This window comes from Phoenix dactylifera, unplaced genomic scaffold (assembly GCF_009389715.1).
Source record: "Phoenix dactylifera cultivar Barhee BC4 unplaced genomic scaffold, palm_55x_up_171113_PBpolish2nd_filt_p 000902F, whole genome shotgun sequence".
NCBI lineage: Eukaryota > Viridiplantae > Streptophyta > Magnoliopsida > Arecales > Arecaceae > Phoenix > Phoenix dactylifera.
In genome coordinates this window covers 51,043-123,131 of record NW_024068264.1, presented here as the reverse complement: position 1 = coordinate 123,131, position 72,089 = coordinate 51,043, and the positions used below count along the sequence as shown (strand labels likewise).

At 38.9% G+C, this 72,089-nt stretch overlaps 2 protein-coding genes across 3 annotated transcripts; both read left to right on the top strand.

The window, feature by feature from the left end:
• The first annotated feature begins 32,949 nt into the window (after positions 1–32,949).
• LOC103719545 (putative disease resistance protein RGA3) lies at positions 32,950–39,862 on the top strand. Its single transcript, XM_039120893.1, has 3 exons — positions 32,950–35,042; positions 36,186–36,307; positions 39,090–39,862. Exons 1-3 carry the CDS (start codon positions 32,950–32,952, stop codon positions 39,860–39,862), a joined length of 2,988 nt encoding a protein of 995 aa, XP_038976821.1.
• A 23,585-nt stretch (positions 39,863–63,447) lies between these two features.
• Positions 63,448–71,334, top strand: LOC103716447 (coiled-coil domain-containing protein 22 homolog). Of its 2 annotated transcripts, none has more exons than XM_039120890.1 (7): positions 63,448–63,787; positions 65,218–65,769; positions 66,461–66,684; positions 67,519–67,665; positions 68,033–68,257; positions 70,054–70,300; positions 70,390–70,701. In XM_039120890.1, exons 1-6 carry the CDS (start codon positions 63,521–63,523, stop codon positions 70,295–70,297), a joined length of 1,659 nt encoding a protein of 552 aa, XP_038976818.1. In that variant the 5' UTR covers positions 63,448–63,520; the 3' UTR covers positions 70,298–70,300; positions 70,390–70,701. The 2 variants fall into 2 exon arrangements, with proteins under 2 accessions (XP_038976818.1, XP_008802661.1); XM_008804439.3 differs by lacking the exon at positions 70,390–70,701 and adding an exon at positions 70,718–71,334 and having other exon boundaries at positions 63,449–63,787.
• The last annotated feature ends 755 nt before the right edge of the window (positions 71,335–72,089 follow it).

Below are 72,089 nucleotides of genomic sequence, written 5' to 3'. Positions count from 1 at the left end.
AAATGGAATTATACTCTAGTGTTTTGTATTCATCAAAATCCATTAGGGGGTCAACAATCTCCCCCTTTTTGATGATGACAAAACACTGAGTATATGCAAAAATTTGAAGTTTAAACATATACACAGTATTTGATCAGATGTACAAGTATAATGTTTTGATTAGAGCTAGATACAGTGTGCATAATTGCATGGGATTGAACTTTATAGCTCTTAAGCAATTTTAGCATATCAACTGAATTTGAATCAAGTTAAAATGAAATATTGATGCTGAATTTGAATCAAGTCAATATTCTTCAATTTTATCTTTTCTAAATCAACTTTGGAGTATGATTATAAATTTTGCATTCCATATTCAATATCCATATTGGTTCTTTCTATATATCTACTCCCCCTTTCAATATCTCCATATTCAATATCTACTCCCCCTTTTTGTCATCAACAATGAAGGGGACAAATTATCATTAGGTGCTTAAAACTCAATTCATAGTATATTATAATTAACCACTCAAGGATATTCAAGTTATCTTTATTAAAGAGTTCAGCATTCATTTTACTCCCCCTTTGATATTCAGGTTGTGCTCCCCCTGTTTCATATGCTTTGATAAGTTGTGCCAAATTTGAATACATAATGTATGTTATGAGATTCTTATGACACATCAAGAGGCACATTCATATTTACATATACAGAATTAGAAATGTACACAGGGTTGCAAAAGAAATTGTATGTCATTCATATGTCATTATAAATCTTCGAAGTCAGTACATAGTCAAAAGAAGAAATCATTACAAGTATTGATTTCTAATACAAAAAGTGTTTCAAAACAGCCTAGGATTTACAAAAAGAAGAGCCTGCAAAATGTCCCTCATCGGCGACGTTGCTCATGGGCCCTACCAGCTGTATTTTGTTCATAAACCTTACAAGTTGCATCTATGAATGCATTGATGGAATCCATGAGGGTCTTAAATTGATCTCCCTGTGACTTGTGGAAACCTGCCACAAGTGCTTCAAACTCTATGGTTGCCATTTCAATTCTTCCTCTGAGTTGGGCAACCAAGGTGCCCACGTTGCCATCTGGTTTTGTCAGCTCTTTGAAACTCTTGGAAATGCTCCTCAAGCTGTCCTTGAGCTCTATTGATCTGATGGTTTGGGTGGCACCCACACCCATTATTTCTTGTGTTGTAGCTTCAATTTGACTTCTAATATCCTTCATCTCTTGTAGAAGCCCTTCATGTGAAGCTCTGATGGGGGCCAACTCTGTAGAGATCATGGATCTCATCTCCTCCCTCATCTGCTGGCAAATGGCAGATGCTAAGGTGCGCATCTGATCCTCTGACAGGAAGGAGGGCCCACTAACTGAAGGAGGTGGTGGCATGGATGTGGAAGGTCCAGCTGAGCTGGAGGGTATATCAGGGATATCCAAGTGGCTAGGTGGAGGAGAGTGATGGTCAGACTCATGATGTGGGTTCTCGGGCTCTAGGATTTGGGCTTTTCTCTTTGGTACCTTCACCCACGACCCATCTATCTTATGAAATTCCATTCTTCTCATTGTGCCCTCATTATAATAGTCGGTGTTTCTCAAGGGCTTTGCAGGTTCATTTGTTGGAATGGGAACTTTGAAGTGTTTGAAAACTAAGGTAAAGATCATGCCGTAGGGTAAACTAAACCTAGAATACCTATGACATAGGGCAATGTAGTTTAGCATAAGTCTAGGGAGGTTTAGGGGTATCCCTAGTAGGATATGGTGCATTATAACTAAATCTCGCTCCGAAACAAAATCGAAGCGACCGGTTTTGGGAAATAGGACCCGGTTGACAATACTTAAAAGAAGTCTCATCTCTGCATTTAGGTCCTGGGAATTGACAACATCAAGAGGGCCGCAGTCCTCTCTTCCTAAAAGTAGATTTAGGGCTGATTCCCTTTGGGGATGTGAGGTTGGAGCCTCACCGTCCTTAGGGATTTGTAAGACAGTGGATAGGACATCTTCATTGACTTCTACTAATGTCCCTCGGACATATGCAGTGTACCCTATGTCCCCTAAGGCCATATTGCTAAAAAGTTCTCTAACTAGGCCGGGGTAGGTCGAGGTATTGAGGGTACAAAAGTGCTCCCACCCTTGGGCTCGGAGTCTCTCTCCAATAGAGAACCCCTCATGATCTAAAAATGAGAAATCTATGTACCTTCCGGTCGTGACTGTGCGATTTGCACAGGAAATAGTCGTGGTTGGCGGAGCAACCGGAGGAGACGGCGCGGAGGGTTCTTCCCGCCGTTCCTCACCGTCGGCCGCTGCCCTAGGTCGCCTTCCACGGGTCGTCCTAGCCTTCTTTGGTGCCATGGATGCTAGGGTTTGTGATGGAGAGCAAACGGAGGCTAGGGTTTGAGGTGGAGAGCAAATGGAGGCTAGGATTTTTTCGTTTTGGTCGGGGATGAAGGAGAAAGCTCGGGTCGGCTCGAGCTATTTCGACCTATTTTAAAAGCCCTCATTCGGTCCCCGAGACGTCTCCGCGACTAAGGCGAGACGTCTCCCCTGGGGGGACGTCTCTGCGATTTGCCAGAGACGTCTCCGGCACTGAAAAATTTCAGACTAAATTCTATCTTCTCCCAATTTTTGTTTAATCACCCTAATCAACATAATCTCTTTTGATAAACTTAGAGTGAATTTGTTTGTGATCCTCCCCCTTAATGATACATCCTATAATAATTTGATAATAATTTTTGAATTATTAATATTGAAATGAGGAATGTTTGACCAAATTTCGAATACCTATGAAATAGGCTCTGAAAATATCTCCATGAAGAGTCCAAGGGAGGGTAACCATCCTCCGGAAAGTCAAACAGTTCGTCATTTAGCTTACATGAATTCATGTTTTCACTTATGTTTACCTTGAGGTTGATTACTAGTTTGCGCAGCAAAACAATGCAATACAAGTTCAATTCATTTGCTAGGATCATACAAGCTCAAAGCATTCCTTAAGAAGTTGAATCTTTCTTTACAAAGGGGCTTTGTAAAGATATCAGCCAATTGATTTTCAGTACATACATATTCAATCATCACATCATTTTTCAGCACATGATCCCTAATAAAGTGATGCCTAATCTCTATATGCTTTGACTTAGAGTGTTGGACAGGATTTTTTGTTAAATTAATTGCACTTGTATTATCACATTTAATTGGTATATTATCCATTTTGATACCGAAATCTTCAAGTTGTTGCTTAATCCAAAGAACTTGGGCACAACAGCTTCCAGCTGCAATGTACTCAGCCTCAGCTGTGGACAAGGCAACTGAATTTTGTTTCTTGCTAAACCAAGAAACCAAATTGGCACCCAAGAATTGACATGTGCCACTTGTGCTTTTTCTGTCGAGTTTGCACCCAGCAAAATCAGCATCGGAATAAGCAATTAAATTTATGTCAGATTGTTTAGAATACCATAAGCCTACATTAGATGTCCCTACTAGATATCTAAAAATTCTCTTAACAGCTTGCAAGTGTGATTCCTTAGGACATGCTTGGTATCTAACATACATACAAACACTGAATAATATATCTGGTCTACTAGCAGTAAGGTAAAGTAGAGAGCCTATCATACCTCTGTACAATTTGCAGTCTATACTTTTACCTTTTTCATCTTTGTCAAGCTTGCAACTTGAGCCCATGGGTTTGCTGATTTCCTTTGCATCCTTCATCTTGAATTTTTCCAACATTTCCTTGATGTATTTGGACTGACTGATGAAGATGCCCTCCTCTGATTGTTTTATTTGTAGCCCAAGGAAGAAGTTGAGCTCACCCATCATGCTCATTTCAAATTCTCCCTGCATAAGCTTGGCAAACTCTTGACAAAGACTGTCATTAGTAGCACCAAAAATTATATCATCCACATAAATTTGTACAAGCAATAAGTCATTTCCTTTTCTTTTAATAAAGAGGGTTTTGTCTACATTTCCTCTCTTAAATTTGTTTTCAATTAGGAAATTACTTAATCTTTCATACCATGCCCTAGGGACTTGCTTAAGGCCATACAATGCTTTATGCAATTTATACACATAATCTGGATGTAAGTGATTTTCAAAACCTGGAAGTTGTCCTACATAAACTTCCTCCATTATATAACCATTTAAAAATGCACTTTTTACATCCATTTGATAGAGTTTAAAATCCATGAAGCATGCATATGCTAAAAGTAGTCTAATAGCCTCTAACCTAGCAACAGGAGCAAAAGTTTCATCAAAATCTATTCCTTCCTCCTGATTATATCCTTTGGCCACTAGCCTAGCTTTGTTTCTTATTACTATTCCATCTTCATCTAGTTTATTTCTATACACCCACTTGGTGCCTATGATTGAAACATTAGGGGGTCTTTTCATTAGAGTCCAAACTTCATTTCTTTCGAATTGGTTTCATTCCTCTTGCATAGCATTCATCCAATTGTCATCTTTTTCAGCTTCTTCTAGTGATTTAGGCTCTATTTGTGAAACGAAAGCAAGATAATTACTAGTGTTTCTTAAAGAGGATCTAGTTCTTATACCTTGTGAAGGATCACCAAGGATTAGATCCTTTGGATGACCATGTGCATACCTCCATTCTTTGGGAAGATCTTGATTTCTTGATGGAGGTTGATCTTCTTCATCTCGCTGATTTGTATCTTCTTTGATCTCATCCTCATGTTGTTTGTCTTGAGTGGAGAGTTCCTTCATTTGGTCTTCAAGTATACCTACATCACCATCTTCTTCTTTTCTAGAAGAATCTCCATTAGTTTCATCAAAAACAACATGAATGGATTCTTCAACAACGAGAGTTCTCTTGTTGAAGACCCTGTATGCTCTACTAGATGAGGAATAACCTAAGAAGATCCCCTCATCTGATTTAGCACTAAATTTACTTAGATTGTCCTTTCCATTGTTCAAAATAAAGCATCGACAACCGAAAACATGAAAATAACTTATATTAGGTTTCTTACTTTTTATCAACTCATAAGGTGTTTTCTTTAAGATGGATCTAACTAAAGCACGATTTAAGATATAACATGAAGTATTTATTGCTTCAGCCCAAAATTACTTTGGTAGATCCGATTCGCACAACATGCTACGAGCCATATCTGCTAGTGTGCGATTCTTCCTTTCTACCACACCATTTTGTTGGGGTGTCCTAGGTGCCAAGAAGTTGTGATTGATACCATTTTCTTCACAAAATTTTTCAAAATACTGATTTTCAAACTCGGTACCATGATCACTCCTAATTGCTTTTAGTTTGAGATTGAGTTCATTTGAAACCCTATTATGAAACTTGATAAAAGCGGGAAAGGACTCATCTTTGTGTGCAAGAAATGAAACCCATGTAAAACGTGAAAAATCATCAACAATTACAAGACCAAATTTCTTACCCCCTAGACTAGCAGTTCTAGTGGGTCCAAACAAATCCATGTGAATTAGTTCTAAGGGTTTTGATGTTGAGACTATGTTCTTAGACTTGAAAGAACTTCTTGTTTGTTTCCCTAATTGACATGCAGCACAAATTTTATTCTTTTCAAAGTCTATTTTTGGTAGTCCTTTGACTAGATCCTTTGTAATTAATTTTGAGATTAAATCCATGCTAGCATGCCCTAACCTACGATGCCATAACCAACTAGTCTCATTGACTTTGGGATTCATGGCTACAAGACATTGGCCATCCTTCATGGTGAGATCATCAAGATCTACCATGTAAACATTTCCATGCCTATGTCTTGTGAGTATGATCTCATTATCAATTGGACTACTAATTATGCATAGTGATGATTCAAATGATACTTTAAATCCCTTGTCACAAAATTGACTTATACTTAATAAATTATGTTTTAGTCCATTAACTAACAATACATTATCAATAAATGAGGAGGGTGATATGGAGATTTTACCAACACCAATGATTTGACCTTTAGCATTGTCTCCGAATGTGACTACTCCTCCTTCTTTTGATTCCAAGGTGACGAAGAGACTCTTGTCACCGGTCATATGCTTTGAGCAACCACTATCAAGATACCACATTCTCTTTTTGTTTCCGGCTGCAAGGCATACCTGCAAAATGATCATGTGAAGCTCTTAGGTACCCAAGTTTTCTTGGGTCCTTCGTGGTTAGTGTGGTTGGTTCCCTTAGGCACCCATACGTTAGTTATGTTTTTAGCTTTCACAAATGTACTCTTGTTAGTTTGGATCTTTCTTTGAATACAAGAGTAGGCTTTATGTCCATTCTTTCCACAATGAAAGCATGTAGGTTTTTCAGTTTTTACTTTTTTTGCTTTTACAAAGAAATTCTTTAGGTATTTTTGTTGTGTGTTAGTTTTATATCCTAATCCGGCTTTATTGAAAACAGCTCTTTGATTTGAAAGAATAAGATTTAATTTTTCAGAGCTTTGTGTGAATTTTTCAACAATTGGTTTGTACTTATGTACCTCATTCTTAAGATTCAAATTTTCTTTAACTAGTTCTTCCTTATCTTTTTAAGGGATTCAACATTTTGTGCAAGTGAGGTATTATTATCGAGTAGGGATTTTACTTTTAGATTTAATTCCTTAATTAGTGTTTTTGCCTTTTCATTTTCAATGCTAAGTTTTGAATTTTTGATTTCTAGGTTAGTAGTGTTAATATTTTTAACGCTCTCCTTTTCAATTAATAGGTTTTCAAAATCTTCCTTTAGTTTTTGATTGGAGGTTTTTAACTCTTTATTCTTTGCTCCTAACATACTACAATCACCCATAAGTTCTTGAAAAGCTTCATATAATTCTTCTAAAGTAAAATTTATAGTTGGGTTTTGACATACCTTATCGTCTTCGAACGCCATGAAACACAAATTGGCGGTCTCTTCCTTCTCTTCCTCGGAGGATGATGTGTCACTATCATCCCATGTTGCCTTCAATGCCTTCTTCTTCTCCTTTCCAAAATACTTCTTTTGTTGAGGGCATTTGGAACGAACGTGTCCCGGTCTCTTGCAATCATAGCATATGATTGGATCTCTTTCTTTTTCCTTTTCTTTTTCCCAATCATTTCTCCCTCCAAATTTCTTTCTTGGGAAAGGTTTCTTTCTTCTCATGAATTTCTTAAACTTCCTTACTATCAAACCCAAGTCCTCATCTTGGCTTTCTTCTTCACTCTCACTACTCTCTTCTTCACACACACTTGAGGTAGCCTTGAGTGCGATTGTCCTTTTCTTCGGCAACTCTTCTTCATGTTGCTTCATTGTGAGCTCATGCGTCATCAATGAGCCCAGTAGTTGTTCTAATCCCAAAGTGTTGAGGTCTTTGGCTTCTATGATCGCCGTGACCTTTGCTTCCCATGCTTTCGGCAAAGACCTGAGAATTTTACTCACAAGTTCTGGGTTAGTATAAGATTTACCCAAACTCTTTAAACCATTAATTATATCGGTAAAGCGAGTAAACATGCATGTGATGGTTGAAGGAAAAATATCCCGCAAAATCCGATAAAATCGGATGCCAGGTCAGAAAATCAGTTTTAAAATTTTATCTATTTATTTATAACAGGTATAAATAAATAACATAACTATATTATGTTTACCATACCTCGATCCCGCAGCGGAAGATGGTCAAGGTACTCAGGAACAGAATCTGGTACAGGGCCAAGTGCTGGATCAGATATTGGATCAGATGCTAGATCTGGTACTGGATCGGAAACTGGATCTGGAACTGGATCTGGTGCCGGATCTGGTACTAATGGATCTGGTGCTATGCGAGGCCCGGATGTACGGACCCTCTACTTCACACGCACGCCAAGAAATGCAGGAAGGTAGGATGATGTCTGTATAGTGCAAAAACCCTTTTGCAAATAAACCCCTGGAAGAAAAGAATTTCAAAAATTCTTTCTTCCCTTTTTCTTTTTCTTTCTTTTCCTCTTTCTTCCTGTTTCCTTTTTCTCTCTTTTACAGGCTACTCAAAAGATCATGAATCTCCCCTCTCCCCAGATAAAATCTCTAGCTAAGAATGAAGAAAAAGCTAGCCTATTTATAGGCAAAGACAAGGCTGAACCAGGGAAGAGAAAACGCCAAAAGGGAAGAGTGAACGCCAAACGTTTCATGATTTTATTGAATTTTTTGAACCGTTTGATTTCAATTAAATCAGTCCTATATTAAAGAGGTTTCAAAACCGAAGAGACACGTCTCTTCGGATCTTCAAATGGTAGCCGAAAGAGGGAAGATCAAGCGGCCTTCGATGTGTTCGGAAGAAGAAGAAGAAGAATGCGGTCCACGGGAGAAAGTTTGCAGAAAATTGGTCCATGGACCGAGGAAAAAACCAGAACGTGTCATTCAAATAGAGGGGCAAACTAGTAAATGGGTTAATTCAAATGGGCTGAATCAAATGGGCTTGGGTCCATTATTGATTCTAAACCAAATTGAAGACCAATTTGAAAGATTTTGGATCCGAAAAAATTCCACATGAATCTGATTCATGTGAACTCCAATTAGTTCAATTTTCAGATCAATCCGAGTCACACTTGGACTAGAATAAATATGGAATAAATTCTAATAAAATCATCATTAAGCCCAATTACATTCATTTGAATCCAATTCAAAAACAAACTCAACAAATGAGTCCAAATCAATTTCAATTACATTAATTGAAACTTGATTAAGCCAGAATATAGACATAATTAAATACACATCCATGAAATTCAGTATGTACCTCATGTTCAATGCTAGCTGAACATAGACAAAACCAAATTTCAAATGACCCACAATTTAATTCTCAATTAAATTGGATCAAGTCCTTCCTACTTAACTTGACTTATGTGCGTGACTCCGATAGGTTCGAACACTAAGCCGGTAGTACATGAACCACTCCATGCACTAATCGAGGTGACCATCTAGCAATGATACCCGATGTCCGGATAGGTCGAATATGCAAAGCAACATTCAAGAACCCATTCATATGGTTACCGCATAATTCATCCTTTTGACCAACGATGCTCAAGATGACCTAAAGTGAACTGTCACACTTTGGTCCGGTCATCCATATTGTATTTCAATTAATTAAATTCAAGTGACCAATCACTTGGTTTATCCTGGCCAAGGTTTTACTAAATTGAAACACAGCGAAACATCAACTCCTATAATCTGGAGCGGTCAATCCCTTCTTGACTCATACACAGACTTCGCGAGTACTTGACTGCACCCAGCAACTTTTCAATATCTGAATTAGAAATTCAGATCGTTCAGTGCCAAAGTATAGTGAGTTGCTTGCAAGTCACCATGATAGTCTCAGGTCTAAGGGATACTTATGCCCATATGCTTTGTGAGCTAACTCCTGACAGTGGAGTGCTCAACAGGTGAGTCACTGTTCAGTGACGATGTACTCCTACATCTCACCTATATGCCATACCAGTGTCTCCACACTCCTTGGTTAAGAGGACAACCAACTAAATGGCATACAACGACCTATACTTGACATAGCTATTGTCCAATTAATAGCTTGTCAATCGGTCACGAACCAATTTAAGGACTAAATGATAAAACCTCCTTTATCCACTAAATTAGTCCTAAGGACTTCATTACAATACACAGGAGTTCCTATTTGAAGATGCAACACTTGTGATGAAAAGAATGCCAGAATAGATTTTATTATTCATTAAATAAAACATATACATTATTCTTACAATAAAAATTGGCTTTGGCACACAATTCCCAACAATGGTTTCATTGGGTTCCATCTTAAACAACTCATACTTGTGAACTAGAATGTTCACTTTAGACTCTTTGACTTGATTTGTACCCTCGTGGGTAACTTCAAGCCTATCCCATATTTCCTTAGCGGAAGTACATGTGGAGACTCTATTGAACTCATTTACATCTAGAGAACAAAATAATGAGTTCATGGCTCTAGAATTAAGTTGAGCCATCCTATCATCATTCTCATCCCAATCCTCCTCAGGTTTGGGAACTCGAATGCCATTAACCATGTGTGATGGTTCTTGTGGTCCCTTGACTATAACCCTCCACAAGGCATAGTCTTGTGCTTGAATGAAGATTCTCATTCTAGTCTTCCAATAGGTATAATTTGTCCCATTGAAGAGTGGAGGTCTATTGGTTGCTTGCCCCTCGGCAGGAACATTGTTAAAGGGTGTTGCCATCTAGATCTTTGGCTAAGACGGTTAGGTCTTTCAAGAAATACACAGAGCACCCGCTCTGATACCACTTGTTGCTCAGAGATGGTCACCCAAGAGGGGGGTGAATTGGGTGTTTTAAAAGCTTTTGACTAATTAAAAATAAAACACACGAATATATGCACTAAAGTAAAGGAGGAATGAGAAAGGTCAATCGCAAACACAAGGTTTTATAGTGGTTCGGAGCTTCCACTGCTCCTACATCCACTCCCCAAATCACCTTTGGGAATTTCCACTATAATCCAAGATTACAGTATGGTAGTTTTGCGAGTTCACTACCCAACTCGTTGTTTTACACCGGGCTCACAACAAACCCTAAAACCCCCAATTTCACTTAGGCTTGGGACGCCTTTTCCTTGTTCCAAGTCCCTTGACTGGAACAAGCACCACAATGAAAGAGTTTACAAAGGAAAAGTAAAGCTCTAAAAAGCAAATATGACAATTATGAACAATAGAACCCGGAAGAATCCTTTTGCCGTTGGAAGCGTGAGAAATGTTGATTCTTCCGATGTGGACCGCGTAGGGTTGAGTGTGAGCTTTGAATCCCGAGCGTACGAGAGAGGTTGAGCTTGAAATCACTTGGGAAGCTTGAAAACACTTGATTTCTTCACTTGAATGCACTCACTCCCTTGAACTTTTCTTTCTTACTTCTCTCTTGAATGATCTAGCTTTTGGTTGGTAAAGAGTTGTTGAGAAGCACTTAAGAGGTCCCTTTTATAGCCCAAAAAAGCAAATATAGCCGTTAGAGACAAAGTAAAAAAGATTTGAAATTCAAACCAAACCTGAAAAAGCTGTCAGTCGCGTCCCAGGCGCTCCGGGGACGTCTCCGCTTCAACGAGAGACGTCTCGGCTACAAGATTTTACTTTTTACGTTGTCTGGGGTCGACTCGGCACTTTAAGGGGACGTCTCGGCTTGTTTGTACTTTTTGAATGGGACGACTCCGCTGCTTTGGGGACGACTCCGCTTCTTTATCTCTGAAAAACATGTCCTCTGGAATTCCCTGAGAGAGTCGACTCCGCTCCTTCAGGGGACGTCTCGGCTTGTTTGCACTTTATGCATGGGGACGACTCCGCTGTCCTCAGGGTCGACTCCGCTTCCTTATCACCGAAAAAACCATTCTCTGGAAAACCCTGAGAGAGCCGTCTCCGCTATCTTGGGGACGACTCGGGAAGTCTCCTTTTACTTGCGGGGACGACTCCGCGTACAGTGGGGACGTCTCGCGCATATCTCTTGAAAATTGCCTTTCTGCCGCCACTGAGAGAGTCGACTCGGCTACTGAGAGAGTCGACTCCGCTAGCGCGGGGACGACTCGGCAGGTGCCGGGGACGTCTCCAAGTGTCCCAGTTCTTTCTGTTTGTGCCAGAGACGTCTCTGAAACTATCCGGAGACGTCTCGGCTGTCCCTGATCTGTTTTCTTTAACTCAAAATATTCTTCAATAAATTCATAAAAATTATGGGAACTTGCCTAGACATTTCTTAACAATATTCTCAATTAATCACATGAATTCCTCAATTAAATTGTTAAGATAAATGGAATTATACTCTAGTGTTTTGTATTCATCAAAATCCATTAGGGGGTCAACACAACTTATCTTGGATCTGTTGAGAATGACATGCAATAAATTTATTCCTTTCCCTTCCATTTTAGGGAACATCAATGACACTACTATGCATAAGAATTCCTACCTGTTGACACTGGGAACCGGCCCGACCCAGGCGCTGAGTTAATGAAGATTGCTAGAGATTTCAGCTCATCTGCCGTCTGGATCACTGCATGCCTCCACGGTAATGCTCTGGTGGCCTATGTTCAATCGGTGGTGATCCCAACGTCGAGCGCCAAGGATTGCAGTCTTGTGAAACATTTCATTTTTTGTATGAATGAGGGTCGACTTTGCGAGATTCTCAAGGATTGCATTCTCCGTGAGGGATCTATGGAGCAACTAATGGCAGTGGCGGAGCTCGCCGAATAATGCCTTCTTATTGAATGGAGAGGAGAGACCAACAACGAGGGAGGTGGCGGTGGAGTTAGGGGGTCTGAGAACGTAAAATTAGTTAAGAAAACCACTCTTGAGTGAGCCAACATTTTATGGCGCTAGCAACACAACTAGCGATGGCGATTCTTCTTATAGCGGGTTGGTACCATTCAACATCACGAGATAATTATCGAGCAAAAGATAGCCAGGATTCTTTGTGGTGCACGGACCATACCATAGAACACCATGCAGCCTTCGATAGCCACCATCAGAAGATAGATGGCAATTAAACAAGACGATCCACGAGCACCTATCATACCATACATAGTGCACATTATTTGATAGCTGTCCATCTTCTATAACCGCACAAGTGGAATAGTCTATTGATCATATCCATATACTCTGCTAATTAATTATGATTGTTTTTATCATGAGTACATCGTCGATGCCGCAATAAGTAGTTCCGGTGTCAAATCTTTTATGCAGAATTTATTTACCGTAAGCTTCTATGCAACTTTGTTTTCCAATGATTCCCCTATAGCATTTGGCAAGATCTGATGAGTTAATTAAAGGCATGCCATTTTGGATTAACTTCAGTCAAGAATAACCAAGACTGTGCTGGATTTACATCGAAATTTGAGCTATCCAACGTCAGATTGAATTACGTACAACCTGGAGTCCCAGTGCATGATGCTTGACAAATAAAAAACGGCATTGCTGCACAGATAGTCTGGCCCAGGTTGGGTTGGTTTGGGCACGAAAGACTACAATTGTTGTTGGATGGGCTTGGGCTTCGCCATTGACTACTCTTCTTTGGTCAGGTGAAGCCCATCTCCAGTACACACAAATAATTCTCTTTCTACATGGCAAGAGGGGATTGGTGCAATTCATGGATTTTGCGAAATATGACAGGGCAATTGACTATAGCAAGAGGCTCCCTAAGCTTTTTCCAACTTTATCTGACATTCACCATGCATGACTCTTTAATAAATACTAATATAGCAACAAACAATTCTCACAAATAATCTCCACACAAGTATGGTGAAGCTCACATTCTAGGGTTATGGGATCCCCCTGTACGAAATTTGATGCAGAATAACATGATTTTAGCACTGCTCTTTACAGAATATTGAGAGCAAATGTAGATTTTGAAGTTACATTTTTCATTTAGTTATATATTATCAATTATATTGTTGGCTTGCCTTTCAATGTAGATACAATATAATGTTTTCCGATGGATCGAGTTCTATAGATTCTATATAGCACTAAAAATATTGATCAGGCCTGATTACCTTGTACATAACTCTAGTTGAAAATATTGTATAATAATATTGTCACAAATATGTACGTGCATAATTTAGTATTAACCTCCCAATAGCTGATAGCTTAGATGGTTGATATCCATCTCTCCAAATTAAGAGGTCTGCGATTCAAACTTTGAGTGATGGTGAATAACCACCATATTCTTAAAACTAATATTACCTTTCTATAATTGAGCATTAAAATATGAAATTATATACATGTGTCATGGGGATCGCATACATTATTGTACATATTTGATCTTGAATATGTAAATGGCTAAAGAATGAGATCCACTTTGTTGAAGGCTACCAGACCAATAAAATGTTTTTCTACGGTCACCAAAGTAGTTGCATATCATTTGTGACCGAGTTTTCTTTATACAGTAATAAAACTCCTATTGATTATCAAAATTATTTACATCCTATTTTTTTACAAAAATTGTGAGAGTGGAAGGGAGGGAAATCCACGGGCATTCTAATAGCTATATTCCAATACTCGAAAATGTAGCATTCATAATTTAAAACCACGATCTCTAGTTACTAAGCAGAGAGACATGGTCATTAGAACAATCAGATTCATGAAGAGTCTTAGAGCCTTATGGTCATATTCTCCCTTCTCTTTTAAGCTTTACTGTAAAAATAGTGTTTCATTCACCATTATGCATAACATTTTGTTCATTTCTAAAACTTTATTGTATCCTACTCATCGTCGGTGACTTACATAATTTATTCATTTCTAAAACTTTATTCATTAAGGGAAAATGTTTTCCCAGTCTAGATCGGAACTAATTTAAGACAAAAAATTAAAAAAAATATGATACATAATTTTTTTTATCGTTAAATAAATATAATCATCTTGTTTCGGCTCTTTCTAATCAAAAGTGAGAATGTATTATTTTTGCAGAAGAATGAAAAAAGTATCTGTTAAATTGGGGATCCTCAAGCTTGGTTTATAAGTCTAGCAAGAAACACTTATATATGGATGGTAATTGATTCCTCTCGTACCTGGTATTTGATTTTTAGTAGCATCAGGCATGCAAAAACTAGCATGATGCTTTTATTAATGGATGATTAAATTCTAAAAGTGATCTATTGATCATGATATAGTTATAACTTATAGTTATATTTGTTTGGAAAATACTTGTTCTACTCTAATTAGTTACATCAACTGAAGGATATGGTGGTTTTTATTGGCCAGGCCGAATGGCTCCTGTCCAGGACTTGCTGCGTAATGGCCAACATGAAAAACCCATATCCTTCAGCACCTGATTTTGCAGTTCTAACTATTCCATTACTTGTGGATTCTTAGTTTAATATAACTAATTATAATTTTTCCAAATAATCTTTCTGAAAGAAAAATAAAGCTGGTAGTCTCAAGATATAAGAGTCCATTACTTGCATATTTCTAAGTTTAATATAACTAATTATTTTGAGAGAAGGAGCCCGAGCTACAATATACCCCATAATTTGGATGCCCATGGTGGTCTAATTAGTGATCCCTTTCTGTGTTGCCATTTTCCACAACCTATCTTTTGGCTAAGGATGCTTTTTATGGTGTGGGTGATAACTTTGGGATGGGATGAAGAGTTTGCCCACCAATGTATGTATGTATGTATGTAAACACACAAGGGAAGCCAAGATGTTGGAATTTCTCCTATCAATAGTCTTACATCAAATTTAAATAAGATCCTAATCTAATAAAAAGACCGAAATTCTGCTTCGAATCACTCTTTCGAAACATATTCCCATGCCATCTTAATTCTCAAGATATGTAAAAAATAGTAAAATATAAAATACTAAGCTAGATAGCTCATTAAGTAATAAATACTCTAGCTAAATAAATTAACCAATAAAATAAATGATAATATACTAAAAATAAACAATGCAAAGTATACCAATTCAAAACTAACTCTAACTATATAGCACTATCAAAATAACATAAATGTGAATTCAATCTTTTGAAGATTTAAAATAACAATTCATCTCGACAGCCATGAACTATGACTATATTTATACCTTGTGGCTGAGCCAAATAATAAGCCCAGTAATAATTAAACTGCCACTACATAAACCCTAATGGTAGGGTATCAAACTGCCAACATATAAGCCCTACTGGTAGGATATCGAAATGCCAACGTATAATCTCTACCGGCACAGTATTGAAGTGTCATTGTTAAACTCCCATAGATAAGGTATACCAGTGCCAACGCATAATGCCCTACCGGTAAAGTATTAAAATGCCAACTACAAACCCTGCTGACAGGGCATCGAAATATAGTCTAACTGTAAATCTAAATTCATCTCGAATCAAAACTTCTTTCCCAAAAATATGATTTATGTCCCAAGTGGGAAGATATAATTTTCCAACAACGACGCTTTGTAAAGCGTCATCGGAGGCCAATTGCCCCCAACGACATTGGACCCCCGGAATGATGCTTTAGAAAGCATCGTCGGAAGCCATTCTTCCTTCTTCCTTCTTCTTCCTTCTTCTTCTTCTTCTTCTTCTTCTTTCATCATAATACGATGCTTTAGAAGGCGTTGTCGGAGGCCATTCTTCTCCTACAAATCCCTAACCCTCTCCCGTTCTCTCTCCGTAACCCCTCCAGCTGCCCCCCTCCCCATACAAATCCTCCCTACGACCCTACCACCTCCCCCCCCCCCCCCTCCTCGTCTGCTGCCCCCCTCGCCCCCAGCGGCTTCTCCATCTCTCTTTCCCCCTTCCCGTGTTAGTCATAAATAATAACATGCTAAGATTTAGAATCACAAATAATACCGTATTCAAGTTTAAGAGATATACCTGCGGAAGATATATTGAATACGTTCCTCAATCACCTGGAATAATAGCGGCTGGATCTTCCCTTCCTTGCTCCTTACAAAAGATAGCCGTCAATGGGGCAAGCTATCAACCATATGGAGAGGAGAGGGAGACCTAGCCTATATATAGGAAACATAGAGGAGCCTTCCCATTAAAGGCTCCAAAACCCTAATTGGGTTTCCTGGCCTACATACCAAAAGTACCACAATAAATAGGACTCAATCCTATACATCCAAGGTGCACCAAAGCCCATAAAACAAAATGATCACACATCATATTGGGCTTAACCATAGTACCATTCTGAGCCATACGTCTAATCCGTTTTATAAAACAAAAATACGCAATCAGTGTAAGCCCATATTTTGAAATTATTCTAACATTCTTCCACTTGGGCGAACACGGATTGTCATATTAATTTAAAAACTTTGTTTTGAAAACGACTCTCGGGTTAGACTACAAAAGTGGCCACACATATAGCTCAAATGATAATCACCTTGGATACATGATCCGGTCCCAACAAGAACATCAACATTGAGCATGAAAGTCGTTACACCATTTAATTGATGTAAGACCACTCCACAGCTACAAATGCTAACATCCTTATCGACATGGATCCCCATCCTCTAACCAATGTGGTAGTATGTAGTATGAAATTAGCACCAAAATGTGATCAAAGGTGTGCTAATTCATATCGGTCCTTATAAATGCTTCAAAAGAAGCCATATGTCTCAAAAGAGACTCACATCATGTCTTTATGCATTATATCTCGAGATCAAAATGATATCATAATAAAAGACATATATGTAATGCATGCTCAAACATAATTATAATTTCTGTGCACAAAATACAGAATTATAAATAGAGAGATAAATATTTTTATAATTGGAAGAGGCTGTTGATAGTCAACTTTAAAAACCACGCAATAGCACGTATCTAGTAGGATAGTGATTACGGGTATCGATCCACAGGGATTGGGGTATAGTTGTTTTTCTTAAAAATAAAAATATTTAAAAGGATGAATTTGTGAAACTAAGCAATTTAATAAAAGAAAATGCAATTAAAAGGATATCAGTTGGAGGAACCTAGGGCATGGAATTCACCACTAACATCGGAACAAGGATTAATTATATTTTATTTCGTTCTTGGATTAACATGCAAATTGGCTACAAGCCTAATAAGCATTTAAATAAAAATTCACAAAAGTAATTTGGGCATAATCCATCTTCAGTTGGCATGAAATGTCTACCCTAATCTAAGGTGGTAGCACACTGCATCTTCCTTAAGCATGGACTATCTTATATTTACTTAGTGATCATGAAGAACAGTTGTACGAACATCATACTTAAAATCACATAAATTAAATATGATTCAAAAGAAGATATCCATTATAAACAATAAGTTCATACAACCCCAAGAATATAAAATCAAATATAAAACCCGTGTCCCTTTGTTAGGGCTACATCCGGCCCTGGAGAAGAGATCAGCCCTGCATGGAGTTGGAGACGGCAGCAGCAGCACAGCAGCGGGCTCCCATAATGATTGGCTTTCCCTCCTTCCTCCCGTCAGCTTCCTCTCGACACTCGTCCGAAGTGATTCCCAAAATACACCAAACTCCTCTCCCTCTTATGCACTTTATGGGAAGTCACCTGAGAATAGATGATTCAGCTCCTGATGGGGAAGAAGGAAGAATCGGAGCAGTCCCCTCCCCTGGTGGGGAAGAGGAGGAATAAAGGGATCAGCCCCCTCCCCTGGTGGGGAAGAGGAGGAATGCCCCCCCCTCGGTTCACGCCTGAGCCTTTTATAGGCTGCAACTCCCTCTTTCCTCACCTGTTTCGAGTGCAGATAAGGATGAAGACGTGGTGGGATAAGGATGATCACGAAATACCCGGATGCGGAAGGAACTGGGAGCTGATCCGAAATGAAGTGAAATATTTTGGTTCTGTTTTCAAAACAGGGGATACGGATGGCAAGTGGTTGGCTGGGAGCTTATCCATCGAGAAGAACGCAGCTGCTGTGATTCGTGATGAAGATGAGATGATTTAGGAGCAGGGGATTTGAATAAATCACAGAGAACCGCTGAGATGGCGAATCCGGAAGGAGGTTGGGATACTCTGTTCTGTGATGCAGGGAGTCGGAAGAATGGAGGCTGATCGTGTGAAGATTTGTTGCGGATTGGAGGCGGCTGGCAACGGAATATCTAGATGCTGGGAGGAAAGTTGGTTCGAAACAGGGGATCTTTGGAAGATATCTAGAATGAATCCGGGTGAAGAGGAGGATCGGTGAAGCTAATCCAAATGCTAGGAAGGATTCGAAGAAGACGTGGACGTGAAGTTGAGAGAGATTTACGGACGAAGAGGATCACAGGATAAGCTTGGAATTCGGAAGAAGAGGTTGGCTGCTGGCTTGGTTTTGTTCAAGAGATAAGGTTGCGGCTGGAACAGGGGAGTTAGAACGGCTTGAATGCTCATCCTTGGAGCTCGGGGATGTTTCCGTTGGCTGGACGGGAAGGAATCCGGAAGCAGAGGAGAGCTGAGAGATCCGGAATAAGGATGAGTTCTAGAATTGGTTCCGCTGAGAAGAACACGGAGAAGGAAGATAACATGCCCGATGCTGGGGTTCGGAGAAGAACATGGGACGTTGGGATGCTGACGCGTGAAACTGGGGAGTTAATTCAAAGATGAGGATGAAGCGGATGATGGGATGAAGATGGAGGAGATGAAGCTTTGGAACGGCTGGCAGCTGGGACTTGATCCTTGTGAACGGTGGGATGTTTGACTTGCGGCTGGCAGTGGGATGGGAACGTATCACGAATGGGATGAACTGCAAGATCTTGGAGGATACTGAGCCGTTGGGAGGTGCCAGATTCGGCTGGGAAAATAAGCTTGATTGTGCGTGGAGGATGGCTGCTCCATCTTTTCCGGAAGCAAAGGAACAACTTGAAACAGGGGAGGATGGTCACGGTTGAAGGAAGATGCCGGAGGATATGCGAACTGGATGAAGATGAATCGCGGAATCGTGGGAGGAGGTGAGATGCTGGGTTGGTTCGGAAGAAGAGAAGATGGAGATGGAGCTAATCATGGAAAAACATGGGATCTGTTCGTGGCCGTAATCCGAAGGAGATTGGCTCTGGTCTTTGATCAGGAGGTCCAATGCGGTCGGCCGAGCATGGGCTAAGAAGGAAAAGTTGGACCGGGTTTGTGAAAGGAAGTTGTCCAGGATGTGGAGTTCGGGAGGATGAGGTGGATGTTGGGAGATTAGTTGAGATGAAGACACGGGAAATTTTGTTGAGCCAAATGCAGGAAAGGACCAAGGGAGTTGGGATGAATCTGAAAGGGTCTTGATTTGCGGGGCTGCATGCGATTTGGGTTCAAAATGAATTTGACTTGACCTGCATACATTAGATTCAACCAATAAAAAAAATCAAACTTGAATTATTTTTATTACTTTATTAAAATGTAATGATGAAAGGGAACATTTATTTTTTCATGTTTAAATATAAAATATGTGCATTAAAATGATGATAAGTGCTATGAAAAAGATATTAATTTATGCATTATTTAGCACTTATCAGCTGTACCCGAAGCATATGGGTTGCCTACGTACCCTGTAAAGGGGATCAAGCCAAAACATAATTCTTTTACATAAATAACTCCCACTAACCAAAAATATCAAAAGTTTCCACAATGCCCATATAGGCAATATGTGTCTTAAAGACTTTCGGTGCGAGTCCTTTAGTCAATAGGTCTACAATCATTGCCTCTGTATTTATATGCTCTATTTTTGTCTGCCCTTTTTTAACTTTATCTCTGTCTATCAAGTACTTGATGTCTATATGCTTAGAGCCACCAGAACTCTTATTATTCTTTGAAAAGAACAACGCTGCGCTATTATCACAGTAGATGGTAATTAGTCTCGAGATGGAATCAACAACTTTCAGTTCCGAAATAAAATTCTTTAACTAAATGGCTTGAACTGTAGCTCCATAACATGCCGCAAATTCATCCAGCATAGTAGAGGAAGCCACTAGAGTTTGCTTAATACTTTTCCAAAAAATAGCACCACCAGCCATCATAAAAACATAACCTGAAGTTGACTTCAGATCATCTTGACATCCTGCAAAATCAAAATCTGAGTAGCCTACCACCTCAAGATGATCTGTATGCTGAAAGGTAAGCATATAACCTTCAGTCTTTTTCAAATATCTCATAACTTTCTTAGCTGCTTTCCAATGCTCATGTCCTGGATTCGATTGAAATCTACTAAGGACGCTTACTGCATAGGCTATGTCAGGTCTAGTGCAAACTTGAGCATACATCAAGCTCCCTACAGCACTTGCATAGGGTATGTTCTTCAAAGATTCTCTTTCAAGTTCATTTCTTGGACACTGGGCTTTGCTAAACTTATCCCCTTTTACTATAGGTACATCACCGGGTGCATAATTTTGCATATTGAACCTCTCTAGGATGCGTCGTATGTATGTCTTCTGTGAAAGTCCCAACAAGCCACGGTCTCTATCACGCTGTATCTCAATTCCAAGTACAAAGGAAGCTTCTCCAAGATCTTTCATTTCAAAATTAGCAGATAACATTTTCTTTGTCTCATGAAGTAACCCTAGGTCACTGCTGGCAAGTAAAATATCATCCACATACAAAACAAGAAAAATAAATTTTCTCCCACTGATCTTGAGATAAATGCATTGGTCCACTGTATTTTCAACAAAACCAAGAGAAGTCACAACTTCATCAAATTTCAAATACCATTGTCGGGATGCTTGCTTGAGCCCATATATGGATTTGTTCAACTTACACACTAAATTTTTCTTTTCCTCTACGACAAAACCTTCAGGTTGCCTCATGTAAACTTCTTCATAGAGATCTCCATTTAAAAACGCTGTCTTAACATCCATTTGATGAAGCTCCAAATTATAGTGTGCTACAAGTGCCATGATAATTCTAAAGGAATCCTTGGATGAAACCGGTGAAAAAGTCTCATTATAGTCAATGCCCTCTCGCTGAGTGAACCCTTTGGCAACCAGTCTAGCCTTTTGTCGTTCAACATCCCCTTTTGAGTCTAACTTGGATTTGTAAACCCATTTGCAACCTATGGCCTTAACATGTGGTGGAAGTTCAACAAGTTTCCAAACTTTATTTCTCTTCATAGAAAGCATTTCATCTTCCATGGCATTCAGCCATTTATCTGAGTCAGGTCTTGTTAATGCTTCATTAAAAGAAACAGGATCAATATTATGCCCAATATTAAAATCACTCTCTAGTAAGTAGACAATATAGTCATTAGGCAAGGCAGACCTTCTTTCCCTTTGTGATCTCCTAACTTGTGGTTCAGAAAATGACTCTACTGGTGTTGGAGGAGGAACGTGAAGTTCTTCTTGATGCTCAGATTTTTCATTAACTATTGTAATTGGCTGAGAAATAACTTTTTCTTGTACAACAGGAATCGGAACCACAACTTGATCCGGTTCAGCAAAAATTTTATTTAACACGGAGCTCTCACTATTACCAACATCATTTTCTAAAAATTTTGCTGTAATGGACTCAACAATTCTGGTGCCACGATTAGGACAATAGAACTTGTAGCCTTTTGATCTATCTGGATACCCAATGAAAAAAACCAAGTGTGGATTTCGAGTCTAATTTCTTTTCATAAGGATTATAAATCCTAATCTCAGCTGGGGCAGCCCCAAACTTTAAAATGGGCTAAACTGGGTTTACGACCTGTCCACAATTCAAAAGGAGTTTTCTCAACAGCTTTACTAGGAACCCTGTTCAGAATGTGCATGGCAGATTTCAATGCTTCACCCCATAAAAATTCTGGCAAATTTGTTCTACTCATCATACTCGTGACCATATCCTTTAGAGTCCGATTACGCCTTTCAGAAACACCATTTTGCTCAGGTGTTCCTGGCATTGTGTATTGAGGGACTATCCCACTTTGCTGTAAAAATCTTGCAAAATCACCCATGTTCTGACCAAACTCATCATACTTACCATAGTATTCACCACCACGGTCAGATCTCACAACTTTGATACTTTTCCCACATTGTTTTTCAACTTCCATTTTAAATATCTTGAATTTTTCAAGAGCGAGGGATTTATCATTAATTAAGTAAACATAACCATAACGCGAGAAGTCATCAATGAAGGTTATAAAATATTTGTTCCCACATATAGTAGAAGGTAATGGTCCACTAATATCGGTGTGAATTAGATCCAAAAGACCATCGCTTCTAGTGGATCCCTTTCTTGTAGTTTTAGTCAGCTTTCCTCTTATGCAATCTATGCAAGTGTCAAAGTCCGAAAAATTCAGAGAGGGTAGAATCTCAACTTTCATCAATCTCTCCATTCGCTCTCTTGAAATGTGCCCTAAACGCTTATGCCATAATATAGAGGATGATTCACTAATTAAAGCCCTTTTCTTTCCAACTTTAGTAACACAAGAGATTTCATCAACTGGAGCCAAAATCAATTTGTATAAACCATCACACAAAATGCCATGTCCAACCATACGAGAGTCATAAAATAGTTCAATCATTCCATTACTAAATTTAAAAGAAAATCCAGACTGATCAAGCGTTGACACAGAAATTAAATTCCGTCTCATCGTCGGTACAAAAAATATATTTTCCAAAATAAGAGAAAAACCAGACTCCAAGGATAACTTCACTGCTCCTATAAACTCAACTTTAACTTGAACTCCATTTCCAACGCATAGGTTCACTTCATTCTCACTTGGCCTTCGTCTCCTTATTAATCCCTGTAAGGAATTAGTGATATGAATACTTGCACCAGAGTCTATCCACCAAGAATTTAAAGGTACATCTATCAAATAAGACTCAAAACAAACCAAAACCAAGGAGATACTTGATGAAGTCTTCTTCTTCTCCAACCAAGCCTAAAACTTAAAGCAATCCTTCTGCCAATGACCCTTCTTTTTGCAGAATTTACATTTGTCATTCTTTTTCATAATTCCTTTAGGACCACCAGAAGTCTGCCCACCAGATCCTTTGTTCTGCTGATTGTAGTGAGGTTTGTTGCCCTTATGGAACTTGCCCTTACGATTATGAGAAGACCTCTTATTTTGAGAAGGCTGATGGGTCAGTTGCACAGTTTCTACAGTCTCACGACGTATTCTATACTCCTCTTGGGCACACACAGCAATCAAATCATTCAAATCCCATTTGTCACGCTGGGCATTATAAGCAACTTTAAGCTGATTAAACTGGCTAGGAAGGCTATTAAGAATATAATAGATAAGAAAAGGCTCTGCAATGGGAACTTTGAGGGCTTCCAATTTAGAACTTATGTGCAACATTTTCATGATGTACTTCCTAACTCCACAAACACCATCATATTTCATATTCATAAATTTATCCATTAGGTCCCCAGTCTCAGCCTTATCGGACTCAACAAATCGCTGTCCTATAGCATCCAAAAAATTCTTAGCATTGTCGTGGTCCGGTATAGCACCCATAATGGAATCAGATATGGAACGCTTGATAATCTTCAAACATAGCCTGTTAGCTCTTTCCCATTTGACATACTCAGCCTTGTATTCGATAGTGCTCTTATCTGTTGGTTTTGAAAGCTGCTCCTCCAAAGCAAAATCTAAACCCAAGAGACCCAGTGCTATTTCTATGTCTCGTTTCCATCTCACATAATTATTTCCAGTCAAGGTTTGAACGGCAGACAATTGGCTTGATAGGGAAGAGGCATTCAAGACTGCGGAAACAACATATTTTATTTAATATCATCCAAAGTGATGCATGCAATCAATGGATGATAACATATCTATCTAATCAACTTGGGCTATTAATTAGATAGTCCGTAATCAACTTGAAAAAACATATAAGTCTAATTATGGTAAGAGCCTCGGTGCATCATTGTAGAGTCGCCTTTGGGCTAACAACACAACACGCTATAAGGTACTCTTAAAACATATCGTGAAGCTAATTAACAAAATCACATCAGCTTTCGAAACACCATCACCTTTGGGCAGAAGAATGATTCTAGGCTAATGCAATCCCATTAATCACTTCATGTCATTTTTCCAAATCATCATACACAATAACACCTTCGGGCAAGATATTGCATTCAATGATTTGGCAAAATGCAATGCTACCCTCCTTTTTTTTTGGTTAAGAAAATCAGATAAATATCAGTGAGTGTGCCACTTTGGTGACTACCACCCACTTCAATTTTAAAATATTCTCTTAATGGGAAAATAAGGATAGTCTTTATGCCCAACAAATTTTAATCACAAAATAATAGTTATGTGACAAAATCATAACCATTAGACATGCTATAATCATAATCAAAATCACATGTGATTTAAAACAAAAATGTTAATCACAAAATTCAAGGTATATATGGCAGCAAGATATGTCCAAAATTTAACATTTTAATAATCAATATGCATGAGGGCCTAATTCAAATTATTCAATATTTAAACAATAATTAAATGGGTTATTAACTCTTAGCCCCAGGCCCAAAAAACCCATTCTGGTCCATTAGGATGTAGTGCAAATAAAATAAACATGGGCTGACTAAATAAAAGGGCCCAACTTGCAATTATAGACCTATGGCTTAGTAGGCCCAAGCCCAATCAAAAGGAAAAAAAAAAACCCTAAATTATTCCTCCCTATTTCCTTCTTCTTCCCAGCGCCGCCACTGTTCCCCTTTCCTTCCCTTTTTTTTTTTTTTGGAAAACCTGTGGCTGCCCGTGAAGGACCCGGGATCCCACTGTGGCCGGGGGCGTGCGAGCCACCTGAAATTCCTTCCGCCGCCGTTGCACGGCACAGAGGCACTGGCCAGCGGCGAGGAAGGCCTCTTTGCCATCCTTCATCTTCTTCTTCTTTCCCATGAAGAGGGGATTTGTAAAATGGGAAGAAGACGAAGGATGTCTGCGGGAGAAGGAAAAAACAGAGAGATTTAGTTCATCCATCTCATGACAAAAGGGTGGTAGACTAGGTGCTAGGGAGAGTAGAATACTTATGATATGTCACGCTGGCCCCAACGCACATCAATGCTTCTTCTTCTTTCTTTTTTTTTTTTTTTATGTTTCAAAAGTCACGTTCGGACTTTACAACATCTGGTTTGATACGATTTTATGAATATTAAACAACTTGACAAAAACTAATAAATTTATTCAGGGAATGAACCAGATGTTGATCATAGACAGAAATAACAAAGGACCGAGAGGAAGAAGTCCAGCAAATTAGATTTAGAAATTTCGGGCTTTAGAATGAAAAATCGAAATCTTGAAGATTTCTAAATAATTTTGCATGAAAGATTCTAATCCTAGCATGGAGGCTCTGATACCAATTGTTAGTCATAAATAATAACATGCTAAGATTTAGAATCACAAATAATACCGTATTCAAGTTTAAGAGATATACCTGCGGAAGACATATTGAATACGTTCCTCAATCACCTGGAATAATAGCGGCTGGATCTTCCCTTCCTTGCTCCTCACAAAAGATAGCCGTCAATGGGGCAAGCTATCAACCATATGGAGAGGAGAGAGGGACCTAGCCTATATATAGGAAACATAGAGGAGCCTTCCCATTAAAGGCTCCAAAACCCTAATTGGGTTTCCTGGCCTACATACCAAAAGTACCACAATAAATAGGACTCAATCCTATACATCCAAGGTGCACCAAAGCCCATAAAACAAAATGATCACACATCATATTGGGCTTAACCATAGTACCATTCTGAGCCATACGTTTAACCCGTTTTATAAAACAAAAATACGCAATCAGTGGAAGCCCATATTTTGAAATTATTCTAACATCCTGTTCCTCTCCCTCGACCTTCCCCCAATTAATCTGCCCCCGCCTCTAGGACCACCTCACCTACGCTGCCGTCTTCAATCCCCGCGACAAATTCTACCATCGTCTTCGCCAAAAGGCCTCAACCTCCGCCCTGCCCGCCTTTCCGACCCCTCCTGCTACAGGTGCATCTTGCATCTTCGGCTGGAACTTCTTCAAGCCCAGGTACCTCCTCACCTTCGCTGCAAGACCCCTGGCAGCGTCCTCCTCCGCCACTGCCGCCGCCAGTCGAACCGTGACACCCCATTGGTCTCCGTCAAGTCCAAGGGTCATGGCAGCTTCACCCTCCCCTCTATTGCTCGCCCTGAAACCATCTTCTCCCCCCAAGGCTGGAGAAAGAAGGATCGTTTACCACTCCTGGATTGGGGTCCAGCGGTGGTTCATCCCAAGCTTTTCTTCTCATGGTGGGTGGTGGGTTGGGTACTGGGGTTCCACAAGAAAGCTTGTGAAGCCATCCCATGCTTTTCTCCCTCTCTCTCTCTCTCTCTCTCATGGCTCCATGGGTACTATATACTTTCTGTTCCTCTTCGTGTTACTAGCAGAGTTGATCTTTTGGTTTGTATCTCAGGTGGGTTTTTTTGATGATAGATTTTTTTTTCTTCTTCTTTTTGAGATATGACATTTATTTGGCAATAAACTATTTTTTATACTTCTCAACTTTATATCATTTATATGCGATACAAAAGCACTGATGACCCAGGTGAGGTATTAAGATGGAATCACCAAATGCTCGCTGTTGTTGTTCATGGAGGAAGGTTTGAACAGGACTAATATAACATTTCTTAGCAACTAAAATCGGTTGAACAGGGTTAATTTTTAAGTGGCTCAAATGGTTCTGAACTACTCAATTGCATCTTTCTGTGCTGCAGAGCTTATGGATTAGTTTGTTTCCCTCCTTTCACCTGTCTCTCCTGAATTTTGATTTGTTAAGCTTGCTAAAAGGAAGGCGCCACGGTGCTGGAAGGAAGATCTCTGACTTTTAAAGCTAAAAAAAAAATTAAATATTTTTTTAAAATATAATTATAAAATGTCGCTAACTAAAAAATACACTGTTGGGCAGGCTTTTAGCGACGCTTTTTTTCAGCAAGAGCTCGGCAAAAAAAATTTTCACTCCCATCTATCCGACAGTTGTACAAACGAAAAAATTACCGACGCTTATAAGCGTCGGTATAAACTTTAAAAGGCGCAGAAAAGTATGACGCACTGTTTACCAGAGATAGTGTTAGATTCCAAGCGATTGCAATTAGGTGATATTTAGTCCATAACACCATATGTAAATGGTTCAGCCCGTCAAGTAGTCAAGTATCTCAAGCAGTAAAAAAATTAGTCCCCAATCCTCTATAGCATGGCTCATCATATGTTAAAAGCATTATATAACAAAGTCTTCTATCAAGATGTCAAATAGTGGTTTGCCAAAGGGGAAAAAACTGCCCTCGTTGATGATTTCTGGAAAGATGCTATTATTCGATTACAAACGATTATAAACATGTGTAATCCACCTCTGCAAGTAATCTTCACTTTGAAATTTCACCCTTCAGTAAGTGTTGATATTCAAGAAACATGAAAATGGGTCAAGATGGCATTTCACATATTAAAGCTAAGGGTTGAAGTTCCTGCCAAATCTGAAGTGTTTTGGACATTGATGAGTCAAGAATTGCATGAGTTTGGCAACTCTAAGAAATGCATCCAGCTTAGTTTGAAACCAATCAAAACTCACTAAAACTGATCGTGCTTGCTAAGTTTAATGAAATAGGGCATCTGATGTTATTTTTGGGCCATTCTTCACTTCAAGTAATTTTAGGTGCTTGATGTCATCTTACATAATCTCCTCAGTTGTTTAAGCTTAAAGAAGGGTTCTTCCTCAAAGGTGACGACTCTAATCAAAAATCAATTTCTCACAATTAGATTTAAAATTTGCAAGTTAAAAAAAAATATGTATGTCCCATTTTCAAAAGTTATTCATAAAGGTACAACTTCTCTAGATATAAGAGATTTTTTGCAATTTTTGCGAGAATTTTTAGAGGGGGAGAAGAGAATAGGGGGAATAGTGGATTAAAGGGTCTAATTGAGCTCAAATTTTATAGAATTGTCATCTATTAAGCTATAATCAAAGGCACATGCACGTAGCATTGCACTATGAAATTATGAGATTTTTTTCCGATTTGGGGCAGCGATCGGGTAAAATTGGTCTAAGAGTGGCAAATAAATAGCAAGCTAAGTGTCCCAAACAATAAAATATAATATAAAATGATGTATGATGGTTTTTGTTATTTATTTTTCAAATTTTTGTCATTATTTATTGACCATCACTATCATAACTAGAGCCAAAAGTTGCTGATTCTACGTCATGAGACCCAGCTAAACAGTTAAAGCACAACCGAGTTTCCAAAGCTTGGTGGAGCTTTTAACTATGGACAAAAAAGTCCTTTCTGATATTATAAATGTACTTTCTTGTATATTAGGAATGAAAATCTATCTTTTTTTTATCCTATTGACAGAAGCTGAAAGTCATAGACTTGAATCAAAATGAATAACAAAAAATATCATCAGCGCTGTTGATATGGCGGAGGACTTTCATAGAAGTAGTACAGAAACGTTGACAGACGAGATGAACATTCAGATGAACATTCAACAAGCATAAAAGGATTACATTTTAGATGTCCGCATGAAGAACCAACAGAAGAGAAAAGAACATTAATTATGCAAATATAAAAATAATCAAAAAAATTTACCAGCAAGCACTAATGCCAACTTAGCACACTGCAAAAAAAAAAAAAAAGAAAGAAAAGAAAAGGAAACAATTATTCAGCTTCTATGTAATGAAAAACTAAAACTCAACATGCCAATTTAATTTGCACATATAAGAGACTTAAGCATATTTTATGTAGGTTAAACGATAAAAGGAGCATCTACTTGTCCTAGTCCCTAAAATCATGCTAACAATTCATATGCGTATCTAATGATTGAATTTTGAGGCTGGAATATATCTTTTGATTGAACAAATGTGAACCAAGACGGTAGGTTTTGATACTTTAATTCATGACTGGTGGCCAAACCTGTCTTCAAAGGGCTAATGGTTGGTTCAGAAATTGAGAGGCCATAGATAAAAATGTGAAGTATGGAATAGAAAGTTTGCCGGTACTATTTGAGTCGATGAAAAATCTGCTCAACTCTATTACCTGGTTGGATAATAAGGAGGAGAAAATATGAGGACCCAGACTAATTCAATCGAGGTCAATTTTGGAAAGGATGAGTAGGATGAGTCGAAGTCTCATGAATCCACCGTTGGATCATCCACGGGTCACCTCAAGATTTATGCAAGTAATGAATCATAGAGTATAGAGCTCTTTGAGATCTGTGCCGTGGGCGATCCAATGGTGGATACGCACGAAAGAAGGTGAATCTTTCTTTCGCACAAAAGATACAACTTCGATCCCTCTCTCTTTTTTTTTCTTTCTATATAGACTGCCTTCATGCTCTCTATCTCTCTTCCACCCCTTTGCACTCTGTTCCTCCTCTCTTTCAATCCTCTCTTTCTTTATTCCATTGAATATCAAAGCACCAAGACCCCATCTCCGCTCTCTTCTTCTTGGGTAAGCTCCACTACACCTCTTTTTCTCTCTCTTCCTCTCTTTCTTTTCCTCACACTATTCCAACCATATGCCTCTTCTTTCTTCCTCCTCCTCCTCCTATCTCTTCAACGCTCTTTCTTTAGTAATTTCTTTAACTCAATCTTTCTTTGCTCCTGTATCATGGTTTTCCTCATTATTTTATTTATACGATGGGAATTGCATAGAAGAAGAACAATTTATTAGACAAGGAGAAGGCGAGCTTAAGGCCTCATTTTCTTTCACACCCTCATCTTTATGCCTACTTATTGATTAACCCAAAAACTTTTGCTTGCTTCTCGCTATCACCCTGCAATACTTCCTCCTTCTCCTCCTCTTGTAGTTCACATAGAATTGGGGCTGTATTAGAAATGCATTCAGCCCCATGTATCTTCTCCTCTAAATTGCCCCATTCCTCTATTGTGCTGCCTTGTGGTTTGATGTATCTTTCCATTCCTCTTCGGTTTCATCCTCATGATGTCGCCACAACTTGAGTATCTATGATGGCCCTTGTATCGATCAGTCCTCTTCTCGCCTCAATAGATATACGAACAGCCTTGAACATTCTATCCCTAGTTTAGTTGGTCACCACTATGATCTGAACGGATTTGGGATCAAACACCATCACCTGGCTAACCTTATCCCTTCTCCCTCTATCAAATTTCATTTCCTCTATAATCTAATGATTTAATTTATGTTGGGGTGTAATCATCTGAACATGGAGCAATCTAGCATGAGTTCCACAACTAAACCTTTTAATTATGGTAAAAGGCCCTAATCTCTTCAATTATTTAGTTTAGGTGTTAGCTTGGAAAAAAAACCTAGAGATTAGAATCAATTTTGTGGATTTTGATGAGGATAATTAGTTTCTCTATTTATGTTAAATATTAATATCAAATTGATTTGGATATGTTAGGGGTATACATGGACTAGTAGGCACCTTGCTCGAGAATCCCCTTTGCATGCTTAATTTGTATATTATTTCTGATATATGTATGTGTGATTCTAACATGCACATGTATGTTATAGAAAATAAATAAATTTGAAATTATACATAAAAATTAACAATAGTTTGAATTATATAATATGAACAATTTAATGTATTTAATGAATAAAATGAGACTTGGATAACTAAATGATTGGGTGGGGTGCTTTGGACTGGTCATGCTGTTATTGATTTTCCTGCCATAGGCTGAAAAGGTGTTATTATTGATTGCTCCATCATGAGCGTGAAACGTGACACTATCGATTATCCTGTCACGGGCGATAAGTTAGTCCAAGGATGAACATAATTTAATATAATCAATATGAATTCTTGAAATAAAAAGGTGGGTAAAAGCTTTAGATTAGCCGTGTCATTTTGAATTTTCAATCACGAGCTAGAGAATTAGTGGATAGCCTTACTATGGACAGGAACATGGTACTATTAATTGCCTCGTCGCAAACAGAAAATATGACCATGGTTAGTCTAAAATTGAAAATAGAATATTGGATATGCATGTGAACCTGTTTGGTGAATGTGGACTCTGAGCTAATTTCGTTATTATCGGTTGCCCTATAACAAGCTAGAAATGTAGCATTATCGATTGCGTTGTCACGGCGGAAAATGTAACAATATTAATTGCCTCAATCTGGATCCGGAGGTTAGCCCAAAGTTGAAAGATAACCATTATTGGATTGAGATCGTGCTGATTAAAAAATGATAAATAAGTTATTTAAAATCATTGTTGAATAAAATGGTTAATTTGATGTTACATGAAATATCATAGAACGGTAATTTTGATATATGATGCATATAGATATTTTCCAGCTTATTTGAATTGTGGTGGATTGTTGGTATATGATTTCATGATAATTGTAACTATTTTGTTTTTGATTATTATTACTGTATATCTTTAATTATTTGTGGAGGTGTATATCTGGATATTCTTACTGAGCCGTTAGCTTATGCTATTTCTTATCTTTTTTTCAAAGTCGTATGATACTTAGGGATGAGATTTGGGGTTTGCTAGAGAGTAGTGGAAGAAAAAATAAATATCTTTGATACTTCCGAACAAAAAAAAAGTATTTTGATTGTTCTAATTATTCAATAATATCATAATTATTTATTTTGGAAATGATGACTTTGAGTAATTTTATTCATCCGGTAGGTCTTGCATATCTAATAGAGTTACGTTTGATAGAACGTACGGCCTTGTCATGTATCAAGTCTAATGATGGGTTTGGGACGTGATAGCTAACAGCTCATTGGATAAATTTTCCATATTAGTAGCTGCTAACCGAGTGCAAGCTAATAACTCTATTATTGATGCATTGTACATATTGAATCAATATGTCACTCCTCAGGAAAGGTTACATACATCAAATTTTGTAGTAATCTGACTTGAAGATGAGCAAAGATGCAACATTATTGTTCCTTATCTCCTTCTCTAACCTTCCACCAAAATAATAAACTTAATGATTCAAGAAAATTATAAACTACTGCTGTAAGTTATATTAGCTTCATGGTTGGTGGCCGGTTTACATCGTTGCCTGCTTCTCTCCACTAGCTTTATTTAAGTTGAGATTTGAACCGTTCTCCAATCATGAATATCCAGTCATTAATTATCTTATGGAGCGACTCATTCAAATGGAACAAACTTACTTTATGTACGGTACCTAGCACGATGAGCTAAGGAGAATATGTTCCAACAAAAGATCTAGCAACAGTCAGTTTAGGGCTGTTCTTCTCCTTGTGAGGTTTTCCCTTAGAGACTTCTCTGTAAAATATTTCGCTACTGTAATTAATTTAGTATTTATTTATTTACAAAGAAAATATTATTTTCTATTATAACAGAAATAAGGACTAATATTTGCCTACAGCCTACTTGAATTATGAGTTAAATTACTGGTTATGAAATAATGGATGTCATGATAGCTGTTATTAGCCATTATAATACAAAATGGTTGATGATAACAGCGGATTAAATAAAACCAATACAACCGACTAGGGAAATCTGGTGCTATAACTCTTCTTTTTTTAAAAAGTAATGGTGGAAGAAGTATTTATTAATCAACAAGTTGTCCTTTTTTTTGATACAATACAAGTTGGCCTTTTAAGTCCTCTTCCTTTTCTGTTTTCTGCGGCGATTCCGTTGACCTTGCTCATGTTACGATGAAAGACAGGGTCTCTGAATCTTCATACATAGGCTTGTAAGGATCCACGGTGCCTCACACTTTCCAAATCTCTTAGGGCATCAAGAGCTTCCGTTCTCAAAAGATGGCAATGATCTTAGACGCTTTCATGAAAAGATACACAAACAAACTCGCAGATTTTGTAGAGGGTGAGGTGTCAATCATTCTCAACGTGAAGGATGGGCTCCAGAAGCTTCAGAGAAGACTGGAAAGGATCGGAGGTTTTCTTGAACATGCAGAGCGGAAGAGGCGTGAAGACCCAAACGTCGGCAATTGGGTGAGGGAGTTGAAAGATATCATGTATGATGCGGATGATATCATCGACCTTTGTATCGTCGAAGGCAGCAAATTATTGGAAAGCCATCAGTCCGTTTCTTTGGTATGCCATCCCTTTCCTATATTTTCTTTCTTTAGTTGTATGAAGTTCCGCTATGAAATTGGTGACAAAATTAGAGATCTTAATAAGAGGCTGAAAGAGATTGCAGAGGATGGATCAGTATTGCCTAAACTAGAAAACTCTAACCAAGATGTCCAAGAGAGCGGAGTGAATCCTCGTCGGACTTTTCCCATTGAGGACAGTTCTGATATCGTAGGGACACAAATTGAAGAGGCTACCCAGAGTCTTGTGGAGTCATTAGTCAAAGAAGATAAACAAAAACTCTGGATTTTGGGGATTGTGGGGATGGGTGGAATTGGCAAAACTACTCTTGCTTCTAATATATACCAAGATGAAAGAATAAAAGAAAATTTTCCTATACGAGTATGGGTGTGTGTTTCCAATAATTTTTCAGAGACAAATTTGCTGAAAGAGATAATTAGAAGCGCAGGTGGAAATTATGGGCAGGCTGAGACGAAGGCAGAACTCATACCCTACCTTTCCTCTGTCCTTTCAAGAAAGTTCGTTATTGTATTAGATGATATATGGGAAGCAAAAGTATGGGAGGATCTGCTCAGATATCCTTTGAAAAGTGCAATGGCTAGTGGTAGGATTGTGATCACCACTCAAGACATGAATGTGGCTAACAATATGAGCGCACTTGTCCACCATGTTGACAAAATGGGTAGTGATGAAGGTTGGGCATTGTTCTGCAAGAAAGTCTTTAGAGATGACGAGAAGGAAGAGATCATTATATTAAAAGAAATTGGGACGAACATTGTTGACAAATGTGATGGTCTTCCTCTTGCAATCAAGACCATTGCAGGAGTTTTAAGGTCGAAGGAGAGAAGCAGCATAGCATGGAATAACGTTCTCAGAAGTGATGCATGGTATATGAGCCAACTTCAGACAGAACTCCCTGGAGCCTTATTTTTAAGCTATAAAGATTTATCATCTAATCTTAAACAATGTTTCCTTTTTTGCTCGTTATATCCTGAGGACTTTCCCATGTCTCATGATGATCTTGTTCGGTACTGGTTGGCTGAAGGTTTTGTAAAATCACAAGATGTATTGTTAGAAGATTTAGCCCAAGATTACTATAAAGAGTTGATTTGCAGAAATCTTTTACAACCAGATTCTAGACGCGTAGATCAGAATGTTTGCACAATGCACGATCTGCTACGTTCTCTTGCTCTATTTTTGATAGGAGATGAGAGCACTTTTGTTGGTGATGGAAAAACGTGCACCACAAACCCCTTAACCAAGCTTCGTCGCTTGTCAATTTCAAATGTGGGAGAGAGGCTAGAAATCCCTGATGCAGTGAAAAAGCAGAAATGCTTGAGGACTCTAATTATCTGGAACAGTCCCAGGACAAAGATAGTTGAGCATGAACTCGGAAGACTCGGGCAGCTACGAGTTTTAGACTTGACCGGTACGAAACTGGAGAGCCTTCCAGACTTGGTGGGAAACCTGTTACATCTAAGGTACTTGAATCTTAATCAAACGAATGTCAAAAATTTACCAGAGTCTATAAGACGCCTTCAAAATCTGCATACCTTGAGTCTCTTGGGCTGTAAATCCTTGCACATGCTTCCCAAGGCCATCACAAGTTTGTGCAAACTAAGATGCCTTCGCCTCGATCGAACTCCGTTGAGCCATCTTCCAAGAGGAATAGGCAAACTGGGAGATCTCAACTATCTTCGAGGATTTGTGGTCGGTGATGATGGAGGGGAGCAAGACCAGGGGTGCGACTTGGAGGAGCTACAGTATCTGTCCCAACTGAGAGTGCTGCAGATAGATAGGTTAGAGAGGTCACGAGCAGTGCCGGCTCGAGCCTTAGGCGACCGAGGCGGTCGCCTAAGGCCCCCGGCCCAGGGAAGGCCCCCACCCAGCCTTTTTTTTTTTTTTTTAATTTCGGGGGCAAGGGCAGCAGGGGCTCAGGGCTATCAGGCTATCTGGCTATGGGCTATGGAGGGAGTGGGCAGCGGGTTTGGGCGGCGGCGACGCGACGTAAAACGGTGAAAGGCTGAGGCTGACTGCGGCGACGGGCGACGGGCGAGGGCGATGGCGTAGTCGAGCGGTCGAGTCGTCGACAAGCAACGGGCAACGCAACGGCTTTTTCCTCCCCGGCTCCCCCTTCTCTCCGACAGTCCGACTCTCCCCCCTTGGGCCCCTTCTCTGCCTTTTTAATGCCGGAACCTTCTCCAGTTCTCGGCACTCGGCACTCGGCAGATCGGCTATTCGGCTTGCAAAGTTGCAGAGCGGCGAGCGCAAAACCCTCTTTAGCTCTCCTCGCCGACGTCGCCGTCCTCGGCTCCAAGCTCCGGCCTCCGACTCCAAGCTCCGAGCTCCGGTCCACTGTGCGTCCGTGCAGAGTCCCGTGACTTTCGTCCTCTCCTCGGCATCCAGCGTCCTTGTCGACTCCGAGTCGCCGTCCTCGGCTCCTCCGACATCCGACTCCGCGGCGACCGAGGGCCGAGGCGGTGAGGCCTCCCATCCTCTTCTCGCCGACGTCGCCGATTCGCCGTCCTCGGCCTCCCGTGAGGCCGTGACCGGCGCCGGCGGTGACCCTGTCCTCTCCTCAGCTCCTCCGCCGCTCCGGCCGGCGGCCTCCTCGGGGTTCCCGGTTCCCAAGTCCCGACGGACCCGACCTCCTCCCAGGCTCCCAGTCCCACGGTCCCACCGGGCCACCTCCCGAGACTCGAGTCCCGACTCCCGACCTCCTCCCCTCACTCCCTCAGTCCTCTGTTCGGCTGTAAGCCTGTAACCCTGTTCGGCTGTTCCCACTGTCCACAGTCCACTGATCCCGATTCCCAAATCCCACTGAGGTGAGTAAGTAACTGTAGTCTGTAGTTACTTAGTTTATTAATTATTTTTTGATTTAATTAATTTTTATTTAGTTAAGTAATTATTTTAGAATTTGTTATTTTTTGGTTCAATTGTAGATTGGTTGTGACTTCACTACTTCAGCGGTTCGGCACTATTCGGCCTCTTCTCGCCGTGGAGTTCGGAACTATTCCACCTCTTCTCGACACAATTAAGTTCGACACTACTTATCGGGACCCGAGTTTATTTTTCTTGACACAATTAAGTTTTATCATTTTTAACATTTTTATATTTTGATTTGTTTGTGGTGGTTTTTTAATTGCTTAGTTTGATAATATTATTTATAGATTAAAAAGTCTAATAGAAAATATGACTGTGGGTATGAAAAACTCAAAAAAAAAAAAATCGATAAACTCATTCAATCTCAAAAAGGAGCTCTAGATAGATTTGTTGTTACAAACAAACATAACACTACATCAAATTCAACTCAAGAATTAGCAATAGAACAGGCACCCGAAATAGAGTTAAAAAATGAGATTGCCAGTGAAACAATATCTAGTGAAGAACACAATGGAGAATCAGATGGAGATAGGATAAACAAGGAAAAAGATTGTGAAACTAGTTCTATTCCTACAAATTTATATGATCCTGGTCAATGGAAAATAATTGATACAAAATTTAGAGATCTAATAGTGGAAAGAGGTCCAATTAGGGATTATGATTTTTATTTTTCTAAAGATGAAAACAATAGACACTTTTCTACGATATATTATATTCGTAAGTTACCTAATGGTGAAAAACATGATAGAAAATGGTTAGTGTATTCGAAAGATTTGGATAGAGTATATTGTTTTTGCTGTAAATTATTTGATTCAAAGTCTAGCACGAGTCAATTAGTCAATGAAGGAAGTAGGGATTGGAAAAATCTAGGTATCAAGCTTAAAAGTCATGAAACAACTAATGAACATATCATTAGCATGAATAGGTGGATTGAGTTAGAAGTGAGATTGTTAAAAAATAATACAATTGATAAAAATCTCCAAGAACAAATAAACCAAGAGAAGGATCATTAGAAAAAAGTTCTATTTAGAATTATTGCTATCGTAAAAAATCTTGCAAAAAATAATTTAGCATTTCGAGGAAAGAATGAAAAGATCTATCAAAGCAATAACGGAAATTTTCTAAGTTTTATTGAAACAATTGCAGAATTTGATCTAATAATGCAAGAACATATTCGACGCATTCAACATGGTGAAATTTACAATCATTATTTAGGTCATAATATTCAAAATGAATTGATTCAAATGTTAGCATCTGAAATTAAAGCTATAATACTTAAAAAGATTAAAGAAGCAAAATATTTTTCTGTAATACTTGATTGCACTCCTGATGCAAGCCATCAGGAACAAATGACCCTAGTTTTAAGATGTGTAGATACTTCAACAAGTTCAGTAAAAGTAGAAGAATATTTTTTAGAATTTTTAGAAATAGATGATACCTCTGGAAAGGGCCTTTTTAATGAACTTATAAATATAATATAAAAACATAAACTTGAGGTTAATGATATAAGAGAACAAGGGTACGACAATGGATCTAATATGAAAGAAAAACATCAAGGTGTACAAAGAAGATTATTAGATATAAATCCTAGAGCATTTTACACACCATGTGGATGTCATAACTTGAATTTAGTATTATGTGATACTGCTAACTCGTGTCCTAAAGCTATATCTTTTTTTGGAGTGATACAACGAATTTATACCTTATTTTCTTCTTCTACAAAATGATGGAAAATTTTACAAGATAATATATCCACATTAACTCTTAAACCCTTGTCACAAACACGTTGGAAAAGTCGTATTGAAAGTGTCAAAGCAATTAAAAACCAAGCTCCTAAAATAAGAGATGCTTTAGTTCAATTAGCGGAAACTAGTAAAGATCCTAAAATAAAGAGTGGAGCCACATGTTTAGCTACATATGAGATTGAAAATTTTGAATTTTTATTAGGCATGAATATTTGGTACGATATATTGTTTGCTGTTAACTCAGTTAGTAAGATTTTACAATCTGAAGACATGCATATTCATGTTGCTATAGATCAATTAAAAGGTCTTCTTTCTTATTTGAAAAGTTATAGGGAAAATGGATTCATGAATGCTTTGAATTCATCTAAAGAAATTGCAAATGAAATGGAAATAGAACCTATATTTCGTGAAAAACGTGTGATCTGTAGAAAAAAATATTTTGATGAAAATAATGATGATGAGATAACAAGATCAGCTGAAGAATCTTTTAGAATTGATTACTTTTTATATATAGTAGATCAAGCTATTTTTTCAATTCAAAATAGGTTTGAACAATTTACCGTATATGAAAATGTTTTTGGTTTTTTGTTTAATTTTAGAAAGTTAAAATTTTTGAATGAAGATGATTTGAAAAAGTGTTGTCTTAATCTTGAAAACTTTTTAAAGCATGGTGAATATTCTGATATTGATGGTATTGATCTATTTTCAGAGTTAAAAATTTTAAAAGAATTTTTACAAACAGAAACTAGTACCCCTATTGATATTTTAAGTTTTATAAAAAAAACAGATTCTTTTCCAAATGCATGCATTGCATATAGGATATTATTAACAATACCTGTAACAGTTGCTTCTGCTGAAAGAAGTTTTTCAAAATTAAAGTTGATAAAATCTTATTTGCGATCAACTATGTCACAAGAAAGATTAAATGTATTAGCTATATTATCGATTGAAAATAGTATTTTAATGGATCTTGAGTATAAAAGTTTAATTAGTAATATCTTGCGAACAAGATATGCAACGACCTCTCTCCTCCATCCAGCCTAGAAGAGCTTCGGTTCTACAACTTCTTTGGTAGTGGGTTTTCCGGCTGGTTGATGTCGTCGTCATTGGGTGCCTCCTTTCCTCACCTGGCATTCTTGCACCTTGTTGATTGCAAATCATGTCCAAAACTTCCTCCGATAGGCCTATTGCCCCAGCTAAAATTCCTTCGGATTTCAGGAGCAGACGCAATCATAACGATCGGACCCGAGCTTCTTGGTCGCCGTTCCTCAGCAATAACTGCATTTCCTAAGCTTGAAGACCTGCAACTCTTACACATGCGCAACTGGAAAGAATGGTCATTGGGCGTGGTGGAAGAGGTTGGCGAGGAAATAAGAGGAGCCTCTAAGTTGCTGCCGCATCTCAAGTTCCTGCATCTAAAGGACTGTCCCGAGCTAATAGCTCTTCCGAAAGGTCTGGGGCATGCCACCAACTTGCAGCGCTTGCAAATTGTGGGCACCCACAACCTGAGAGAAATCAAGAACCTCCCCTCCTTAACTGATATGCTCCACATCGAGAGAAACCTAAGGTTGGAAAGAGTATCCAACTTTTCCTCCCTGAAATCTTTGCAAATACTGAATTGTCCGAGGTTACAGCACGTGGAGAATCTTGATAAGTTACAATTCCTGGGCCTGGCACATCCTTCTGCAGTACAGGGGACATTAGAGATACCATTGCTGGAGTGCCTCCCACAGTGGTTATTGAACCTACTCGGGCAGCATCAAAATGCTCCGACTGCAGTGCAGAATCTTAGAAAATTTAGACTGAAATGCAGCTCACCACTGTTTGAGAGCTTCCTTAAGGATACACCAAATTGGCCCATCATTCAGTGGATCCCTGAGGTCTGGATCGAAGACATAGATGGTCCCTCATGGATACGGTATACCAAAAGATCCCCTTCCACCTTTCAAACCAACGTGCAACCACAAGAGTTTCCAAGTGACTTCCCTTGAGCAAGGTGATTTCTACTTCCATCATGTTCACATTTCCCTCGTTAATTTGTTTATCACCATTCGACCAGCTGCCATATATAAATGCCGTTAATCTCATGTATATTAATTTTCTCTATTCCCAGAGACAATTTCGTGCGGATTTAGCAGTTGGGATGGACGTGCTCAGTATTTTTAGCTTTTTTTTCCTCATGTTAATTTGTATTGGATTTGGATATCTACTCTGTAATTTCTGTTTCTCAGTGTTTCGATGGTATTATATCATTATCCTGAATGTATCCTTAAGAATTCATATGCAATAAATCATGATTTCACTCACCCTCTCCATCTTTTCTATTTATTTTTCCTTCTGTATCAATCTTTTTTCATTTTTCATTTTTTGTTTGTTTGAGAGGATGCTTCTCGATCAATCTTAGATATAAACTTCCAGAACTGCTACTGTTTGATCTCGGTACTTCTTTTACGTTACTTCTGATATTTTGGCCAGATCTGAAAAAGCTTCAAACAGCCAAATCATCTCCTAGATAGCGTAAGAACAGAATATTTTTTTAATTTCATGTAGTGCTAGGCCTAATATGCTTGACAGCTTGCGATTGGGAAACCAGAGGGACTAATCTATGTCCAAAAGCTCGCCTGGGGTGTTTGTCCTTTTTTTTTGGCTGAAAATGGTGTCTGTCCTTTGATCGTAGGAAGCGATGCACAATTAGAGTCTCGAAATAGACCTGCAAAGAATCTGGCATTGTGCACAATTACGGCGAGCTCAAGTATTTAGGCCCTGTTTGAAATTATTATTGGTGTTAGAGCTTTTGGTAATAGAGTTTTTAACAAAAACTTAACTATATTTTTAAAATATTGTAGAACTTTAACATCTATTTGACAATCAAAATTAAAAAATATATATTAAAATAATAATAATAATTGATATATAATATAATAATAATAGTAACGTAGTATTATCATAATATTAGTATAGTATAATACAATACAATATAATATTAGTTAATAATAATAATACAATATTTTCATATAATTATTATTATATATTAATATATTATTACATTATACAATATAATTATTATATATGAATGTGGTATTATTATTTTATCATAATATTACAATAGTATTATATTGCAATACTATTTTCATGTTAATATAATATAGTTCAAAATATTGTTAATATTTAATTTACATATTATATTTAAATCTAAATATTATATTGAATAATGTAATAACTACAAATTTTAGAAATATTTTGGTCATACAAATAGCGTTTTAATGAGCTTCAAAAAGTACTTTTAGAAAAAAGCTCTAAATTGGCGCTTGTGCGAAGTAGAGATTTTTCTTACGTTAGATGTTTTTACCAAATACACATATATCGGCTACAAATTTGGATTGTAAACGGGTTTGTCTAATATGACCCATTTATTAAATAAGCTAGTTTTAGATTTAGGGTTCGGGACCATTTAACTGTCGATCTGTTTAATAGTTTCCTCGGCCAGTACAATTATAACATGATATATTTACAATTCATCTAAAATACATTTAACCGATCTATTTATTAAATGGATTAGGAAAGCTGCGATGTTACCTATTTAATAAATAAGTGGATTCTGTTATGGATTTTTGGCTGATCCTACAAATAGGTTGGTTTCGTATTAAATTATTTCTAGTCTCACTCGTATTTGATCCATATTTGATCCGGCTCAACCCACTTGCCATTCTGAAATTTGCTTCATAAATAATATAAAAATCAAGGGTATATTTGCCATTATAGAATTTTATATAGTATAAATGCACAACATTTCAACGTACGACCATCATTGGACCTATTTGATTTGGTTGTAATTTTTTCCTTTCCAAAAAGTGGTTTTATTGGTAGGATTGATATAATGACAAATAAAACCTTTTATTCTATACAGTGGTCAAAAAAACTTTATTTATTTGTTTATTTTTATGAGACTAGGAGTCTAAGCAATCACTCTGTGGTGAAAACTTAGAAAACTAACTTATTTACTAAGATGGGCATCTTTAGAGTTTTTTTTTTCTTTTGGGTACAATATTGTGAGTTAAAAGGAGTCCTCGAGAAGGCTATAAATCCAGATTTTGGTTTGACCCCAAATGCCAACTTTGCTCTTTTAAAGCCATTTTTGGTTATTTTAGGGACACAACATTTTCTTATGATGAAAACTTTAGAATGGATTCGTAAAGCTTTTCTCAAGTAACTCTATCATCTTCCCTCTGCACTTCTTTTTTTTAAGTCATGTATAACTCATTACTTTATTTTCTAAATAATTTTTTTTTTTATGAGGAAAACTAGGGAGCCCCACCTAGCTTTCCCAGGCCCCATCCCACACTTATCAAAACTAGCCTACGTAGTTTCACAAGTAAATATCTATTTTAAATATAACCATAATTATCTCCTAGTGCATTACCACCATGTGCCCCCAACCCAAAATATTCTTTGATACTAAAAATATTTCCTTAAACATATATTAAAGTTTTATGACACTTTAGAAATATAGTTATGAAATAATAAATAGCTTTTTATTAAAAGTTCTACTAGCAAAAACTTTACTATCTACAACAATACCAAATAGGGTCTTACTTGGCCTCTCTCTTATATTTAATCACATAACACATACAAAATTAAAGGCAAAGTTGACATATTTTTCTTGGTACACGAGTCAAAGAGAGAAAGTATCAATATTTGTACTAATACATCTCCATTAAAGAAAAATTCTTGAATAACAACAAAATAATTTTTCATTGCAAAGGATTAAATATAATATTTTACTTGACATATATAAATAAAATAATTTTATGATGGCAAAAAAGTGTTTTCATAGAAATCATATATTGGTGGCAACAAAAATATTATCATAAAACTCTTAGACACTTTTGTAACAACAAAATATTGTCACAGTACTTAAATATAGATGACGACCGAACTTTTATCATGAAAACATCAAAAGTCTGCTGACATTGATGTTCGCCATAGAAAATCTTTAGTGACAATAATTAAATTTTCTATAGTATAAGTGATATTTATCTTCTTTCTATAGTTTTGTTTGGCGTCAGAAACTATAGTGATAGCCTTTTGTGGCTATTATTAAATATCTTGACCCACATTAATTATTTTATGACCAATTTTTTGCTTTCATAAAAGATAATCCAAAATTTGTCATTTACGGTAACTGTTAATTGTCATCATAAATTGCATTCTTTTTGCGACAAACATCTATATTATCACAAGTAAGGCTGCAAATAGTTCGGGTTGACCCACGACCCAACCCACTTAAACCCAATCCAAACCTGATTCAAGGACCCATGGGGTTGGGTCGGGTTCAAAATTTGGACCTATTCTATATTTAAGGTCGGATCTGGGTTTGTTGAGTTCTAACATGACTCGACCCGATCCGACCTGGTTGTTATATGGGTCTAATTTGGATCTTCTAACCTACTACCTGACCTGACCTGACTCGACACAAGTTATGTGGTTTTTATATTGGCATGTAATTGAATGAACTTCAATTGCAGAATTATTTAGCAAGAAAAGTAGGTTAAAAAGCAATAAACCATAAATGATATAATCTTTAATTACCTTTGTTGTTTGATTATTTGACCTTGTTCCTTATTTTACTCCTTGATATATAAAGCACTAATCATAGAATAGGTTGTGAAAGTTTATTTTAATTGATAATTTAACTCACATACAGGTCTTAGCATGTCGAAAATTTATAAACTATATTTATAAACTTCATCTGTGCACAATATGGTTGAAATGAAATCATAGTGCTTGGAAGCACTAGAAATCGTGTGCCAAAATTTGAAGAACCATTTAATGGTCCCATCCACATTAGTCTATTAGTTTGAAATAAATGTTGTCGTCGCTCCAACAATTCAATCTGATTTTATTCATATGACATAGGGGATGTTGTGGCAAACTAGATAGCCAAGTGATATCTTTGGATGAAAAGTTGGACTTTTAGATTGTAGATTGATATTGGGACTGACTTAGCATTTTATCCGTGTGGAGTGATTGATTAAAACCCTATTTGATTTTGATGAGCTCAAAGCATTTGAGTATATCTCTTGTTTACTAATGAATTCAATTAAGTGTTTCAGTGAAAATCTTGTCTAAGTGTCTTTAGACTTGGTTCATAATATTTTGGATAAGTTAAGAAGTCAGCTTGAACCAAAGTCTGAGACTCGAGTCGACTCCAGAGTATCACGAGTCGACTCCAAGCGTATCAAGTTCACTGGCACGAGCTCGAGTCGACTCCGGATCAGTACGAGTCGACTCCGACTGAGAACAGACAGACGAACAGAAAGCATCAACTCAAAACCTGTCAGCGAGTCGACTCCTGAACTGCGCGAGTCGACTCCGATGTTCACCGAGTCGACTCCAGGGTAGTATGAGTCGACTCCTAGGAGTCACAGGCAGAAAAGTCAGAGAGCAGTTTTCGGGTCTGAGATTCGAGTCGACTCCAGTGGAACGCGAGTCGACTCCGATGGTTGGCAAGTCGACTCCAAAGAAAGTGAGAGTCGACTCTCAGAGGAACACAAGAAAAAAGTCAGAGAATGTTTTTTGGACTCTGAGATTCGAGTCGACTCCCGCAATACGCGAGTCGACTCCTAGACACCGCGACCCCAAAGAAGACAGAAGACCAATCTGCTGTGTCTGAGAGCCGAGTCGACTCCTAGAAAGCTCGAGTCGACTCCAAGGCAGCGGTACACCAAAAGGGCAGAAGACTTAGTTTCGGAAACTGAGAGCCGAGTCGACTCCAAGGAAGTTCGAGTCGACTCCAAGACTGGAGGAGCCAAAAGACAGAAGATCGGGAGTTCGGGCTCTGAGCGCCGAGTCGACTCCCAGGACAGTCGAGTCGACTCGAGTTGGCCAAGTTGAAAATTGGCTCCATGGACTTCATGGGATGAGCCGACTCCGAAAATGCCAAGTCAGCTCCAGAAATTGGCGAGTCGACTCCGGGTCAAGACGAGTCGACTCCCAGTCGAAGAGGCTACTTTAATTCAAATTCGAAACAGTTGCCGAGTCGACTCCAGAAAAACATGAGTCGACTCCCGCTACAGCCGAGTCGACTCCTGATCGCGCGAGTCGACTCCAACCCACCAACGGACATATTGTCAGGCTGTGCAGAGTGTGCAGAACGGGCAGAAAAAGGTCTCTAACGGCTAGTTTCCGTGGGGGTTGGTTTAAATAGCCACAGAGGACTGTAGCAAAGTAGATAACAACTATTCCACTCAAAGTAATCAAGCATTCAATCTCTGCAACCTGTTCTTCAACGAAAAGAGGGAAGAGCGGCATTAACTCCATCCAACTTCCTCTTCCCAGCAATTAAAGAAGCCTCCTCCTGCATTCAAGTCGACCACACATTCAAGAGGAGACCCGAAGTTCGAGAAGCCCCACTCAACTCCAACTCAAACGTGTTTGAGGGCTTCTAACTTTTCTTCTGTTTATATTGTTATTTATCTGCTTTTTGAGAAGCTGTGTTTTCTGTTTGTACCTTTTATTTTCACCTGGTCTTTACTTGGTTCAATCGGGGGATTGAATCAAGGGTATTGAGGTTGGTTGGTGAGCCGAGTGTAAAACCAACGTATGTAAGGGTTCGATTGTGATTCCGAGAAAACAATCGGGGCGGTTCTAGTCGGTGAGCCAGGGAAAACCGACCGAGTTCGTTGTGAGCTCGTAAAACAACAAGTTTGGTTGTGAGCTTGGAAAACAACCAGCTGTAATCCAAGGGATTATAGTGAATTCCCAAGTGAGACTTGGAGAGTGGACGTAGGAGCAAGGGTTAGCTCCGACTCCAATGTGAAATGAAATATTGATGCTAAAGATAATTGAAAGCTAAGTTCTTTTTGACTCCCCCTTTCTTTTCCAGAAGGGCAATTATCTTAAAACCAATATTCTTCAATTTTATCTCTTCTAATTCAACTTTTAAGCATGAATTTTGTATTTTGCATTCCAATGTATCCATATTGGTTCTACTCCCCTTATCCATATTGGTTCTATGGTTCTACTCCCCTTATCTATATATCTACTCCCCCTTTTTGTCATCAACAATGAAAGGGACAAATTATCTGTAGGTGCTTAAAGCATACTTCTTAGTAAGATTCAGCATATTTCCGTGAACCACTCAAGGATATTCAAGTTGTGCTCCCCCTGTCCAAGTCATTTCTATTAATGAATTCAGTCATTCATATCACTCCCCCTTAGTTTTGGAATTCATTTCAGACTCATCTTTTTGTTTAACGTTGTTATCACAAGATGTGCTCCCCCTGTTTTATATGCATTGTTTCTGTGTATCAAATTTGAACACTCAAGGTATGTGATAAGATTTTTATGGCACATCACAAAATCACATACACAATCACAGAAACATATACACAGAGTTGGCAATGTACACAAAGTTTTCAAAAGAGATTGTATTCATGTATCATTGTTAGGCCTGTTAATGAGCCGAGCTGCTCGGGCTCGGCTCGGGCTCGGCTCGGTAAAAGCCCGGCTCGGGCTCGGCTCGTTAGTGAAACGAGCCCGAGCCCGAGCCCAACATGAGGCTCGTTTACACTCGAGCTTGAGCTCGGGCTCGAGCCCGAGTAGCTCACGAGCCCAAACGAGCCCTAGTGAGTATGTGACTGTGTGAGACTCCCAGGCCCAGCCGGCGGGCCCACGCCCAGGCCCAGCCGCTCAGCCCCCTGAGCCCCTCCCGATTCGCGACTTAGCCTGTTAGCCACTTGGGTGATTGACTGATTGGGTCCCAGTCCCACGCTCAAAGCCTCAAACGCCCAAAGGAAACCAAACGCCCGAATACGATGCCCTAGTCTCCCACTGGCCACTCCCACTCTCCGTTCTTCTCGGTTTCTCCAGAACATTCCCTAATCCCCTCCGCCTCTAGCCCTCCTTTCTTCTCGCCGTTCTCGGTTTCTTCTCCGTTCTCCTCGCCGGCTCGCCCCCAAGCCCGAAGCCGATGCCCCCTCCCCTCCGACGACAATGAAGACGCCGTACACCCGATCCCAACTCTCCGAGAAGCTTCGCCGCAACCTCCTCTCCCTTTTCCGCCCCCGATGCCGTCGCCCTCGATGGGGAAGGCAACAAGCGTGAAGCGCCGCCGCCCCATCCGGCCGTTCCTGCGTCGAGGTCCCCCCTACCCCCTTCCTTTCATAGTGAAAGTTTCACTCTCTCCCCCGCGGCCGAGCCTCCGGCGCCTGCGGTCGACCCGCGGCCGACGCCTGTGCCGGTGGTGCTCGCGGCCGCCCCCTTCTTTCTTCTCTTCTTTCTTTTTTTCTTTATTTCCTTCGTTCTTCTCTCCTCCCGTCCTCCGACGAATGATGGGGATGGGGCGCCGGCCGCCGGGGCAGGCTCGGGCTCAGGCAAACGAGCCTCACGAGCCCGAGCCCGAGCCGGAGCTGTGCCAGGCGAGCCCGAGCCCGAGCCCAGTACAGGGCTCGGTACCGAGCCCGAGCCCGAGCCCGAGCCTAGACTTTTATGGAACGAGCCGAGCCGAGCCTGCGGTGGCTCGGGCTCGGCTCGGCTCGTTGACAGCCCTAATCATTGTGAACCTTTGAAGTCAGTACATAGTCAAGAGAAGAAATCATTACAAGTATTGATTTCTTAATGCAAAAAGTGTTTCAAAATAGCCTAGGGTTTACAAAAAGAAGATCCTACAAGATGTCCCTCATCGGCGACGTTGCTCGTAAACCTTACAAGCTGCATCTATGAATGCATTGATGGAATCCATTAGGGTCTTAAATTGATCTCCCTGTGACTTGTGGAAGGCTGCCACAAGTGCTTCAAATTCTATGGTTGCCATTTCAATTCTTCCTCTGAGTTGGGCAACCAAGGTGCCCACGTTGCCTCCTGGGCTTGTCAACTCTTTGAGACTCTTGGAAATGGTCTTCAAGCTGTCCTTGAGCTCAATTGTCCTGCAGGTTTGGGTGGCACCCACACCAATTATTTCTTGCGTTGTAGCTTCAATTTGAGCTCTAACTTCCTTCAGCTCTTGTAGAAGCCCTTCATGTGAAGCTCTGATGGGGGCCAACTCTGTGGAGATCATGGATCTCATCTCCTCCCTCATCTGCTGGCAAATGACAGATGCTAAGGTGCGCATCTGATCCTCTGATAGGAAGGAAGGCCCACTGACTGGAGGAGGTGGTGGCATGGATGTGGAAGGTCCAGCTGAGCTGGAGGGTATATCAGGGACATCCATGTGGCTAGGTGGAGGAGAGTGGTGGTCAGACTCGTGATGTGGGATCTCAGGCTCTAGGGTTTGTGCTTTTCTTTTTGGAACTTTGACCCAAGATCCATCTATCTTATGAAACTCCATTCTTCTCATTGTGCCCTCATTGTAATAGTCGGTGTTTCTCAAGGGCTTTGCAGGTTCATTTTCGGGAATGTGAACCTTAAAGTGTTTGAATACTAAGGTAAAGATCATGCCATAGGGTATACTAAACCTAGAATACCTATGACATAGTTCAATATAGTTTAACATAAGTCTAGGGAGGTTTAGAGGAATCCCTAGTAGGATATAATGCATAACAACTAGGTCTCGCTCCGAAACAAAATCAAAGCGGCCGGTTTTAGGAAACAAGACCCTGTTGACAATACTTAGAAGTAATCTCATCTCTGCATTTAGGTCTTGGGAATTGACAACATCAAGAGGGCCGCAGTCCTCTCTTCCTAAAATTAAATTTAGGGCTATTTTCCTTTGGGGATGTGAGGTTGGAGCCTCACCGTCCTTAGGGATTTGTAAAACAGTGGATAGGACATCCTCATTGATTTCTACTAATGTCCCCCGGACATATGCAGTGTACCCTAAGTCCCCTAATGCCATATTGCTAAAAAGTTCTCTAACTAGGCCGGAGTAGGTCGAGGTATTGAGGGTGCAAAGGTGCTCCCACCCTTGGGCTCGGAGTCTCTCTCCAATAGAGAACCCCTCATTGTCTAAAAAGGCAAAATCTATGTACCTACCGGTCGTGACTGTGCGATTTGCACAGGAGATGGTCGTGGTTGGCGGAGCAACCGGAGGAGACGGCGCGGAAGGTTCTTCCCTCCGTTCCTCACCGTCGGCCGCTGCCCTAGGTCGCCTTCCACCGGTCCTCCTAGCTCTTTTGGGTGCCATTGAGTGGAAATCCTAGGGAAATGTGGAGAAGGAGGCTAGGGTTTGTGATGGAGAACAAGCGGAGGCTAGGGTTTTTGGTTTTGGTCGGGGATGAGAGAAGATAGCTCGGGTCGGCTCGAGCTGTTTCACTTATTTTAAAAAAAACCTAGTTCGGTCCCCGAGACGTCTCCGCGACTAAGGCGAGACGTCTCGCCTGGGGGACGTCTCTGCGATTTGCCAGAGACGTCTCCGGCACTGAAAAATTTCAGACTGAATTCTATCTTTTTCCAATTTTTGTTTAATCACCCTAATTAACATGATCTCTTTTGATAAACTCAGAGTGAATTTGTTTGTGATCCTCCCCCTTAATAATACATCCTATAATAATTTGATAATGATTTTTGAATTATTAATATTGAAATGAGGAATGTTTGACCAAATTTCGAATACCTATGAAATAGGCTCTGAAAATATCTCCATGAAGAGTCCAAGGGAGGGTAACCATCCTCCGGAAAGTCAAACAGTTCGTCATTTAGCTTAGATGAATTCATGTTTTCACTTATGTTTACCTTGAGGTGGATTACTAGTTTGAGTAGCAAAACAATGCAATACAAGTTCAATTCATTTGCTAGGATCATACAAGCTCAAAGCATTCCTTAAGAAGTTGAATCTATCTTTACAAAGGGGCTTCGTAAAGATATCGGCCAATTGATTTTCAGTGCATACATATTCAATCATCACATCATTTTTCAGCACATGATCCCTAATAAAATGATGCCTAATCTCTATATGCTTTGACTTAGAGTGTTGAACAGGATTTTTTGTTAAATTAATTGCACTTGTATTATCACACTTAATTGGTATATTATCCATTTTGATACCGAAGTCTTCAAGTTGTTGCTTAATCCAAAGAACTTGGGCACAACAGCTTCCAGCTGCTATGTACTCAGCCTCAGCTGTGGACAAGGCAACTGAATTTTGTTTCTTGCTAAACCAAGAAACCAAATTAGCACCCAAAAATTGACATGTGCCACTTGTGCTTTTTCTGTCGAGTTTACACCCGGCAAAATCAGCATCGGAATAAGCAATTAAATTTATGTCAGATTGTTTAGAATACCATAAGCCTACATTAGATGTCCCTACTAGATATCTAAAAATTCTTTTAACAGCTTGCAAGTATGATTCCTTAGGGCATGCTTGGTATCTAGCACACATACAAACACTGAATAATATATCTGGCCTACTAGCAGTAAGGTAAAGTAAAGAGCCTATCATACCTCTGTACAATTTGCAGTCTATACTTTTACCTTTTTCATCTTTGTCAAGCTTGCAACTTGAGCCCATGGGTGTGCTGATTTCCTTTGCATCCTTCATCTTGAATTTTTCCAACATATCCTTGATGTATTTGGACTGACTAATGAAGATGCCTTCCTCTGATTGTTTTATTTGTAGCCCAAGGAAGAAGTTGAGCTCACCCATCATGCTCATTTCAAATTCTCCCTGCATAAGCTTGGCAAACTCTTGACAAAGACTATCATTAGTAGCACCAAAAATTATATCATCCACATAAATTTGTACAAGCAATAAGTCATTTCCTTTTCTTTTAATAAAGAGGATTTTGTCTACATTTCCTCTCTTAAATTTGTTTTCAATTAGAAAATTACTTAATCTTTCATACCATGCCCTAGGGGCTTGCTTAAGTCCATATAATGCTTTATGCAATTTATACACATAATCTGGATGTAAGTGATTTTCAAAACCTGGAGGTTGTCCTACATAAACTTCCTCCATTATATACCCATTTAAGAATGCACTTTTTACATCCATTTGATAGAGTTTAAAATCCATAAAGCATGCATATGCCAAAAGTAGTCTAATTGCCTCTAACCTAGCAACAGGGGCAAAAGTTTCATCAAAATCTATTCCTTCCTCCTGATTATATCCTTTGGCCACTAGCCTAGCTTTGTTTCTTATTACTATTCCATCTTCATCTAGTTTATTTCTATACACCCACTTGGTGCCTATAATTGAAACATTAGGGGGTCTTTTCATTAAAGTCCAAACTTCATTTCTTTCAAATTGGTTTAATTCCTCTTGCATAGCATTCATCCAATTATCATCTTTTTCAGCTTCTTCTAGTGATTTAGGCTCTATTTGTGAAACGAAAGCAAGATAATTACTAGTATTTCTTAGAGAGGATCTAGTTCTTATACCTTGTGAATGATCACCAAGGATTAGATCCTTTGGATGACCATGTGCATACCTCCATTCCTTAGGAAGATCTTGATTTCTTGATGGAGGTTGATCTTCTTCATCTTGTTGATTTGTATCTTCTTTGATCTCATCCTCATGTTGTTTGTCTTGTATGGAGAATTCCTTCATTCGGTCTTCAAGTATACCTGCATCACCATCTTCTTCTTTTCTAGAAGAATCTCCATTAGCTTCATCAAAAACAACATGAATGGATTCTTCAACAACGAGAGTTCTCTTGTTGAAGACCCTGTATGCTCTACTAGATGAGGAATAACCTAAGAAGATCTCCTCATCTGATTTAGCACTAAATTTGCTTAGATTGTCCTTTCCATTATTTAAAATAAAGCATCGACAACCGAAAACATGAAAATAACTTATATTTGGTTTCTTACCTTTCATTAACTCATAAGGTGTTTTCTTCAAGATGGATCTAACTAATGCACGGTTCAAAATGTGACATGCAGTATTTATTGCTTCAGCCCAGAAATATTTTGGTAGATCCGATTCGCACAATATGGTACGAGCCATATCTGCTAGTGTGCGATTCTTCCTCTCTACCACCCCATTTTGTTGGGGTGTCCTAGGTGCCGAGAAATTATGATTGATACCATTTTCGTCACAAAACTTTTCAAAGTGCTGATTTTCAAACTCGGGTACCATGATCACTCCTAATTGCTTTTAGTTTAAGATTGAGTTCATTCGAAACTCTATTATGAAACTTGATAAAAGCGGGAAAGGACTCATCTTTATGTGCAAGAAATGAAACCCATGTAAAACGTGAAAAATCATCAACAATTACAAGACCAAATTTCTTACCCCCTAGACTAGCAGTTCTAGTGGGTCCAAACAAGTCCATGTGAATTAGTTCCAAGGGTTTTGTTGTTGAGACTATGTTCTTAGACTTGAAAGAATTTCTTGTTTGTTTTCCTAATTGACATGCAGCACAAATTTTATTCTTTTCAAAGTCTATTTTTGGTAGTCCTTTAACTAGATCCTTTGTAATTAATTTAGAGATTAGATCCATGCTAGCATGCCCTAACCTACGATGCCATAACCAACTAGTCTCATTGACTTTGGGATTCATGGCTACAAGACATTGGCCATCCTTCATGGTGAGATCATCAAGATCTACCATGTAAACATTTCCATGCCTATGTCCTGTGAGTATGATCTCATTGTCAATTGGACTACTAATTATGCATAGTGATGATTCAAATGACACTTTAAAGCCCTTGTCACAAAATTGACTTATACTTAATAAGTTATGTTTTAGCCCGTTAACTAACAATACATTATCAATAAATGAGGAGGGTGATATGGAGATTTTACCAACACCAATGATTCGGCCTTTAGCATTATCTCCAAATGTGACTACTCCTCCTTCTTTTGATTCCAAGGTGACAAAGAGACTCTTGTCACCGGTCATATGCCTTGAGCAACCACTATCAAGATACCACATTCTCTTTTTATTCCCGGCTGCAAGGCATACCTGCAAAATGATCATGTGAAGCTCTTAGGTACCCAAGTTTTCTTGGGTCCTTCTTGGTTAGTGTGGTTGGTTCCCTTAGGCACCCATACTTTAGTTATGTTTTTAGCTTTCACAAATGTACTCTTGTTAGTTTGGATCTTTCTTTGAATACAAGAGTAGGCTTTATGTCCATTCTTTCCACAATGAAAGCATGTAGGTTTTTCAGTTTTTACATTTTTTGCTTTTACAAAGAAATTCTTTAGATATTTTTGTTGTTTGTTAGTTTTATATCCTAATCCGGCTTTATTGAAAACAGCTCTTTGATTTGAAAGAATAAGATTTAATTTTTCAGAGCTTTGTGTGAATCTTTCAACAATTGGTTTGTACTTATGTACCTCATTCTTAAGATTCAAATTTTCTTTAACTAGTTCTTCCTTATCTTTTTTAAGAGATTCAACATTTTGTGCAAGTGAGGTATTATTATCGAGTAGGGATTTTATTTTTAGATTTAATTCCTTAATTAGTGTTTTTGCCTTTTCATTTTCAATGCTAAGTTTTGAATTTTTGATTTCTAGGTTAGTAGTGTTAATATTTTTAACGCTCTCCTTTTCAATTAATAGGTTTTCAATATCTTCCTTCAGTTTTTGATTGGAGGCTTTTAATTCTTTATTTTTTGCTCCTAACATACTACAATCACCCATAAGTTCTTGAAAAGCTTCATATAATTCTTCTAAAGTAAAATTTATAGTTGGGTTTTGACATACCTCGTCGTCTTCGAACGCCATGAAGCATAAATTGGCGGTCTCTTCCTTCTCTTCCTCGGAGGATGATGTGTCACTATCATCCCATGTTGCCTTCAATGCCTTCTTCTTCGGCAAATCATCTTCATGTTGCTTCATCGTGAGCTCATGCGTCATTAATGAGCCCAAAAGTTGTTCTAGCCCCAAGGTGTTGAGGTCTTTGGCTTCTACGATCGCCGTGACCTTTGCTTCCCATGCTTTTGGCAAAGACCTGAGAATTTTACTCACAAGCTCTGGGTTAGTATAAGATTTACCCAAACTCTTTAGACCATTAATTATATCGGTAAAGCGTGTAAACATGCATGTGATGGTTTCATTGGGTTCCATCTTAAACAACTCATATTTGTGAACTAGAATGTTCACTTTGGACTCTTTGACTTGATTTGTACCCTCGTGGGTAACTTCAAGCCTATCCCATATTTTCTTAGCGGAACTACATGTAGAGACTCTATTGAACTCATTTACATCTAAAGAACAAAATAATGAGTTCATGGCTCTAGAATTGAGTTGAGCCATCCTATCATCATTCTCATCCCAATCCTCCTCAGGTTTGGGAACTCGAATGCCATTAACTACGTGTGATGGTTCTTGTGGTCCCTTGACTATAACCCTCCACAAGGCATAGTCTTGTGCTTGAATGAAGATTCTCATTCTAGTCTTCCAATAGGTATAATTTGTCCCATTGAAGAGTGGAGGTCTATTGGTTGCTTGCCCCTCGGCAGGAACATTGTTAAAGGGTGTTGCCATCTAGATCTTTGGCTAAGACGGTTAGGTCTTTCAAGAAATACACAGAGCACCCGCTCTGATACCACTTGTTGCCCAGAGATGGTCACCCAAGAGGGGGGGGTGAATTGGGTGTCCTAAAAACTTTTGACTATTTAAAAATAAAACACACAAATGTATGAGCTAAACAGAAAATAAAGCTATGAAGACAAACAATCGCAAACACAAGCTTTTATAGTGGTTCGGAGCCTCCACTGCTCCTACATCCACTCCCCAAAGCACCGTTGGGAATTTCCACTATAATCCACGATTACAGTACGGTAGTTTTGCGAGTTCACTACCCAACTCGTTGTTTTACACCGGGCTAACAACAAACCCTAAAACCCCCAATTACACTTAGGCTTGGGACGCCTTTCCCTTGTTCCAAGTCCCTTGACTGGAACAAGCACCACAATAAAAGATTTTACAAAGGATTAAAAAAGCTCTAAATAAGCAAATAAGACAATGATGAACAATAGAACCCGGAAGAATCCTTTTGCCGTTGGAAGCGTGGGAAATGGTGATTCTTCCGATGTGGATCGCGTAGGTTTGAGTGTGAGCTTTGAATCCCGAGCGCGCGAGAGTGGTTGAGCTTGAAATCGCTTGGGAAGCTTGAAAGCACTTGACTTCTTCACTTGAATGCACTCACTTCCTTGAACTTCTCTCTCTTGCTTCTCTCTTAAATGATCTAGCTTTTGGGTTTGTGAAGAGTTGTTTTGAAGCACTTAAGAGCTCCCTTTTATAGCCCAAAAAGCAAATATAGCCGTTAGAGATAAAGTAAGAGAGATTTGAAATTCAGACCAAACCTGTAAAAGCTGTCAGTCGCGTCCCAGGCGCTCCGGGGACGTCTCCGCTTCAACGAGAGACGTCTCGGCTACAAGATTTTACTTTTTACGTTGTCTGGGGACGACTCGGCTCTTTACGGGGACGACTCTGGAATTGTACCGTTTGAATCCTTGCCTTTCTGATTTGCTGAGAGGGTCGTCTCTGCACTTTACGGGGATGTCTCGGCTTGTTTGCACTTTTTGAATGGGGACGACTCCGCTCCCTCGGGGACGACTCCGCTTCTTTATCTCAGAAAAACATGTCTTCTGGAATTCCCTGAGAGAGTCGACTCCGCTCTTTCAGGGGACGTCTCCGCTGCCTTATCACCAAAAAAAATCATTCTCTGGAAAACCCTGAGAGAGCCGTCTCCGCTATCTTGGGGACGACTCGGGAAGTCTGCTTTTTACTTGCGGGGACGACTCCGCGTACGGTGGGGACGTCTCGCGCATATCTCTTGAAAAAACTGTCTTTCTGCCGCCACTGAGAGAGTCGACTCCGCTACTGAGAGAGTCGACTCCGCTATCGCGGGGACGACTCGGCAGGTGCCGGGGACGTCTCCCAACGTGCCAGTTCTTCCTGTTTGTGCCAGAGACATCTCTGAGACTATCAGGAGACGTCTCGGCTTTCCCTGATCTGTTTTCTTCATCTCAAAACTTCTTTAATAAATTCATAAAAATTATGGGAACTTGCCTAGACATTTCTTAACAATATTCTTAATAAAACACATGAATTCCTCAATTAAATTGTTAAGATAAATAAAATTATACTCTAGTGTTTTGTATTCATCAAAATCCATTAGGGGGTCAACAAAAAGTCAGAGAGCAGTTTTCGGGTCTGAAATTCGAGTCGACTCCAGTGGAACGCGAGTCGACTCCGATGGTTGGCAAGTCGACTCCAAAGAAAGTGAGAGTCAACTCTCAGAGGAACACAAGAAAAAAGTCAGAGAACGTTTTTCGGACTCTGAGATTCGAGTCGACTCCCGCAATACGCGAGTCGACTCCTAGACACCGCGACCCCAAAGAAGACAGAAGACCAATCTGCTGTGTCTGAGAGCCGAGTCGATTCCTAGAAAGCTCGAGTTGACTCCAAGGCAGCGGTACACCAAAAGGGCAGAAGACTTAGTTTCGGAAACTGAGAGCCGAGTCGACTCCGGGGAAGTTCGAGTCGACTCCAAGACTGGACGAGCCAAAAGACAGAAGATCGGGAGTTCGGGCTCTGAGCGCCGAGTCGACTCCCAGGACAGTCGAGTCGACTCGAGTTGGCCAAGTTGAAAATTGGCTCCGTGGACTTCATGGGATGAGCCGACTCCGAAAATGCCAAGTCAGCTCCAGAAGTTGGCGAGTCGACTCCGGGTCAAGACGAGTCGACTCCCAGTCGAAGAGGCTACTTTAATTCAAATCCGAAACAGTTGCCGAGTCGACTCCAGAAAAACATGAGTCGACTCCTGATCGCGCGAGTCGACTCCTGATCGCGCGAGTCGACTCCAACCCACCAACGGACATATTGTCAGGCTGTGCAGAGTGTGCAGAACGGGCAGAAAAAGGTCTCTAACGGCTAGTTTCCGTGGGGGTTGGTTTAAATAGCCACAGAGGACTGTAGCAAAGTAGAGAACAACTATTCCACTCAAAGTAACCAAGCGTTCAATCTCTGCAACCTGTTCTTCAACGAAAAGAGGGAAGAGCGGCATTAACTCCATCCAACTTCCTCTTCCCAGCAATTAAAGAAGCCTCCTCCTGCATTCAAGTCGACCACACATTCAAGAGGAGACCCGAAGTTCGAGAAGCCCCACTCAACTCCAACTCAAACGTGTTTGAGGGCTTCTAACTTTTCTTCTGTTTATATTGTTATTTATCTGCTTTTTGAGAAGCTGTGTTTTCTGTTTGTACCTTTTATTTTCACCTGGTCTTTACTTGGTTCAATCGGGGGATTGAATCAAGGGTATTGAGGTTGGTTGGTGAGCCGAGTGTAAAACCAACGTGTGTAAGGGTTCGATTGTGATCCCGGAAAAACAATCGAGGCGGTTCTAGTCGGTGAGCCAGGAAAAACCGACCGAGTTCGTTGTGAGCTCGTAAAACAACAAGTTTGGTTGTGAGCTTGGAAAACAACCAGCTGTAATCCAAGGGGTTATAGTGAATTCCCAAGTGAGACTTGGGGAGTGGACGTAGGAGCAAGGGTTAGCTCTGAACCACTATAAAACTTGGTGTTTGTGATTGATTGTCTCTCTTTCTCTTACTCTCATATCACTTACAGCACATAGCAATTAATTAAACAACTTGCAATAGTTTTAATTAGTCATCCACAACGTTTTAAATAGCTAAATTATTTTAAAACCCAATTCACCCCCCCCCCCCCTCTTGGGTTGTCTATCTGGGCAACAATCCGTGCTTTATTTTAGTCTATTAGATATCTTTAAACATAATAATTTGTATAATTCATAGAGTTTGCTCAACTTTTGCAATTCTTTTCAATTGCTTTCCGAGCCTTGTTGGAAAATATTATCATGTTGAATGTGTCATAACATGCTTCCAAAGGAATATTCATGTCTTATGATAAAGCTAGGATTTTATTTTGTCTAAATTTAACTCTTTCACTTTAGATCAACTCCATATGTGTGGCCCAAACCCAATCTAAATTAGAACTTTTTTGGGTTGAGATGGAGTTATACAAGAATCTAACCCGATCCGAATGATCCACTGGGTTAAAAATTTTAGCCATGGATCTGACTCGACCTGATCTTCTAGTGGGTTATGTTTGGGTCCAATATTAGGATCCGAACAAGAAACCGGATTGGGTCGGGACCATTCATGACCGGTCCAACCCATCCCATTTGCACCCTTAATCATAAGTATGTCAGTACAGTAAAGTAGTTTTCATGTAATGGAAGCTGGCAAACTCTTAGGCTCAAAGTCTTCATAGCATTGGATCAAGGACCTAATTGGTGCCCTTGGCAATCAACTGATAGGCGGAAGGACAGTTTGGCAATTTGTGCAGGGGTGATAAGAGAAAATTTAGCTTGTTAGTGATGCTTCTTAACAGGGCTAACTGCTTTCGATGGGTAATTATGGACTAGATGATCAACTAGCTAGGCAGGAGCTATGATAGGAGTTGTTTGGAAGTGCATATAGTTTACCGTGGTTTGTTGCAGGGGACTTTAATGTCAAATGTTTTCCTCATGAAAGGGTGGTAGGCAGGGTTCAAGTAGGGACATGGATGAGTTTGCATGAAAGATTAGAAGTTTGTCATTGATTGACATATACAATGTTGATATTACAGATGGTCTAAGGTGAGGGAGGATCTGGTGATGGCTTAGTTGTATCTTTTCTTTATTACAATTGGTTAGGAGAGCAAATATCTGGCAATGACTGCCTTTGACAATCCCTATCACCTTTTTGATCATTCCTATGCCTATCTAATGCTGGAATTTTGAGGCTTGAATATATCTTTTGATTGAACAAATCTGAACCAAAACTATAGGTTCTGATGCTCTAATTCTGGACCAGTGGTTGGACCTATCCTCAAGGGGCTTCTGATTGGTTCAGAAGTAAAGAGGCCATAGACAAAAACTTGAAGTATGGAGTAGAAAGTTTGCCGCTATTGTTGAGTTGAAGAAAAATCTGTTCGACACCATTATCTGATGGGATAATAAGGAGGAAAAAGTTTGATCCAAACTGACCCAAACTAGGTTAGTCTTGGAAAGGATGAGCGGGGGAAGGGGAAACACTCCGACCCCAACTTGAACTTCCCCACCTTCTCATGAATCCACCCTTGGATCATCCACTGGCCGCTTTGAGAACTATGTAGGCAGCGAATGATGGAGAAAGAAGATCTTTGAGATCTATGCCATGGGTGATCCAATGGGGATACGCATGAAGGCGAATCCTTCTTTCATTCAAAAGTCACTATCCCGATCTCCTTTTCTTTTTCTTTTTCTTTTTTTTCCATGTAGACTACCTCCACACACTCTCTCGCTCCCATCCCGTCACACTATCCCGTCCTCCTCTCTTTCAACCCTACTTTATTTCTTCATTCCTTTGAACACAAAGGCACGAGACCCCCATCTTTGCTCTCTTCTTCTTCTTGGGTAAGCTCTACTGTCCCTCTTTTTATCTCTCTCATCCTCTTTCTCTTTCCCTCACACTATTCCAACCACCTACGTGTTCTTTCTTACTCCTCCTATCTCTCTTCAGTACTCTTTCTTTAGTAAATTCTCTAACTCAATCTTTCTTTACTTTTTTATCATGGTTTTCCCAATTATTTTATTTATATGATGGGAGTTGTGTTGGAGAAGAGCAATATATCGGACAAAGAGGAGAGCTTAAGATTCCATCTTCTTGCACACACTCATCTTCATGCCTGCTTCTTCATTAACCTAAGAGCCATTGCTTGTTTCTCGCTATAGCCCTACAGTACTTCCTCCTCCTCATGTAGTTCATATGGCATTGGAGCTAGATTAGGAATGCATTTAGCCTTGTGTATCTTCTCCTTTAAATTGCTTCATGCCTCTATTATGTTGCCTCGTGGTTTAAGAGGTACCTTTTCATCCTCTTTGATTTCATTCCCATGATGTTGCCACCATTTGAGTGTCTATGATGGCCCTTCTACCAACCGGTCCTCTTCTAGCCTCAATGGATATATCAATAGCCTTGAACATCCTATCCTTGCTTAGCTCAGACTCCTATCCCTAGTGTAGTCGATTGCCACTCTAATTTGAATGGATTTGAGACATCGAGCACCGTCACCTGGATAACCTTGTTCCTTCTCCCTCTCTCATATTTGATTTTCTCCATAATCTAGTGATTTAATTTGTGTCGAGCGATCGTTCAGACACCGAGCGATCTATCATGGGTTCCACACCCAAACACTTTAATTATAGTAAAAGGCCATAATCACCTCAATTATTTAGTTTAGGTGTCAGTTTGGGAAGAACCTAGAGATTAGGATCAGTTTTATAGATTTTGAGGAGGATAATTAGTTTCTCTATTTATTCAATATCAAATTGATTTGGATATGTTAGGGGTATACATGGACGAATAGGTACCTTGCTTGTTTTTGTCATTGGTAGATGTAAGAATCTCTTTACATGCATGCTTATTTGTATATTAATTCAGAATATGTCATGTAATTCTAATGTACACATATATGTTATAGAAAATAAATGAATTTATATTATGTATAGAAATTACCAATATTTTGAATTATATAATGTGAACATTTTAATATATTTAACTAATAAAATGAGACTTGTATAATTGAATGATTGGATGGGCTGCTTTTGACTGGTCATATTAGTATGGATTGCCCCATCACGGGCATGAAACATGACACTTCAATTATCTTATCACAGGCGAGAAATATGTCTATGGTTTAGTCCAAGGCCGAATATAACTTAATATAATTAATATGCATTCTTGAAATAAATGGATGGGTGAAGGCCCTAGATTAGCTATGTTATCTTGGATTGCCGGTGATAAACTAGAGCGTGATATTGTGGATAGCCTTGTCACAATAGGAACGTGGTACTATTGATTGCCTTTGGTCAAGTGGGAGTGTCCGACATCTCGGTCGGTTCAATCAAGTTAATTTTATCTGATTATAGTTAAACTAGGGTACAAATCGTTCAAGAAAAATTGGAGGTGACCAAATCTAATAGTGTCTGGTAAGAGCTAAGGTGGGGGTTGGTATAGTTTCCGACGGCCATGGATCAAAACCCCCATCATTAAGGTTGATCAAAGTCATTGATAAGAGCCCTTTTGCTAGATCCAACAACCCTAGAGAAATCTATATAGAGGGAGAAATAAGATAGAGTGTGAGGAAGAGAGAGAAGAGAGAGAAAAAGAGAGAAATAAGGTCTTTCTCTCTCCGATGGGGAAGAAGAGTTTGTAGATGTGACTGTCAATCGAAGGACTGACGATTAGCCACCGTTAGTAGTGGCCAGTGGCAGCAGGTGGCCGGTGGCAGCAGGTGGCCGGCGGCAAAGAAATAAACTGAAGAAAGGATTGGTCAAATAGAGGATGCAATGGGTTTCTAAGTGAACACAATCGGTGCGAGAGGATCAACCACAAGCTTCGACGACGAGTGCCGACAGCAAGGATGACCGTAAAAGAAAAAAAGAGGGCTTGAATCAAATCAAAATAGAAGAACTAAAAGGGATAAGGAGGGTATAGAAAAGGATTAATTAGAGGATTTGGGGGTCATTACCTCGTTTTCCTGCGACGTACGGCCGCGGCGGTGGCGAATGGTGTTTAGGAGAAAACTCAGACAAACTCTGGCGAACTTCAACAACCTCCATGTTTAGGCCCAAATCTTCAGTGTGGGATTGAAGGGGAAGTGGAAGGGCTCTAAATAGAGCTCGAAAGAATGCTAAAATCTGTCTCGATGTTGGATTTCGTCTTATGATTCCAGGAAGAAGGAAACCCCATCGGAAGTTTACTTTTCTCATCATATGTGTTAGGCACGTGCCTTTTTTTTCTTCTATTCTGTGCCGATTTTTATATTTGAATCGATTAAATGGATTAGGCCTAGCTCTTTGTTGGCCCAGTTGGGCTGGATGTTGTAGGTTATATGTTATCATCTTTTTCTCTTTTATGGATGGAAATGGCCAAGAATCGAATGAGAAATAAAGGACTTGATAAATGCATGGATGAGTTCCTATCCCTAACTTTTATGTGGACAAAGCATACATGTGTTGCTAAAGGGCTCATATGATAAGCTTGGCCCTTTTCAAGAGGTTGCCAAGTTGGACACCACCTGCCGAAGGGACTGGGTGCAATGAAGGCCACTAAACTAGCACTCCAGCATAGGTACAAGAAAACATCAACATGGTGGGACTTAGAAAGGGTGATGCATGTTAAATAGCAGAAGTCAGGATTGGGACAAATTTCGAACCAAAATCATATGAGATGAGCACCATAGAAGGAAATATGGAGAGGGACTTTTTTTGACACATTTCCTCTTGCATCTATCTAAAAGAAGAAATCCAAAAGTCAAATAGGGATAAGAGGATTTCTGATAACGGAATCTGTTAGTCTCCTAATTTAAAGAAAGAAAATTGCACATGCTAAAAGAGACTATTCGCAAAGAATGACAATCTACATCCTCTTTTTTTCTCATCAAGCCTCTCCTTCTATCCTCTTCCTCATCAAGTCGTCTTTCCCATCTGTGAGGTCTTCCATCTTTTTTCGAGTCATTTTCTTCTTTTTTTGTGGAAACTATGTATTGATTTACCTAAAGATGTGTATTGAAATATTGGATGACTATTTTGCTAAGTGTGTATCATCTGACAGTGTAGTGTGTACCGATGAACATCATATTCTAAAAATTATGTATCAATTTACCTGAAGTTATATATTTGGTTGTTGTTGGGTGTGTATCAGAAAAGTTTACAGTATACATCAGAAAATCGATGAGTGTGTATCACTTAGCCATGTAGTATGTACCGATGAGCATCATATTCTAGAAATTGTGTATCGATTTAATTAGAGGTGCGTACTAGGATGATGGATGATTATATTGCTAAGTGCGTATCAACTAGCCATATACTATGTACTGATGAGCATCCTACTTTAAAAATTATATATCAATTTATTTGGAGGTATGTATTATGTTGCTACTAGATGTGCATAAAAGAAGCTTATAGTATGTATCAGAAAGCCGATGATTGTGTATCACTTAACGAAGAAAAAAGAGAATGCGATGGTCTTTCTTCGCACACGGTCTTTATTAGTATGTAAATTTTTTTCTTGTATTTTTTTAAAGTTATAGAATTAACGGACTCCATTAGTACAAGAAGTTCTATCTTTATTTGATTTCTCGATTTCCTCTTTAATATAGGTGTAAGAAGAAATATGGCAAAAAAAAAAAGTCCTGCTCTATATTAAGATAGTGCCTACCCCACATGATTTTTGTTCACAAATTTCATTGTATTATTCTATAGGGCCTATGTTGTGCACCTAGGAATAAACGCGTGTATTAGAAAGTTTGGATTGCAGAAAGAAACTACACAGATGCCTTAGCATGTGTTCTAGCATGTGCATTGTGCCAACAAATACATGTATAATATTACCGAGACAAGGAAATTTATGATATTTTCATTGCTCGACATTCCATAGCATATTTCACCAAAAAAAGATTGCATATATAGCATAGATATGATGGGGATATTTGCATGTTCTTTTCTTTCTAATTTAAATTAAACCAATCTTAAGTTTTCTACCTTGGCCTTAACCTCTTCATTGAATGGTCTATTTTATGTTCGCAGAAAAATCTCTCCCAGGTTTAAACTAGTCCCGGTTCTCTGTCTGCCGGCACTGGTTTAATTTCACGTCGTCCAATCTCTATTAAGCTACCGAGCTACTGATACCGTCTTCTTCTTAAAGGGCGATCCCGTCAGGCAGTTTGCCGAACAAAGAGAACCCTAGGAACCGGCCGTGTCCTGTCCGCCATGGACGAGGCGCAGGAGATCCTCCTGAGCTCTCTCAGCAGCTCCGGGGTCTCCCTCCCCGCCGGCGTCTCTTCCATCAAAGATCTCGGCCCGGACGCCCTCGTCTCCATCTGCTCTCAATCCCTCCGCCTCCTTGACGACGATGAATCGTCCCCCTCCTTCTCCACCTCCCTCCCCGAGCCCACCGCGGAGCGCTTCAAGATATGTACCGACGTCGCCTCTGCCGTCAAATCCCTGGGATACCGAGGGGATCTCAGCTTCCACCAGGTTATCGATCTTCTTTTCGAGATCTTTTTTTTTTTAATACCAAGCAAAAGTTCTTTGCTATTCCTGAAAACATGTTATATATCTCGATTCGAAAACACCCAATTCATTGAATCGCTTCAGTCAACAAGAATAGAATAAAAAGGCGAAGAATTTATGACCCGATAATCATCAGCTATTCACCAAACAGTAAAGCAATCTTATATTTCTTTAGACCTCGAAGAGATCCATTGCTCTATTTACCAATGCTTCTATCATAATATGTGAAATATAAGAGGCGGATAATGTAGAAATTTTGGTGATAGCTTCTATTATCTAATTACGTACTGTTATAATGGGGAGCAGGGATTGATAATTTTGAGTGGAATATAGAAGGAAAATCTGGAAATCAGGATACTGAATTCTTCTTTGGTGTATGATGATGCAAATTTGGGGCTTCAGGGATTTTTTGTGTTGTGCTTAGCTTTCTGTGGTAGCCTGCATAAAATTCATGGTCATTGATATTTGATGCAGACCAGTCCAAAGGCTAAGGTTTGTCCTGTAAGATTGATTTATAATAACTGGAAAACACTTGTTACCTCACAATCTTTACATGGAAGGCCTGCAAAGAATATATTGTTGATCTGAGATGGTTTAGCACTTTTTACAGTACTGGTCTGCCAGAAGGTTAACAGGTTGTATCAAGGCAAAAAATCTATTTGCAGAAGACATAGGTGTTGTAAGTCTAAGTTTTATTGCCAATGTTCAGATCTGCACTAGTTAATTGGCAAACAAGTCAGCAAAGATCGTGTTTCAAGAGTACAAAGTTGCAAGTTCTTACACTTTAATAATTTTTACCTTAATGCAATGTGGTTAATTCCTCGATCTATTAAATGCTACTAATAAAATTGATCCAACGTGTTTTAGGCACATGTAGGGTTACCAACAGCCTGGCTGCAGTTTTGTCTTTTCTTCTTTCCTGAAGTTTGGATTTCTTCTACTCCCAACATGGTCATTATGCTTCTTATATACCACTTATTCTCAAAATTGTAAAAAAATCTGTCTCAGAAGAATATTTCAATCATATGACCGTGATACTTTCAGAAAGTGATTTGCACTTGCAAATCACTTTTGCTGCTTGTTATTTCTGAAGCTTGGATCAAATCACATCAGGAATAATCTGCCGATCATTCTTCCAACTACATTCATTTATAGGGTTACACTTCTTACGCTATACACCAGCTAATTCTTAACCATACCATATGAAATTTACTGGCATAATCATTAAACTACTACAAGGCTAAATGAGACTCTACTTGGAGAAAAATTATCATCTAATATACATTTCATTTTAATGCCTTATATGCTTATCAATATTATCTTGTTCTCTTTATTGATTCTACTGATCCTGCCACCATTCTTAGAAGCATTTTTTCCTTTGTTGATTCTGGCAGTTCCTGTATCCTTCTTATGATGACTCATACAAGTTGGTAAGATTTTTGGTGGAGAGGCTATCTGGATCATCTGAAGGTAGAAGAGCCAGAGAAAATACAGCAACCAAATCTACTTTGAGCAGTGGTGAAATTACTGGTGACATCCATAATGATACATTAGAGAAGCTTAAAGAAAAGGAGGATAAGGTGAGGGAGAGTCAAAGTAAAGAGAATTTTCATTGTGAAAGAAGATCTTTGGGGGAATCAACTAAAGGCATTGCAGAGCCATCTGAGACGGTTGCTGAGGAGGTATACTCTGATGTGTTGCTTGACACTAATGCAGTTCCAGGGCAGTCAGGTGTGTCAGCTGAGACTGGAACACTCTATTCTGAGCGCATAGAATCCAGTGAGATCAAGAGCCATTGCAGCAAGGAAGGTGTTGAAGATGCTCCTGAAAAATCTATGAACTCTGAGAAAGAATTATGTGTTGATGGAGAAGATATGACCCAAACAGACAAGTATATTGCTGAACTTGAACGAAAATTAGCTTCTCTGCAGGAGCAATTATCCAAGGTAAACCATATAAAAGGATTGATATCCTTCCAGTTGATCAAGTAACTGCAATTCAACAACTGGTTATTTTATATGCTTTCATGCCGCTTTTCTGATGTATTTATATTTTCTATGACTAGTCAATGCACAGCTATTAACTTGTATCATTAAAAAAAAGTTTGTATGATATGGAAGATAACTGTTCATTGGATCCTTTAGAGTAAGAGATGCCAGTAATTTCCAGTGCTGAAGGGCGATCTTTCTTTTCATGTAAAGTTGTCTGACAAACCTCTTTCTTTCCATGTAAAGTTGTCTGACAAACCTCTTACTAACATTAGGGTGCATTGCCTGATTTCTTCTGACTTGTTGTTCCAATTATGAATATCTTTAGTTGTTAATCCAAAGACTCAGTTTTTATTTTTTTATTTTTCCACTGGTCTCTGAAATATAGCTGCTGGGCTAGCAATTTGTTCCATGATGCACTTCTTCTTGCTTGATGGCATACATCGTTCAGGTTGCATGCTTTGGGCAAATATACATTCCAAACTTCTCATTGTTTGGTTTACATAAACCTAATTTGATATTTAGCATTGATTTTCTTTTGAAGGTTTGATGCTTTATGATGCCTTTTGTCTTAATGAAGTATATCATTTCTTTTAAATGTAGAAAACATGCTGACTCTACTGGTTTCCTTGTCTTCTGTGTAATGCAGTTAAGGAATCAAGCTGACAGCTTGAAAAATCAAGAAGATATGATGACGGAGGCAAAACAGGTGAAGGCCTTGAAAGTTCAGAGCCTTGAAAGTGAGCATGAGCTCCTAAAAGCAGCTATGGATATGGCATTAGATGAACAACATTCTGTTGGCTTCTATATTGAAATGCTAAATGGACGAGTAGAAGCAAAAAGACAGAGTCTTATGAAATTGGAATCACAGTGGTAGGACATTGTGGTATATCTCTAGTCACCTGACATATTCATCTTTATTTATCTGTTCCTTCATTCATTCATTCATTTATTGTGCATTGAACAGATGTAGAAACATAATGTATGAAAGCATTGTATAGTCGCTATCCTAATATGATGGAGCCTATTTCTTTCTCTCATTCTAACATTAGCATGGTTTTGCATGTCTAAGATCAAGAACTATCATAAGGTTTTTTCTAATGTATGTCATGGATTGAAGTTTCATTCGTTCCATACAATATCTATAATATATCCCATGCTAATAGCTTATTTGCATATTTGTACATTCATGCTAACTTGTATCATTATGTATTGGCCTGTCTTGGTGCATACCAAAGCAACAGGAATTGAAAGAAATGAATACCGACTTACTCCTTGATTTTAAACATGTGCCTGATTATACCGAATGATCTTTTTATTTGCAAGATGTTTCTTGTGAGCCTCTATTACAATCAGCTTTTTCATCTCTTACTGTATTAACTACAGCTTCATATTTCTAGTTGGCTCCTTCAACACCTGACTTGTAAAGATTCTAAACTACATATTCTAGCTTTATTCTAGCAAATTGACCAATAGAAAAGTTCTAATAGAGAACATGCACTTTGACTGATGATGAAAACTTATTACATACACTAAAACTTACAGCAAACAATGTTTTAAATTTGGAGCATGTAAATTTGCTGCAAAAGTCTAGAACAGTTATTGCAGAAGTTTTTCTTCTAATATAGGTTATTAGATATGACAAAAGAGTATTTAAATTTCAGTAATACACTGAATGAAGTAAGTACAAGTTACCATCTGTTGCAGGAATGATCTCAAGCAAACAGTGGAACAGAGACAGATGAGAGAGGAGCAGTCACTATATGCTGAGAAATCTTCAGTGCAAGAAAAACTAATTAAATTGAAAGAAATTGAACAAGAAACAGATGCCACCGTATCTGACATTTGCAAAAGGTAATTTTTTTGATGGAGAGTTTTAAGATATTAAAAAAATTAAAGAATGCTCTGTCAGAATTGCTTATAATGAAATATGTGAAAGAATGCTTTAGATTATTTGTTGAAGTAGTTAGTAAATGTACCAAGCAAATCCAACATCTCATGTATTTTATTAGAAGATGAACTCATAGATGAGCCATTTGTTAGTTAAATCTGTAGAAATGTCATATACTACTGATTTATAAGATAATGTCAGTTTGTTTTTGAAATTTCAATTTACATGTTGCTGCTAGTTGATTGCTGTGAAGTTTGCTAAGATAATCTCATTTATTTGCCTGTGGATTGTGATTTTCTTTGCTATATCTGATTATCTTCTTGTTCTCAGAGAGGATGAACATGCTAAACTTCTTCTGGAGCTTGAGAAACTCCCAAAGATCTCTTCTAGAAAATCCTACATCCAGCGCATAACTGAGATTACAAAGAATAGCTGGAAACAAGATGCCGACGTTGAGCGAATCATAAAAGAGACTCGAGAGCTTCAGTTAGAGAGTAATTCCATACAAGAACGCCTTCATAGGACTTATGCCGTGGTTGAAGAAACTGTCTTCAGGTATGATGTTTTGAACCTTGCAGCTTTCACTTGGAAAAGTATATTTTCTTTTATTTCCCAATTAGAAGAAAATGATGTCCATGACTGTTCATGTAAGTTGATGCCAACTATTATTTTCACAGCAATGACATCTTGCTTTTGGGTTTGACAAGGAGCAAAAGTACCTTGGAGGAACATTCAATCATACCATGTTTTGGGGCTTTTTGCATATATACCCTTAAAAATATAGGTTATTGCATATTTACCCTTAGAAAATAACTATTTCTATATACAGCCATCCAATAATCCTGTTTTTGCAACAAAGCCCCTCCCATTAGATTTATTTTGTGTGTATGGTGTTAGTAAATAGTTGTTTTAAGTGTTAAATGGCTGTATTACCTCTTGCACTAATATCTTTGAATAGTTTTAACATTCAATTTGTTGCATAAGAAGTTATGTTTTTGCATAAATTTTTCAATGGTATTGATGCAAAATGGTGAAATAGGCATTTCACACTTAAAACAGTTATGTATTAATACCACCAGCCAAAAATCTAAGGGAAGGGACATTGGTGCAAAAACAGGATGAACTAAGAGGTACATATGAAAATAGAATTTTTTTCAAAGGTAAATGTGAGATAACCCATATTTATAAGGGTATATTTACAAAAAAAAAAAAAGGGAAAAAGTATTAGTTTTTATTGTTATTATCATGACTCCATAAAATGTCATATGCTGCATCAAATCCATATAATCATGATTTCTAGTCAAGCAGACTCTGTTCATCTACTTGATATTAGCTTCATGAACCACATATTCTATTCATGATGATTTGTAGTTTACTACCAGGTAACAGCCGTGACGTTCATTCAAAGCAATGCCCTTATCCTGTTATTAATGTGCTTGGTTTGCCTTACCGGGTTCTTTAACAAGGAGCAAAAGTACTATGGAGGAACATTCAACCGTACCATATTTTTGGGATTTTTGCATATATACCCTTAAAAATATTCATATTTACCCTTAGAAAATAACTATTTCTATGTACAGCCATTCAATAATCCTGTTTTTGCGACAAAGCCCCCCCCCCCCCCCAACATTAGATTTCTTTTTTGTGTATGGTGTTAATAAATGGTTGTTTTAAGTGCTAAATGACTATATTACCCTAATACCTTGAATAGTTTTAGCATTCAATTTGTTTCTTAAGAAGTTATATTTTTGCATAAATTTTCAATAGTATTGATGCAAAATGTTGAAATAGGCATTTCACACTTAAAACAGTTATGTATTAATACCACCAGCCAAAAATCTAAGGGAAGGAACATTGGTGCAAAAACATATGAAAATAGAGATTTTCTCTAAGGTAAATGTGCGATAGCCCATATTTATAGGGCATATATGCAAAAATACTTTTTTTTGGGAAGAAAACATTAGTTTTTATTGTTATTATCGTGACTCCATAAAATATCATATGCTACATCAAATCCATATAATCATGATTTCTAGTCAAGCAGACTCTGTTCATCTACTTGAGATCAGCTTCATGAACCACATATTCTATTTATGATGATTTGTAGTTTACTACCGGGTAACAGCTGTGACATTCATGCAAAACAATGCCCTTGTCCTGTTATTAATGAATTTGGTTTGCCTGGCCTGCACTGAAAAATAAAGGTTCTTTGCCGTAACTTTTTATGCTACCGATACATTACACAGTTTGGTGCTCTTTTTTTTTAAAAAAAAAGGAAGAATGAAATATTAAATTAGCCTTTATCTGCTTACAGCAAAGCATCTTCTGCTGACCAATAACTTTGTATGCAGGAATGCAAAAGATGACCCAGTAAGGCTGCAGGTATATAGGCTTTTAACGAGCATCCACGATAGTTTTGAACAGATTTCAGACAAGCTTCTTGCCGCTGACAGAGCTCGAAGAGAAGCCACCGAGCAAGAGGCCAAACTTACGGCCATTTCTTCCCGTAGTTTCGACATCAGCAAACTCCAAGCAGATCTTGATTCGATTAGGAAGGAAAATGAGTTTCTAGAGCAGCAGCTCTGCCATGAATAATCTGTAAAGTCTTGCATTAAATTTATCTTCTTTTTTTTTTTGATCCAGCATTTCTTAGATAATTATTTAGCAAAATTGCTATTTGAAAACAGCAATGGCTCTTCCTTCTCTTGAAGAAAAATGCTATAGCTCACCCACTACTGATCACCACTTGGTTCACTGGGGAATGTGGAGGTCAGTGATTGGCCGAGCATAGGCATGGGCCCGACTAACACTACTGACCCCACCATGTTTGGCACCAATCCCCAACAGCCACATCCAGGGTGAACCAAGCAGCGATCATCGGCCGGTGATCGATAGCAGTACTCCTCGAATTTTCTTCTGTTGTAGCTGTTGGTAGCAGAAACAATTGTACTTATAACTTTGTGAGAACCACCAGTAAGTTTCATTGCGTTAATGAGTTCTCTTCACTCTCTGCAGACTGTGGATGCCAGCTAAGAATCTTGTGCACATCCTTGCAACAACAGTAGTTACATTAGCAGCATTCAGTTCGACTGTTACCGATGGCTTGGCATTCAATTTACAAGGGAGCTACCATACCTCTTGGAGGTGTCTATGTGGCTGCAGCAGTGTATACATATCTATGTATTTCAGGATGTTTACATCTGTTGTGTGGTTGGTTGTGCATATGATTTTAAGACTGGTTTAAAGGTATGAAATTATCCATTCTGTCAGGTTCCGGTAGAAATGTTTGTGTTGTTCCAGATGATGTGGAATGACTGGTTGCGATGGAGTGATTCCCTCTGGCCATCAGCCATTTTAGAGCAAATGGTGTCCTGCAGCTGTGTGTGAAGTGGTTGGCCGAGCTAAAAGCGTGGAATTTCTGCAAGGGTTGCACCTTACAATGACTCCCTTAAAAAGACGAAAAATGTCTAAAATAATCTAAGTTATATAACACAGACGTTGGCTATCCTTGATGCTGGGTCTCTCCTAAAATTAAGTGGGTCCGTATGTCTCATTTCTCTTCTACAAACAGTATTTTTGCACTAATTATATGTCCCACATTTACTCTCTAATAAATAGCCAAATAAAGTAGATACTGATTTATGCCAATGCTCTGCAACCTGTGATTTTTGCTGTTTTTATTTGTTTGTTTGTTCTTGTTTGTTTGTTTGTTTTGACCAGGGGACATATTGTGAAGTCTCACGCACCTCTTATTGCTATTAGTACTCTTGAATAATAAACCATGAATGATGAAATCCTCAAATTATTTATAAATTCTTCGGAGCTTTTGATTACAAAGAGTTGTTACGTTCAAGATGAGTCAAAATAGAAGCGAGAAATAGCAAAAAAATTTTGCAAATGCTATCTTCTGCATTGATTTCTATGCATTGTTTCGCTAGTTTGTAGGGAAACGAAAACTTAAAAACAACAAAAATACCAAATGGGAGTTCTTCTGTTGCCATTATTGTTGTTGCATGTATGCCGCAAGCACATATGCATGTATATGCGCATGTACTTATATGTGCATGTTTGTCAATTAAATTATCCATATGGATGATTACATAAAACATCAAAACCTTATTATATTTGTCAATTAAAATATCCATATGGATAATTATATACAACATCAAAACCTTATTATAATATTGGAAGATTACATGAAACATCAAAACTTTATTATAATATTGGAACTTCCCCATCCCAACTTTACATAAGTTTGATGATTCTAATTGATTGATACGTTGGATCTAAGCGATCGTTGAGAGTCCTCATGAGAGATGTAGTTGTAATTAATAAGATGGAGATGGACAAACTAAGGCATTTACATTATCAAGTAAACTCATTAAAA

Coding starts and splice junctions, on each gene's coding strand:
- LOC103719545 (XM_039120893.1), top strand. CDS start 32,950: ATGGCAATGATCTTAGACGCTTTCATGAAAAGATACACAAACAAACTC. Junction 35,043..36,185: donor AGAGTGCTGCAGATAGATAG/GTTAGAGAGGTC, acceptor GTTCAATTGTAG/ATTGGTTGTGACTTCACTAC. Junction 36,308..39,089: donor CACTACTTATCGGGACCCGA/GTTTATTTTTCT, acceptor TTCGGATTTCAG/GAGCAGACGCAATCATAACG.
- LOC103716447 (XM_008804439.3), top strand. CDS start 63,521: ATGGACGAGGCGCAGGAGATCCTCCTGAGCTCTCTCAGCAGCTCCGGG. Junction 63,788..65,217: donor GGGATCTCAGCTTCCACCAG/GTTATCGATCTT, acceptor TGATTCTGGCAG/TTCCTGTATCCTTCTTATGA. Junction 67,666..68,032: donor GTATCTGACATTTGCAAAAG/GTAATTTTTTTG, acceptor TCTTGTTCTCAG/AGAGGATGAACATGCTAAAC.